Here is a 54,869-nt window from a genome sequence, read left to right as displayed (position 1 = left end):
TGAAGACTAGACAGTTCAGGATCAGGGCAGTGAGTGATGAACATGACTGTCACTTCACAAGATGGATTGTCAGGAGTCTTGCCTTGTCTCTTTAGTCCCTCCACAGCAGTGTCAATGGCTTCGTTATGCAGTAGTCAACAGCAGTCTCAGTGGAGGAGGGCTTTGTGTCATAAAAGTCAGCTAGAGGCATAAAAGAAGTTACTGAAGTGCTATTTAAGTATGTCAAAATGGGCTGAGGACCTGCTTTTAAGTCTAGAGTGGGCTTGCCATATAACCCAACTTTCACTACATCATATCCTCTCCCTTACAACTTGCTCAATACTTCTTCTGACTCAATGATATGCTGTGTACCCTGACCCACGGAAAGTGCAGACGGTTCACTTGATCAAACATCTGCAGTGGCATATGTGTCATCACATTTTGTTTGATTCACCTTAGCATGATTAGGTTTAGATGTAGGCTTTCCCCCATTAAGCCTACCCACAGTTGCTAGGAATGAGCTAAACCACAATCTTTGACCCCTGCCAATACCTTACAAGTTTGGCCCTCCCATAGTCAATGAAAAGCTTCTTCTTCTTCTTTTCCTTTCGGCTGTTCCCTTTCAGGGGTCGCCACATTGAATCATGTGCCTCTATCTAACCCTGTCCTCTGCATCCTCTTCACTCACACCAATTAACTTCATGTCCTCTCTCACTACTTCCATAAATCTCCTCTTTGGTCTTCCTCTAGACCTCCTGCCTGGCAGCGCCAACCTCAGCATCCTTCTACCAATATATTCACAGTCTCTCCTCTGAACATGTCTCAATCTGGCCTCTCTGACTTTATCTCCAAAACATCTAACATGAGCTGTCCCTCTGATGTACTCATTCCTGATCCTGTCCATCCTCGTGATCCTGTCCATAAAACTCAAAAAAGAATTTACACAGAAAAAAAATCTACCACATGCACACACACACACACACACACACACACACAACAAAATCACTTTAAAATGTAATGTCAAAAGTCAGAAAATATAATTTAACCTGCGCTCATCCTACACACAAAATAATATATTCTTCCAAGGGAAAAAAACAAGCCAAAATCAAATTTAAACTTGACAGGATATAATGAAATGTACAAATAGACCAGCTGCTAGTACAAAATGTCTCCCTTTAACATCTCTGTATAACATCTATTTTCTAATCTTTTTTTCCCTTTAGTCCACCATACACAAAATAGGTTTTAATTCACAGAGGCGACTAACGGTACTGTGGTAAAGTTGTTTTTTGACACAAGCAGAATAGCAGGGTGATGAAACAACATTTAACTGTATAGTATTCAGAATCAGAATCAGAAATACTTTATTGATCCCCGAAGGGAAACTCTTTGTTACAGCAGCTCGCCTTTACGTCAGTGCACACAGGAGAAAGTACTAGCAAAAAAATAATACAATACACTATAAAACAGGTTAGAAAATAAATTAAGTACCAGGTGGGTATAAGATAAAATAAGTTTGAGGTACCAAATGGGTTTACCGGTTGATGATGATAATACAGTATAATAATTTAATGTAATAATATAAGTAATAGGTAGTGGTGCAAGTACTGTCAAGTTAAGTGTAGCTTATTGAGATTATTATGATACTGGTATTATGCCCTGGATTATTATTGTATTCATTTATGTTGTTTTCTTGGACCCCCCCCCCCCCATTATCATTCATTATTTATTAATTAATTTGTTTTTGGTTTATTATTATTATTTAAGATGCTTCTTGTCATTAAGCCAGTGAAAAACGTACCTAAATACCTACGATATCGGTTTTCGCCAGTAGATGGCAGTGGCGGCTTTGTAATGTCCAGTGACTGACTGTAATCCTTGCATAGGAGCAAGTTACCCCAGTCTGAACCTGGATCAGTCAAGATAGCAGAGTGTGACAAGGCCTGTGTTCATCTGAAACTGTTGTTTTGCTGTATATGCCGTTATTAAAAATACTCGGCACCTGAATCAACATAGTCTTCATTCAGCATGTGTAACACTGCAACGGGCTGCATTACATTGAGAGATGTTTCTACTGTTGTGACCTCACATATTAGAGAGGGTATACAAAACAATTATTATTGAACAGTTCTTTTCTTAACTACAATTACAGTGCCTGCTGTGTCACTGCTGAACAATGACAGCCTTTAAACATGCACGTTGCCACCTGTGTGGAGATTCCAGCTCTGTCAGCGGTGAAAGAAAGTGTGCCATCTCAAGACTGTAAAAACAAGACAGCAGACATCACCTGAGTGACAGAGCCTGAGGAAGAGATACAAAAACATACACTGAGTTAACAAGGCGGTATTGTGAGCCCTGGTTTCCCACAGGTGCATCACATGAAGTCCTAGTAAGGTACAGCTCCTGTGGCAGAGTGTGTCTGACAGGAAGTGTCCTTCAAAATACAAACACAGCAACACCCAGGAGGCATGTACGGAAAGGCAGCAGTTTCTTATGAAGGTGTTCCTTCCTGCACCTGTTGGCCAGCAATACACTGAGGCAGCCTGTCAGCACACATGGCCCCGCAAAGAAGTACACAATATATAGAAATATATAAATTCAAATTGTGTATAGTAACATATTCCTTCCATATGAAACCATACCTACTACTTCTGTAATGTCAGCATTTTGTTTACATGCAAGAGAATCAATAAAGTTCTTGTGGTGTACAGAACTTTGAAAAGCCTTTGGCCAGCGATTTTTCTGATCACATCTATCAGTGCTCACAATTCCTGGATTTTAGCACAATTTCATAATACATAAAATGAGCGTATCCTCCTGTGTGCAGCTCCAGCAGGAAGGGTTACCTTTGAGCGTGGCTTTGTTTAATGTGGATCTCAATAAACTCTATTAATGATGATTTAAAGTGGATTGACTTTGTATGTATGTACCACACATTATATATTATTTAAGTTGCATAAAATATTGACCCAATCCTGTTCTGATATATGATGACCAAATCATTTGCCCAATGTTTTCAGTGAATTTATAGAGCTGAAAGAAAGATGCTTTATGACCCTTTCTATAGCTGGAGAAGATAATACAGGGTATCTCTGACTTTTGTGGCATTGAATCAAAAATTGATAACAGCTTACTATGAAAGTGCACATAATGGCAATTTTGCCAGCTACATATCCTGCAGTAAATGTACAGGTAGGTAGATTGTATTTTTAGATAGTAACAGAGCAGGCTTCATATTAATGTCCACCTCTTCTTGTTTTTCACTGCCTTTTAGTCTAATCCCACCAGAATCAGACACACTGTGGCTCTTTGGCTCCACATGCCTATGTTTAACTCAAACAATGAGATCATTTGTGCTTCAAGAGGAGAAATACTCTTAAACATTAAAAAGGGATGTTTCGTGTCAGTGAAGCACAATTTTATGTTATCCCTTTTTAAGGGCTGCTTTAGCTTGTCCAAAAAGTTGTCACTTTCTTGAAGAATTAATGTTTTGAGTGTAGGTATCAATTCATTTATGAGATGATGTCAGTTTCAGCTTTGAATTAAATGTATTTATTATATGTATTTGTACATTATTGATATTTGTGTTTTTATTTAATTGTGTTTCTGGCTGTGTTCCTGTCTCCACCTGCTGAACTGCTTTGTGGATTTTGAAGCTATGCAGCTGTGTGCAGCTGTCTCCTTGGGGTGGGGGCCATGGAGGAGGCCGAACCGCTGGCTGGAGAGACCAGGGCTCCAGTAAGAACTTCCCTGTGTTCATCAATGCCCCGGGCTGTAATTACTTTAGGCTATAGCTCTGTGATCAGGGCATGCATTTATCAAACTGTGAAACTTTGGACTTAAGTGAAAATCCGTACCTTTCTACTACCTACTTAATTAGTTAATTATCAGACCAAACTAGGGTGACCAGACGTCCTGAAAAATTCGGGACAGTCCTGAATCCTGTCCTGTTTGTCCCAAAAAACGAACCGTTATAGTAACAGATAATACTAACAAGCTTGAACGACAAGTGTCTGTATGCTGTGAGACTCGCCTTGACTTGAGACTTGAAGCCTTCTTTTAGTTATTAATAATGTCCTGTTGGTTTTTTGTAAATTATGTAAGAATAGGCTATTATGTTTTCACTTGTCTATTGCACTGATTAGGCTATCATAAATAAAGGATTGTTGATGTCATTCGACCTGTTAAACCAGATGACGGAGAGTGATATATAAAAATATATGTCTTTGTAAGATCCTACAGCTTAATCACAATCTCAGCTACTGAAAAGACGTTTAAAATGATTGTAACATACCAGGACACTGTGCTTCATGTCATCCTCAGAATCTGTAACTGATCTTCATAATATTAATAACTAATTATCAGTTAGAGTCCGATGTTATTCTAAATTATTCTTTAGGCTACATTTTAATCCTGACATTTAAAATCAAGCCACCCGTTTCAGTCATTGGTTCAGTTGTTTCAACATGAAAGTGTGAGTGACTGCCGTCAAAGTGAACCGAACAGGTATAATGTTCATGTTAACATTGAGTCAGTGAATTTATTCAATATTACATTTTAGCATTGAGTTTTGACTTTCACGTTTTACTGTTCCTTGACACTGAATGTAATGTACTGCGCTTGATCACGCCCACCGTGCCCGCGTGTCCTGTTCTCTGGTCAGCCTATAGACCAAACTAATTATCAGACTAAACCAAATTAATATCAGACACAAATAATTATCAGACAAAATAAATAAAATATGCTTTGGCACACCTATTAGGACTGAAGATATCCCCCAAGATTTATGATGATTGGACAAATTGTTAATGAGTTATGGCCAATTTCCTGCTAAGCCCTGCCTTTTGCGAATATTTGGTTGATGGTGTCATGTTTTTCAATCGATCTTGCTCATTTGTAATAGAAATGTGTATCTCAGTCCTGCAATGCTGTATCCAAAATTTGGTGTTGATAGAGTCAAAATTCAAAAAGTAGATGTCACTTTAATGGTTTCCACATTGTGCTAATTAGCAAAAAATCCATCATGGCGGACTTGAATGATCCAAGAGGCTTTTTTGTAGAGCACATTGAGCTGGACTTGTGTGAGAAGCTTCAATTCAATCGGATTTACGGTGTGAGGGGTGTGGCTTTTCCAAAATTGCATTTTTGGACCTTAATTACAGCGCCACCATGTGGAAACATTTGCACATCATTTCCAGTTATTGGGCCAAGTTTCTTGTCTCTAGCTCATACCAGCTCACAGGATTTTGAGCCACGACATAAGACAACAAATAATAATAATAATAATAATAATAATAATAATAATAAACCAGCACAAACTCAATAGGGTTCTACCACATCAGAGTTTGAACTCTAATTATCAGACACAAATAAATAAATAAATTATCAGACAAAAACTAATTATCAGACACAAATAATTATCAGATAAAAATAAATAATCAGTTAAAACTAATAAATTATCAGACAAATATACCCTAGTTCATAAACAAGTCAGTCTACCTGTTGAGGGTTTGTCAGTGTTCTGTCCCAGTTATCAGGAAGAAGTAAACAGATTAGTAGTAGCAAAGGTAACAGCAGATTTGTATGAATAATATCCCAAACAGCACATATTGATACTGTCAACATAACTTTTGGGAAAATATAAGATTTTGTCTTGTATGTTTCAATATACTGAAGTGTGCAAGCGCTGGATACAGTGAATGACGGTGCATGAAGCTGCGATGACTGATGTGATGCAGCCATGACACATCACCTCTGGAGGCCTGCTATTGGCTCACTCAGTGCTTGAAGGAGGGGATTTGGGGTAGACATGCTTGTCTTAGATTTTACAAAAAAAATCTTTGACTGAAATGTTGAAATGTTTAGGAGCATTCTTAAGAATATTTCTAAGCAGTTGGCCCTGGTTATCATCAAATAAATATCTCTAGGATGGGATCAGTTTTGATGCAGAAATGGTCATACATGCCTTATGTTCCTTGTGACTGGACAACTGCGATGGTCTTTAAACACTAGTACAGAATGCTGCTGCAAGACTTTCAACTAAAACCAGGAAAAGAGATCATGTCTTATCTCTTACGTACTCTTACTTTTGACAGCACTACTGTGCTTACTCTTTTGTTTTAGGAATGAATTTAATATTTTAAGAGTTGCTTTCTTGAGAGCAACCTGTGTGCAGCTTGAGGTCCTCAGACAAGGAACCTGCTGACTGTTCCTGCGACTAGATTTGAGACTAGAGGGGGCCGGGCCTTCGCTGTCAGGGCAAATGACCTGCTTGAGGAGCTCGGGCTCGCCAAATCACTATCTTCCTTTAAAACACCATTTAAAACAAATTTCAATATCAGTTCTATCAGTGTACATCAACTCAGCTTGTAACCCAGTTTCACAGGTCAGATGAATTAACTATTGATAACACTGATAGTCAATATCTGATTGACACAATTATTATCTGACACAATTCATTTATTTATTGCACACTAAGGGGAAGGACAGGATTCAGGACTTCATGTTCAAACCATTACATTTTCAATTATAAATGTGGTGTACATCTCCAATGAAATATTTTAAGTAAGAAATCCAACTCAGTTCAAAATGAGTTCAAATATAAAGTGTCTTTGTGTTCGAAACAGAAAAAAACCATAATCAAATCAAGCACCCAGATACTGAAATCAGGCCAAAGAGATCAGACGAATACATAAATAAAATTTTTTTTATCTACAATATCAATCTATCATCTTCAACAAAACTGAAAGGATTAGTACTAAGATTAAAAAGTAATCAAGCAAAGGACTTTAAAAAAGTAATGTTTCACTGATAAATACATTGATAAATTATCTACCACAGCCACATTTACCATCAGTGTTAAATATACTGGTGTTGATGGTGACGTTCTCTGCAATAACCATGGAGAAGATAAAGTGATTTAAAGTGTGAAATGTTTTAAACTGATGCAGCACGGCCATCAGACATCTGAGGCCACTCAGAAGCTCCTGGAAAACAGACATAAAAAGAGTCGATTCCCTGCAGCCTCAGCACAGACCAGAGCCTGCAAGCCTCAGGCTCCTAACACTGGTCACATAAAAACACAGATGTTATACAATGAAAATGGAGACATAAAGGTCTTACAATAGAGATTACAGCTATATGGATGTATTTTATATTTAAAATGATATGAGTTTTTCTGAGGGATGCATGCATATGAACATGGATGATGCCATGTAACAGTGTTAAACTGGTATCAATCAACGCAAATGGTCTGAATAATAAAATCTAAACTTTTTCCAGGTTGAAAAAAGAAAATGCTCAGATATTGTATTCACAAGAAGCGAGGTTCAATCAACAAGAGCATGAGAAATCAATCGAGGACGCTGCAGTTATGCAGTACGCGTCTTAACCATTAGGCTGTCATTCTTAACAGTAACAATGACATTACCTACTCACCAAGTTAAGTGGCAAAATCACAAAAAAAGTCATATGGGTCAAGAAACAGAAGATCAGACACGTTAGAAACAAACCCCAGGTTAGCCAAACTTATTTAGAGGAGAAATCAAAGCTGAAGTGTAAAATTATTACGTTGTAAACATCCACCACCATCTTCCTGCCTCACCTTTGATTCAGCATACTTGCCACAGCTGTGGACACACACAGTTTTACAGTGCAATGAAATTATTATTTAGATGTGCTCACTAATGTCAGTTTGACCTCCAAATAAAAGTGGTTAAGATAATCTGGATAAACTGTCGACTTGTCTACAACCTGTCTGATCGCCTGACTGCTTGTGTCTTTGTTGAAGCGATGTTGTTTGTTTCCACATCTCAGCAATTAACTTGAGTGAGTACAATGTTATCAAAACTGATGGAAATGATGGCCAGCATTATGAAAATAAGACCCAAGTTGTAATAAACAAGAATGATCAGTAAATATCAGTATACTACATATTGATCTGTTTGTGTAATTTACCTTTATTCAAACCATCAGGAATTGAATGAAAGAGGAGAAAAAAGTGATTTGGGTTGAAGAATAACCTGGAAGAGCAGATGAGTGCAAACCTGAGAGCTGCAGGAGTTCACTATCTGGATGCAGTGCCAGCAGGGTTCAGTCCCAGGGCGTCCTTGAGGACAGAGTTGTCTTCAGAGATGCACAAAGCCGTCAGTTCCTGCATCAAGCCCTCAAAGTTCTGCCAATCACAGGCTTATTTCATTAAAACATGACAGCTCTACCTGAACTGACTGAAAAAATATCTGCACAGCAACAATTACTCTCAGAGCAATTAAACAGATGCATGAAAACACTGTGAGATAACTGATGACTAACCTTTTGATATAGAGGAACCTTATCCTCCAAGGCATTCCTGATGCATTTTTTGATGTCACCCCTTGGGAGCCACTTGCCCACAGAGATGTCCAAAGTCGTCTCTTTCTTAACCAAGTTGTCATACTCCTGCCGATCACACGCTTATTTTAATAAAACATGACAGCATCTTATGAACTGGCCAGAAAATATCAAACAAAGCTGCACACCTACTACTACTACCAACTACTCTCAGATCAATTAAACAAATGCATGAAATCACTTTGACATAACTGATGACCAACCTTTAAATCTCGAGACAAGTCATCCATCAAGTCATTGATGGTGGCGTCTTTGGACACAAATAGTTCCTACAGGTAAAAACACACTTTCTGGTTTGTTCTCGTACAACAACAACAGCAGCTCACACACTGAAACTCACAAAAAACTTTCAAACAATGTAAATCACAAAGAAGAATGAAAGCAAGACTCAAAGTATCAAGACCCACTAGTGACCTCTAGAGGCTGCAGAACAAACACTATACTGATGATTTAGCTCGTCTAGAAGAAGCAGACCTCACTATGACATCATTAGGGTTATTTCCCTTTAGAGACTTAAAAAAAGCTCCTCCACACATTATACAACTGTTTTCACAGGCGGAGCTGTACAAAACATGTCTGGTAAACTGACTTAGATGTGTAAAATTGGTGGAGTTAACTGTCAGAATAATTTGATTGGGTTGTGTTGATCTTGTTTGGCACTAGAGGAAATGTCATAGGACTGTTAAAGACACAATGAAATGGCATCTTTACTGTTACTTTACTAGTTCCTGTTGACTGCGCGGTCCTATAAACTACTGAACACAGGTTGAAATATATGTGCATAACATGTGCAGATATAAAATCATACCTTAATGTTTTTTGCAGCCGTTTGGACTCCCTGTCCGAAGGCGAGCACCACCCAGAGTTTAAGCTGCTCCTTCTCTTGAATTTCTGTCACTGCCTTTATCTTCCTCTCCAGAAACAAGGCCTTCAGGCCACTTTTCTGCTGCATGCCCAGAGCGACCTGGCTCTGCCTCTTCTGCAGCTCGTCGAACTCCAGCTGAGACTGTGGGACGCATGAATCACATGAATGCCCACCAGGCATACACAACATTCAACGCTCGCGAAGGAATAAAGGTAACACTTGCGACATGACAAATCGATGCGAGCAGTTTACCTCTCTGTGTTTCATCTCCAACTGCTGGTGCTTCAAATACAGGTCACATCTCTCCTCAAATATCTGTGCATTCATTTTACTCCCCTTCTATTGGAGACATTATCAGAAGTTTTCTTACTTTCATAGTTTTAGCCAACATTCAGTCAGTTTTAGGAAAGTTTTACTCACTATTTTCACTGTGATTTCACTGAGACCCGAAATGTTTGTTGAATGAATGGAATTGTCTTTCTATGGTGAGTGCTGCGGGTCAAATTTGAACCAAAAAGAAGCTCTACAAGATCTAATGGACATTTACAGTGCACAGTTTGCATAAAAGTTTGAACATTTACTCTTGTTCGATCTGCCAAATAAGTTGTGTAGATGACAAAATCAAAGCCTTTGAGGAGGATTTAAACAGCTCTGACTGTGACTCCTGGCGGTGGCATTGAAAAAGAAACAGCAAAGCAAGCTGAATTCATGTGTCTCTGCATTTGACTTGCTGAGTAAAATGTTGCCATAACCAATATGAAAGATGGAAAATCTATGAACACCAGAAAAGGGCAGAGTTTTCCTTTAAACACGAGCAGCAATGAATATCAATTGGACAAAAAACAAAAATCTCAGAAAATGAACAAATATTCAATATGATTTGACGTTTTTACATCTCAATTTAAAATACCAACAGTGAAATAATGCCATGTACAATTTGCCTATTTGTGTACAGTATTATCACACCTAAACAATGATAATGATGTACAAGTTAGCTTGATGCTTTTTTATGGGCTGATCTCTGTCAAAAAGCCCTCAAATGAAGCAGAGCAGTGAACCTTCAAACTCTCGGCCATGGCTTTTCTCTGGGCGGCCAGCTGCTGGCGGCTCTCACATAACTTTGGCTCCATTTCCTGCAGAGTCTCTGTCAGGCATTTGTTCTCCTGCACAGCTGCTGCCATTGTACCATCCACTTGCTTGTCCTTTTTCTTCACAACTTGTCTCTACCAAATGACAGCAAACACTGGCGTATCAAGCAGGAGCCACCTGGAAAAATCCTTTTGTACTGCATTCATCAGCATACAGCATTATATCCTGCAGACTCTCAGATTTAAAGACGTGGATACAACATGAGTGGAGTAAGCACATAAACTGTATACCCGCTGTGGTTGAAGGTGGAGAAAAATTATGTCTTGATATCTGATTGGCTGGAGTAGACTCATTGGGAAAAAGCTATTTGTGCATAAATTCATCACTCTTGTGTAACAGGTTTGTGTTTTTTCTTTTCCTTTAGTGTGACAGGACAGTGATGAGTATTGAACATCTCTTACCACAAGTTTCTCCTTTTCCAAGCAGACATTATGTTTTTTTTTGTTGAACTCGTTGAAATCCTCCCAGACTTTGTCATGCTCCGCTACAACACGTAGAGTGTGCTTTTTCACTCTCTTGTCGATCTCATTGACCTCAATTTGTGTACTTTGGTGGTTCTCTTCAGCCATGATATTAATTTTGTTCATATATTTGGCCTCCATTTCTATTTGAATAGCAACAGAGAGAAATGACAGTTTACAAACAGAGTTTATGACAGTACTTTTTGACTTGACTGAAATGACACAAGTTTATTTACCTCTGACTTGCTTTTCGTAGCTCTCATTTAGTTCCCTTAATTCATCCTGTTGTTTCTGTTAGGAATAAAAAGGTGACATGTTTGTAGTACAGCTGCTTACTTGCAGAAATAAGACACCTGAAGAACCAAAAGTGTAAAAGATATACTGGACTCAGTGCGTTCTCACCTGCTTGAGTTTCCCAGTGTAGATTTTGATGCAGGACTCTCTCTCTCCCTGGTCCACCCGTAAGTTGCACATTTTCTTCTGAAGCTTGACCTCTGACTCCACATGCTCTTTCTGGGTCTTTGAGGTCCTGGCGATGGCGGCCACCTTCAGCTCACAAATCTCACTGTGGTGTGCAGTCTCCAATTGTTTCAGCTTCTGCTTGTGCTCCTGGAATCAATGATCAAATGTTGTGTTCAGGTGTGAAATTCATACACCTATTAAATATAATTTACTGCAAGTACATTACATTACAGTACATTAATTTGGCAGCCGGTTTTGGACAAGTGCAAATAGGACTAATAGGTAATTCAGTGTCGTTATTGTATTGTAAAACACTCTGATTGGAAGAATAATTTGTGTCATATGTTTTTTCATAAAAAGTTAGAATACCTAATTAAAAATTATTCAAATTACATTTACTGCTTCTCCTCTAGTAAAAATTCCAGGATCTATGAATATGCAAATATTTTTCATTTCAAATGTTTAACAAAAGACGTCTACTACTGGACCGCAACTGGCTTCTAAACTAGTTATGATGTCACAAAAATCATGCTCCAACGTACGCATCTTGCATTCAAGGTGAGCACAGAGAAACTTTCCCCCTTCGGCAGACGAACATGAAAACAGTCTTCTAGTGTCAATCTCTGCAGATACATCATTCTGCACAGTGAAGCTCAAACATCCAAGCGAAGTAACAATAAGCATAACACTTTTTTGAGTGGAGGGGGACTGTTTTTAAATGCATGTGCATTTCTCAGCAATGTCATATTTATGTTCATACATGTTTCATATGTTTTTGAATTTGAAGATCGATATCATATCTGTGCATGAAGTATGGAGCTGGAGTCAGGAGGTGATTAACTTAGCTTAGTATAAAGACTGGAAGCAGTGGGAAACAGCTAGCCTGGCTCTGTCCAAAGTTCAAAAACAGGCTGACCATCACCTCTTAAGCTTACTTATTAACACATTGCATCTCCTTTGTTTAATCTGTGCTCAAACACTGACATATTACGTGCTATGAAAATTTCTTGGCCGGGTGCACTGACTTCCTGGAGTCTCGTTGTCACCGTGAGGTTGCCAAGTCAGAAGTGCTGGGCAGACGGATAAACTGCTGTTCATCAAGAAATCCTTTTTTGTTTGGCAACTTCACAAATATGGAGATTTTTATCATCTTGTGAGATTTCTTGAATCGGTTTTAATGCCTTGGCAGTATTCATGACAGTTAAGAAGACTGGTGTTAAATTTCCAGCATCATGTTTTTGGCCATAATGTTTTGAAGTGTTACTGACAGATTAATACTGCAGCGATGAATAAGTGGTGCAGTAGGTATACTACGGTTTGATATCTGACTAACTGTTGTATCACTAACTAGTAATCTATTCTTGATTTTATTGATGCATCTGGCTTAAACCAAGCAAACTGTCTATGATTAGACTTTCATCTCTCTGAAAATCATGAAGACAAAGTTTTGCAGAAATGAACTGAAACAGAATTAGGATGAGGACCCGGGAAATCTCTCAACTCCACTCATTCAGAGCCAGTTGAAATCTGCACCTATTAAGTTGTTTTCTGTAACATTCCTTTGATATCTAAAAGAAGATTTCTATTTTGACTTATGTTACAAAAACCTTAAATATCACCCAACATTAGATATCTGAATATAAAACACAAAAAACCCAATGAAGATCAGCACTGGATTTAGTTTTCCAGGACAACTGTAAAACAAAACAGCTACTCCTGCTGATCTAGATGAAACATGTGAAATGAGAATTTTATTTCTACATTGAGTTGACTAGAATTTGTCATCGGAATCCTTTGAGCAGGTTTGGAGGAATATACATTATATAATATTTCTATATACAATATAATATATAAACTATACATAGCTTTTCTTTTCAGATTGTCTCACCCTTAGCAATAACTGACAAGAAGCTATTCTTTAAGGACATCAAATTTTATATTTAGAAATGAAAACTTCCCTATTGCCTATTTATTCAAGTGTATGAAACACAGTGAGCTCTTTGCCCAACACTCTTATATTTCTTGTAGGCTAAATGTATTTATAAATGAACTTATTTGTGGTAGAAAAAACCATAGGCATGACACTCAACGTATTTAGAACTGACTTAAGGCTTAAACCATAAAGACAACTAAGTAACTACCATAGCAAATGATTAAAACCCACACTGTTATAATTTTTCATTACCTTATAATAAACAGTTTTTATCTACAGAGGGAGCGGTTCCCCTTCCACGGAGGTCAGCATGTTGCACCGCCATGTTTCTACAGTAGCCCAGAATGGACAAACCAATCACTGGCTCTAGATAGGGCCTTTCGCGTTTTTCATGAATTTAGCGGCCACTGTAGTTTCTCCTACAAGCTTGGAAGGTGAGGGTGAGGTATTCAAATAGTTACAAACTGCACTTTCATCGCTAGATGCCACTAAATCCTACATACTGGACCTTTAAGTAAAAATTTTTTTGGGGGGGGGCAGCTGTGGTAGAGCGGGTTGTCTACTGATCACAGGGTTGACAGTTTGATCCCCACCTCCTGCTGTCTACATGTCAAAGTGTCCTTGGGCAAGACCCGGGTTGCTCCCCACTGGGGATGTACAAGCCAGTGTATTCCTAAGCACGGATAAATGGGGAGGGTTGCGTCAGGAAGAGCATCCAGAGTAAAAAGCTTATGCCAAATCAATTATGCCATGCTGGGTTGGACGGGGCCCAGTTTACCAGCACATTTATTGGACAGCTATAGTACTTATTACTTTTTAGATTAAGATTTTACATTAAAAAAAAACACATTATAAGCTTAAAAATACATGGTTCTAGACCTTTTTTGGCTTGTGACTTACAAAAAAGCTGTGTCTGGTTGGGGCCTCTTGTCACATTTAAGGTTTCTATGAGTTGTTATCAGTTCCATCAGAGAGACATTTCCCCTCTAAACCTCTCAGATGATTTAATTTCAATAACTGTCCAATTGTCCATAATTTCACAAAAAAGCAAATATTAGTGAAGTTTAAAAAAAAAAACAGATATGTGTAGCAGAATTTATTTTATCTTCTTTCTCTCCCATTAACCCTTTGACTCCACAACCCCTGAAATTTATCTTGTTGGCGGGGCCCGACCCCTAGGTTGGGAACCACTGGACTGAACTACCTGTATATAAAGTAGTTAAAACCACGTCGAGCAGTAGGGATGCACTGATCCAAAGCGCTGGATTGTTATCTGTGCCAGTACTGACATTGATCGGACATTGGTCATGATGTGACTGACCCACATTGAATACAGTTTTACATAGTTTCTTTATCACTGTCATTATAAAATTCAGTGTTTCCGCTATCAGTTACATTCATTAAATCACAGTGATGACCCCAATGAGTTCCACACATTGAGGGATACAGATTTTAAATTTGGGAGAAAGAGGTCACTGTTTCAGATCGACCCCACAGCTGACTCAGTACCTTCTCTTAAATCACTCCTCAAAACTTACTTTTATAGGAAGGCATTTTATAGTAAATCTATTACATATCTAGTTTCTATGCCTGTTTTATTACTTGCTTTTTATTATTATTATTAAGTTATTTATTGCACACTCTGTTGTTTTATGTTAGTTTTGTAGTCTTTATTGGTTTTATCTTGACTGTGTGTACTATTATTTTGTTCTGTAAAGCACTGTGTTTTGAAAAGTGCTATACAAATTAAGTTTATTTTATTATTATTATCTTTATTTACCAGCTATAGCAGTAAAATGCTCTTCACACATTGATGAATCAGTATTAACAATCTAATAATGTCATATAATAATATATCCCAGGGGCCAGCAGAATGAATACTTTTACTGTTGATACTTAAAGTACATTTTGCTGATAATACTTCTGTACTTTTACCTAAATAAGATTTTATATGAAGGACTTTTATTTGTTACTGAGTATTTTCTCACATTATTACAGGTACTTTTACTTAAGTAAAGGAGTACTTCTTCCACCATTGAATGTGTAAAACTGGAATATAACTTGCATAAAAACTTGGTTTTGGATAACTGAGTAAGTGTGGGTATGAAGCTTACTTCAATTTCTGTTTGGCAGCATTGCTCGTCCTTCTGTTTCAACCTGAGGTTTTCTCTAATCCTGGCCTTGTTCTCCTCCAGGTTTCTCTTGGAGTTGTCAAAGGATCTATGGGTCTTGTCCCTCTGTATCTTAAAGTGCTTCTTCTGCTTCCAGTCCGTCTCGAGTTCCTCTTGGAGGCTTACACATTCCTTCCACTGCTGCAGGTAAAAGATGTCTATGTCAGTGTAAGGTGAAGAATAAAGGACAGAAAGGCAGGATTTTCCATGAGCTGTTGACTAGAGTACACCTGCTACACCTGTCAGATTGATTATCACATCAGGTCTCTTAATATACAAATTGGCCAGCTGCTGAGCTCTGAGCCCACACACAGCCTCCACCACTCGTACATGCACACAGCAGAAGGCGGCTACTATGGGCAACACATAACAGCTGGCCAATCAGAGCTCCTGTGTCTGCTCTGTGCTGCTTACACGTCTTTAAATTAAAAAGAGCGTCTCAAAATCAAAGTGATTTTGATGAAATCAAAATGGAAAAGTTAAAGCAGGTGACAAATGAATAACTTTGCAAATCCATTTTGAAATTCAATTATTACAATTCAATTATTCAGTGAGTGTGAGAGCAGCAGCAGCACTTTCCAATCATCAGCCAGACAGAGGGGTGAATGTGTTGGGAGACTCCAGGGTTTACCAGGGTCAACGACCAATCACTGATCAGCATTGTTTGCCTAGGAAACTCCTTCTTTTTTTTGTTTTTCTTCCAAATGATTGAACTTTAACGCTATTTAAATTGGTTACATTTTTTCACAAACTGCACACGAGTTTAGAGTAAGCTATTCAAGATACTTCAACTCCACACACAAAACAGTAGGTGGTTCTCACATTGGCCAAGTTTCAATACAAAAACCCCCTACATCTGATAATCTCTGAAACAATGCACTTCTTTCAATAGATAGATTTTATTTATCCCCGGGGGGGGGATTCACATGACACACCAGCAGAACGCGAACGAACCAAACGGTACAAAGAATAGTGCAAAAACAAATGTCAAATGTCATGACAAGTACTAAAATAAAAGTAAAAAAGTATGCTCTTTTAAGCACGTGCATGCATAGCACTAATGTGATACAATGGCATATTTTCTACATCTAAGAAAAACACATTGAACTGTCTCAGAACTACCACAGCCCACACTGCCCCAACCTCAGTCTAGTTGATTTAGCTCCATCCCATTATGGAATCTGGCAGGTGTCATGGTGGTAAATGTAGCTGTGGTAGATAATATAATATTTCAGCTGCTTTCATCTCTTTCTTTCAACTGTGAAGTTCAACTACTTTCATTGTTTACACACAAACTGACAGTGTAACTGCCTATATGCCTTTGTTGAAACTGAAATTTCAAATGCTTTCAGTGATAAACTTCAACTAATTCTAGTTAGCTTAGTTACCTCGTCCATGGTCTTTTCTGCTGTTGGAGGCCTATCCAACACTGCGGGCGACTTCTCCTCAACCGTCTCCTTGGTTTCGCCTTCAGTCTTGGTTGGCTGGACGGACATTCAATTAAAATTAACATGAGTAAAACCCCTTTGCATTAGCTAAGCTAGTTTCCCAACTGTTGGCTAGTGTCTGGTTGATGCTAAGCTAATGTTACCTATGTCAATTGTACTCCACACAGCATTATTGAAATAAACAGATTTAAAAAAAAGTTTGCTCACCAGTGTGAAATTTCGCTGTCATTGCAACATTACTCCTTTAAATTCTTTACCTGCCACTCTCATACAATATTTTACATTGAAATAATTAACATTTTAAGACATTTTAACCTGTTTACAGCCTTCACATCAGTAATTTTAAGCGTAAGCAAGCACATTTATAATTTCTTCAGAAAATGTACCCTTGTCTAGCTAGCTAGCTATGTTAGCTTCAGCTCTGACCTGAGCCAAGGGCATCTCCTCCTCTGGCTTATTGTCCTTTCTCTGCTTCTCGCTTTTGTCTTTGGTGTTAGTCTGGGATGGCTGGACAGAAAATAAATGAAGAATTAGCATTACTGATTTCTGGCTGATGCTTAGTTAGCTACCTGGCATGCTAATTGTCATCCACACCATTATTGTGATAAACTAATTAAAAAAACAAGTTGACTCACCATTGTGAAATATTGTTGGGACACAGACAAATGTCGGCAGTGGAAATTTTAATTTAAATAACAGATTCAGTCTGGCTAAATTTAAACAAGATGCACTGTCATGGCAACCACATCACATTATGTTTAAAAGATTCTCAAGATGTGTTACAGCATTGCATCATCAGGACATCTGATCACTCAAGGCAGATGTAACAACTTAACAGCCAGACAGTATAAAGACCATATTTACACTCCCAAAATACGACTAATCATATAGTCCAATAATACCCTAAACAACAGTAACAACCACGGGTGATAAATCATAGGTCACTGCAATCGTCACACTAGTATTGAAGCACTTAAGTTTCACACCAGCAAACACATTAGGTCTCAGTCCCACTTAAGGACTTAAGGCTATCGATTGCCTTCAGCGGTTTGGAAGCAAGAAGTGGCACAAACAAAAACAAACAAAACAATTAACACAAATGAGCGAAGGTAGTTAGTCCGCCCTCACACGGTTCACCAACGATTTCCAACCCGGAATAGATGAGAAACTTACCACCGAGGGCCCAGGAGGGCCCGCTGCGGACGTATCAGGTAAGTTTTTAGCCCGACATGGCTGCCTCTGGGGATAACATCCGTGTAGTTCTTGCTGTATAGTTTTAAACCGAAGGTCCAAAATCAGTTGACGAGTCCTGATTCTGGCTGCAGGACTTTGGTTTGTTTCCCTCGCTTGAGTTTGGAATTGACGAGCTGTTGTAACTTCTTATCAAAGCGTCTGATGACTAAAATCTTTTACTCAGTTTAGAACATTTAGTAAATCCACAAGGATCTTAAAAGGTGTATCATAAAATCATGGCTTAAAACCGGTTAATGTCAATTTATGACGGTGATTGTGTCGGACATAGACCACTGACCAAAGACTGTGTGTGTGTGTGTGTGTGTGTGTGTGTTTTGAACAAGGCTTTGAGTAATTATTATCACCCAGACATAATAGTTTTATTTATTTATTTATTTTCATGTTATAATGTGGATGCTGGGGTGGGCCACCAACAGAGTGGAGGGAGAAGGAGAAGGAGGATAAGAGGAAGGCCGTCGCCCCCTGACCAACCACAAATATCTCCTCCAGGACCAGGAAGAATACCCCATTCCGATGCAAGGTATGCCAGGTGCCCCTGTGTGTGATTGTGGACAGGAACTGCCATGGTGCATATCATATTTAGGGATATGCATTGACAGGAAAAACAATGACAATCCCTTGCCAACTAATGGGCATAACTCATAAACACAATCCAAACAAATGTGTACATTTTTCTTTAATATTATGGTTTGCAGTGCTGTTTTCAATAAAACAAGTTAAAATAATTTCTGTTTTTGTTTGTTTGTTTGTTTTATGGGCTAAAATCTTATATTATAGAAGTCATTATTGAGTGACATATCATTAGCAGAGGTTGTGCTGATTCTGGGGACGTTGAAACTGATGATACTGTAAAAAAATAAGGCAAGACACAAAGATATGCAAAAACAAAGGTCTTAATGTGGGTCTCAGAGGGTTAACACCTAACTTATAACTATTTTGGGTCATGAATATAACTCCAATGCCGGGGCAGGTAGTTTTCTCAGGAAAAACCACTGTTGCAAAAGAACAATCTTTTTTTTGTATTTTGATCTGAGTGAAACTGAATCAGCAGAACTTCAGTCTGAGTTGAATATTTACTAGTAAGACATCAAATTATTCAAATTTTAACACTTTTATTAAATCATTCAAAAAATGCTACATTTTTTGAATCATTAAACATATTAGACTTTAGAGTGTCCAACAGCTGCATGAATTTGAGAAATGTGGGAGGAAACTGGAGCACCCGGAGTAAACCCACGCCACCACAGCAAACAACACACAAACTCAGAAATGCTCAGGACCCAGAATCAAACCCTTGCTATTTGGCACCCTGAGGTTACACAGTTGAGGTCGCCCTGAGAGCTCAAGTCCTGCCCCAAATCTAGGTAACCTCTTGCTCCACTGGTCTCTGTTAAGCGACAGAGACCGGTAGAGGAGAAGATAACCTGGATGTAAGGTAGGACTTGAGTTTCTTATTGCATTCATTTCGAAGAAAAAAAAAAGACCACAGAAAATGTCTTCCTTCAAGATGAATATTACATTTCAACTAAATGACATCAACTTTATTTCTGCGTCTGAAGATGGGCTTGGGGCTTGGTTTGTGGCTCGGAGTTGACCTTTTCAGTTCTATGCCATCCATATCACATATAATCGAAATTCCAAGCATGCACAATAACGGCGTGCCTGCAATGTTACGGTTGCATTGTGGGGAAATTAACAATGGGTGCGTTATGTTTGGAACATGAGAGAACGTGCATCCAACTTCACACACTTCAACCCAAAACTGAGACAGTCCTGAACCCCAGGGTCCTTTGATTGTAATATCACGTTTATACATCTTGCCTCCTGGAGATGAATTCATAAATGAGGCCGTCGATCCCGTATCAGCTAAGAATGTGTACTTTGTTCCACAGACTGTAGCATCAAAGTAGGGATCCTCGTCTGGCTCGAAGTGCAGAGAAGGGTAGGGCTCCAAGTTTTCAGTGGGAGTGATTCTTTCAGTTTTCCTTATTACTATGCCCGATTTTTTGCAATGCATTGTAAGGCCAAGTGCACACAGAAGTTTTATTCCGGCCAAATTGTCTTGGCATGCTGGGTTAATGACAAATGGGTGGGGTATCTGTGAAATACCCAGCTGCTTGCATTCAACTAGACATGGTTTGGTCACTGCAAACGTATGAAACGGTCCTACGAATGTAGCTAAAGTTTCAGTATTTTGAGACATCTTCATGGATTTTCCTCTTGATTTCAAAACTGATATTTGAGATCCGGTGTCAGCAACCACTTTGTAGCAAGTGGAATCAATTTTGATTGTAAAGACTGGGGACTTATCAGGACGGCTGTGGAGAGGGGGTCTGAAAAGTGCAATAAAGGGCTTGGAGAAAGCTTTGCACAAAAAAGAGCAGAACCTACAGATGGCGCAACATGATGTCAGGTGATCTTTTAAAGAATCTTTAACACACATTTGAGTTGATGGGCCCTCTGAATTCATTGACTCTGATGAGAACTTCTCTGGGTTCTCTGCAGGTACCACTGTTCTGACTGGTGACTGACAGCCATCATCAGTGCCTTGCCGTAGTTCTTGCTTCCTGTGTCTGCATTGGAGTGAGTCACGTGACTTCAACAATCCCCACTGTTCTGCTGCTGGGCCAAGAGCGTCAACGTTAACCTCTGGTGCCTCCTCAATCTGTGAAGTTTCTGTTCTGTCCATGGTATTTGTGACTGTATTATGATCAGTTATATTCGTTTTCACGCTCTGGTCTGTAACACTAGTAGACTAGAAGAATGTGTTGGTGGGGTGAATTTATCTTCTATTTATAACTTTGTGTGTGTTTGTGACTTCAGCATCTAAGGAATTCTATAGAGCGTTTGCATTACGTCACGGTTCGGTAATATATGCGGATTGACGTCACGCTGTGTTGCATATTGGGACGGGGGCGCCGTCTTGTGGGGAACGCGCTGTGTTGTTATCTGTGCCTGCTATGGTGGTTAACAGCTACCTGTTTCCCTTCTGTTTTGGTTAAAAAGTTGGTTAAATCGGTCAGATCTGATGGAGGAGGGAAATGGACCCTACCCGGAGAAAAATGTGAAAAAATCCTAGACGCTCATGAACAGTTTGCAGCGGCTGGGTGCAAGATCTGCTAATTCACAAGCGAAACCGGACACCGGCAAATGTGCGACAGCACATTCAAACTTGCAACGATAAGGTGGCACACCTCTTAACTCTTTTCAATTATTAAACCACACACAATACAAAACTTTCAAAAACATCCAGCCATGTGAATATTTTTTTGAGTCATAGGCTGAGCTTTTGGTAGCCATGTCAACACAAGTTACACTCAGAATCAGAAATACTTTATTGATCCCCGTAGGGAAACTCTTTGTTACAGCAGCTCGCCTTTACGTCAGTGCACACAGGAGAAAGTACTAGAAAATAATATGATACACTATAAAACAGGTCAGAAAATAAATTAAGTATCAGGTCGGTATAAGTATAAGATAAACTAAGTGTCGAGTACCAAGTGGGTTTACCGGTTGATGATGAAAGTACAGTATAATAATACAATGTAACCTAATAAGTAATAGTAATAAGCGGAGGTGCATGTACTGTCGAGAGTAATAGAGGTATATAATATCAATAACAATAAATAAGAAAAACTAACATGGGAAAACTAATATTGCACGAGAGTAGTACACAGAATATTGCACAATTATTCAATTATGGCGGAGATGTAATGCTCAATGTCCACTTTAGTGACCTAGGGTCATACAGACTAACACTTAGAGGGAGGAGTTAAATAGTTTGATGGCCACAGGCAGGAATGACTTCCTGTGACGCTCTGTGGTGCATTTTGGTGGGATAAGTCTTCTGCTGAAAGTACTCCTTTGCTTGACCAGCACGTCATGGAGTGGGTGGGAGACACTGTCCAAGATGGCATGTAGTTTGGCCAGCATCCTCCTCTCTGACACCACCGCCAGAGAGTCCAGCTCCACCCCCACAATGTCACCGGCCTTACGGATCAGTTTATTGAGTCTGTTTGCGTCCGCTACCCTTAACCTGCTGCCCCAGTATGCAACAGAATACAGGATAGCACTGGCCACCACAGACTCATAAAACATCTTCAGCATTGTCCAGCAGATGTTGAAGGACCTCAGCCTCCTCAGAAAATAGAGGCGGCTCTGGCCCTTCCTGTAAACAGCTTGAGTGTTCTTGGTCCAGTCCAGTTTGTTATCCAAAGTCAAATCGAAGTCAAATCTTCTGAGTAATCAGTTTTTTTCTTGAATAATTGTTTGAAAAATGATTTGTTATCATTATTGCACTGTGTGTGGCCATAACTACACAGCTGAGATGATGTTGGTGTGACCTCTAACTTAGTCCTGCATACAGGCCGACACATCACTACAGTTAGCTGCAACAAGGCATGTTGTCTGCCAGACCGACCCAGCACAGAGCCACACTGTTGGACTCTTCAGCCTCACATCGAAGTGCAGGTTAGTAGCCTGATATATGAGGACTACTTTGAGCTACAATGAGCTGTTGCAGCCTTTAGTAGTTCTACCAATATTGCTATGTATTTGTTTTACAGGTAACACTGAATCTGCCATGTTTTACAGATCAGGCGTTCCTGGGCCAAATTTAAACCAACTTTTGAATTTACTTCTGCCAGAAAAAAATGAAATATGCATTTTGAGATGCCATTTGAGGAAGAGGGAGACGAGAACATTTACAACCTCAGCCACCCAGACGCACGTAAGACTGTGCTTGGCCAGACTTGGTGGATAAACTTAAGGGAGCGGCACCGTTATTGCCTTACTGCCCGGACCCCAGACATCATCGACCGTGGGATGGCATCAAGAGGGGGACCATCGAGGACTACTTCAGGCTCCACACCACATTTATTTATTTCATTTTTTGTCTTGTGTTAATTAACAAAAAGGTGTGTTATCATTTAATAAATATTTTCATATTTTCACTCATCTTCTCTTATTTGTCTTTTCATTCCAAAAATTACCATTTCATGCATGAACACTTGTTTATAGTTATACTATAAATCTTACTCTGCACTGAGTGCATTACATATATGTGTGTGTTTATAATTGCAAAATTGAATGCGTCATCAGGTATTTTGCAAGCGTTTGAAATGAGAAGAGTTAACAAAACATCAGCGGGTGGTGGTATACACTCTAAATGGAAATTAAGGAGCCTTTACTATTATCTTAATTTGGAGGAAGGAAGTACGGTCCTGGATGTGTTTACACCAGCAGCACTCAATGTTAAAGGGACAGTTCACCCCAAAATCAAAAATACATATTTTCCCCTTTGTTTTGCTGTGAGTTGCCGTGTTTTGGAGATATCAGCTGTAGAGATGTCTGCATTTTTGAATATAATGGGACTATATGGCATTCGGCTTGTGGTGCTCAAAGCGCCAAAAAACTACATTTGGAAAAACACAACAGCAACGTCTCTTTCCAAAAATCATGACCTGGTTACTCAAGATAATCCACAGACCTTGTTGTGAGCAGTTTCATGTGGGAACTATTGGTAGATCAGAAAATAGTTCCTACGTGAAACTGCTCACAAATCAACAAAAATGCCGACATCTCTACGGCTGACAGCTCCAAAACTCGGCAACTCGCACCAAAACAATATAAAAAGGATTTTGGGGTGAACTGTCCCTTGACAGCTAGGCGATACGGTTGTCCGACTCAATTAAAGAAAAGCCATTCAACCTGATCATGATGGAAAGTTAGATGTAACTGGTTTTGCAGCCAACCCAATAGCACTTTGAGATTCTCTGTTATCAGGTAACATCTGTCCACATCCAGAACTTGGTGGCCTCTGTTGTGGGCTCCATAGCCTGTGAGCTGTTTCCCCACACACAGGACAGCCTGACCTTCCATTGGTGGTATGGCATCCACAAGAGAAGCCGGTAGGTGAAAAAGCCTCTGGAGTGGGGGCCTGCTGATAAATGAGCCTTGGCTCTGGTGGCTCATACCACAGTTTCAGGTCAGTGCCCACACGCTGGTTCTTCCACAGAGCTGCTAAAATCCATTTCTGATCCTGAGGTGGTATGGTCTTTATCATCTTTGCTGGGAGCCAGCAAGGCTCTGAACCAGGAGCAGGCTCCACATCTTCAGTCAATGGAGTGTGCAGAGGGCCAGTAGCAGGGCGGGCCGAGGGCCCAGCCATAGATGGAGCAGATGTCCATGTCTGCCATATCCAGCACTCGTAACAGTGCTGGACATGGCAGACGAGTCAGAAGTGCTAGTGACGGGCTGAGAGAATAAGAGCAGTTTCCAACATCATAAATAAAATAATTTATCATTATTAGGCATTACAGTCATGGAGATTAAAACATTTCAACATATCTTTATAGAATGAAAATCTCACTATAGTTAACCCAGGCATAAAAAGAATAACAGTGAATATATTTTAAAATAAAATCAACCTGTGTCATCCTCCTTACATTACCTTGCTTGCGTGCTTCTCAGCCTACTTAAGCAACTTAATTTTGTAGAAGTATTGTAGAATAAAGCAAGATTAAAATCCGCCAAGTAAATCCAATTGATCTAGATTTAAGGGTAGATTTAAAGCTATATTGTGTTTTGCTTTGGGCATTTCACAGCTTCCATTGTGTAACACTGTAGGCCTATTTATCGCCTTCGAAATGCTCCGTACCGTCCGTACTGTACTATAGTGTACTGCTCCCCAAAGAAAAACGTTGTACAGAGTACAGATTTACACATGGCTCTTTTTTTCTTCTAAACCAACCCCAGCGGGGCTCCGTAGAAAAAAGAAAAAGGGGCGACATTATTGCGAGCCAGGGAAAATAATAACAAATGTTCATTAGTCATTTTTGTGAGTTCATTTTGGGGAAATGTGTATAAAATGATGCAAAAATATCTACAATCATTTTTATTTGATGGAATGGTGCAGCCATAAAACATGGGGTGTTGGGTTTGAATATTTCACGCAGTGGAACAATATAATGTAGAGTATATGTGATATTGTTAGTGAGAAATCATTTTAATTTGCTGGTCCCTTCCCATGATAAGAGAAGTGATGTGTGCTAATGAGGCTGAGCTCAAGGGGGAAAGACTAAATTTCTCATTTGGTTTAGTCTAAAAAATCTTAAAAACTGAAAACTCAACGTCATCCTACACCCATTACTTGCATATTCAATTAACATTTCATCACTCAGAATGGGAATTTTCTATTAAAACTAATTAAATTATTCTTTTAGAAAATAACTGTCATTCAAATATGGAGTCAGGAGGTCTCTCACTGTTGTGTTAAAAAATATGCCAAATAAGTCAGTTTGTTTATATGTCTGTTACTTTTATCAACATCAGAATCAGGATCTTCACGTCTGTAGGAGCCACAGAGGGCTCCACAGTACTCTCCACCTGCTGTATCACAGCCACAGACAGACTCTATCAGAGATACAATCACACTTAAAACCTGATTACACAAAAATTCATTTGAGCTTGCTTCAAGATTAAGTTAAACACTTTTCCAGTGTGGTTGACAACACCACAAATTCTGTAACAGCTTATTCCAGCATTTCACTGAAGCTCAATCACATTCTACAAAGTGAGATATCCTTATCCGAAACTTTCTTTTTTTAAATATCTGCAGCATTAAATCAAATGGAAATAAAATTTGTCTTGTTCTGTTTTGTACAATTTTTTAATTTGACTCTCCTGGATAAGCAACACAAATGGTGCATAAAAATTACAGTATTAAAACAGATCACAAATCACATTTTATTTGACAAAATTCATCACGTCCTGCTCTCAACTGGTATGGATTTATCTTCAAACACAGGAACCTTAGAAACATCTATCTACAGTGGTGTGAAAAAGTGTTTGCCCCCTTCCCGATTTCTTATTTTTTTGCATGTTTGTCACACTTAAATGTTTCAGATCATCAAACAAATTTAAATATTAGTCAAAGATAACACAAGGCCCTGTGTGAAATAGTGATTGCCCCCTAAACCTAATAACTGGTTGGGCCACCCTTAGCAGCAACAACTGCAATCAAGCGTTTGCAATAATTTGCCATGAGTCTTTTACAGCGCTATGGAGGAATTTTGGCCCACTCATCTTTGCAGAATTGTTGTAATTCAGCCACATTGGAGGGTTTTCGAGCATGAACTGCCTTTTTAAGGTCATGCCACAGCATCTCAATAGGATTCAAAGTCTTCATTTTGTTCTTCTTCAGCCATTCAGAGGTGGACTTGCTGGTGTGTTTTGGATCATTGTCCTGCTGCAGAACCCAAGTTCGCTTCAGCTTGAGGTCACGAACAGATGGCCGGACATTCTCCTTCAGGAGTTTTTGGTAGACAGCAGAAATCATGCATTTATCACTGCAAGTCTTCCAGGTCCTGAAGCAGCAAAACAGCCCCAGACCATCACACTACCACCGCCATATTTTACTGTTGGTATGATGTTCTTTTTCTGAAATGCGGCGTAACTTTTACACCAGATGTAACGGGACACACACCTTCCAAAAAGTTCAACATTTGTCTCATCGGTCGAAAATACTCTGGACAAAACTTTTACTTTTTGGAAAAATATACGTAAAGCATCAAAAGCACTCATTGTGCACAATGATGCCATATATTGTACAATGCTATAACAGCTTTAATTTATTGTATTTGTTTTACTGTTGTAAGGAGCTCACTGTGAATAGGAGACTTGATGGAATGGTGCACACTGACATTGAGAAATCTGTGAATGGAGATTTTTATATGTTGAAACTCTCAAATTTTAATTGTAGTTGGATGTTACTGTTAGTGACTTTCTAACAAAATCATAATGTTGGAGGAAGGGAGCTCTAGAAGGTAAACTGGTTATGTAAAAATGTATTGAGTTATGTAGCTAAGTAGTACAAATATATCTTAACTTAACACCTAACATAACTATTTTGGGTCATGACTATAGCTCCAATGCCAGGGCAGGTGATTTTCTCATGAAAAACCACTGTTGCAAAAGAACAAAGTCTTTTCTTTGTATTTTGACTTGAGTGAAACTGAATCAGCAGAACTTCAGCCTGAGTTAAATATTTACAACTATGACATCAAATGATAAGATAAGAAATTCAAATTTTAACACTTTTATTAAATCAGTTGTTACATTTATTTAAATCATTAATAATTTGCATGAGAAATGTGGGAGGAAACCGGAGCACCCAGAGTAAACCCACGCCACCAAATTAGACAATACACTGTGAGGTCGCACCACCGAGGTGGCCCTGAGATCTCACGTCTTGCCCCACATCTAGGTACCCTCCTACTTCACTGATCTCTGTCCTATATAAGCCAGTGGAGGCTAACCCTAGTTCTGTGTCTAAAGCAGTGATTCCCTTCTACCAAATGAATATTCCCATAGGCCCGACGGTGTACGTCGGACTAGAAAGATTGGGAACCGCTGCTCTAAAGGGTGCAGTGATGGCTTTGCCCACAGAGGAGAAGAACCTGTTGATGGTGGAACGGTTCTTTACTCTTTCTGGGTACTTCAGGTAAGCTTTGAAATACATGGAAAAGTAGCTGTCAATCATTGAGTCTTCTGAATCCACGTAAATTAGCACGATCAATGCACTGCCCCACTTTTGGCGCAGGACATTATAAACAGATTTGGCATGGTTTTCAAAAGTCTCTTGGGTGATTTCATAATCAAAATCGTCATCCTCCATATCAGCCCATATGAATTCGAACAGGCGTTTCGTGTTTGTCTCTTTACTTCTTAAGGTCCACGCCGACTTTGCTTTTTTGAAGATCCGCAAAACTAGTTTCTCCACAAGTATCCTGACATGCATTTTGAGTTGCTGCTTCTTTTGCCTTTTTTCTTCTGACTCCGAAAACCGTATGTGCCTCCTTTTTACACACCTCTCGGGGTCAGAGACCTCTGTTAACTGTGATTCCACTGACTCAGTGTCCGTTGAGCCAGCTGTTGCACTCATAACCTCTGATCCTCCTGAGACGCTCTCCAGGGTTTCTGGTTCCATAGATGTGGCTGGTGACTGACAGCGGTCTTTAGTGTCTGCCACCTGTTCTTCCATATCTAGATGTGCATCAGTGTCCACTTGTATGTAGGTGGTCTGGCTTGTTCTCTGTCTACCTGATTGAGGTTTGCACAGATCTTTCATCTTGTCCGTGAATGCAACCATGTTGCAGACATGTGGGTTAGCAGGCTTCAGAGTGTCCACGCTAGCGGAGACGGAGTTGATACTGCCTGCAGCCTCTTTAACAATTAATTCTGTCGAGTCTGAGCTGACACTGTGGGCCTGGACTTTAACGTCCACAACCTGAGTAAAACTCTGAGGGACCATGTTTCCCAGACTGGACAGACTATGCAACTCAGACATGATTGTGCTCTTAAGAGCCATCAAGGCTTTTGACACTAATGTTGAGTCCAAAAGCCACTCTGCCAGCATAACTTTAGTGGCATCACTAGGGGTAGGTATTTCCAACAATCCCCACTGTTCAGCTGTCATCAACTGAAAAACAGATTCGATGCATGGACGAAGAGCGTCGACGTCAACCTCTGGTGCCTCCTCAATCTGTGAAGTTTCTGTTCTGTCCATGGTATTTGTGACTGTATTATGATCAGTTATATTCGTTTTCACGCTCTGGTCTGCAACACTAGTAGACTAGAAGAATGTGTTGGTGGGGTGAATTTATCTTCTATTTATAACTTTGTGTGTGTTTGTGACTTCAGCATCTAAGGAATTCTATAGAGCGTTTGCATTACGTCACGGTTCGGTAATAAACGCGGATTGACGTCACGCCGTGTTGCATGTTGGGACGGGGGCGCCATCTTGTGGGGAACGCTTGTTATCTGTGCCTGCTATGGTGGTTAACAGCTACCTGTTTCCCTTCTGTTTTGGTTAAAAAGTTGGTTAAATCGGTCAGATCTGACAGGAAGAACGGTCGAAAAGCTGGATGAGGTTGGAGGGAGGAGAGACGAGTAAACGCGGTAAGACTGAATATATTTCAGCGGATTTGCATAAACTGTAATGTTAGTCTGATTGTAACATCATGTCAACTAGCCCTGGTGGATATGATGGGAATGAAAGTGGAATGGATGGTATCCAGGTCGGTGAGAGAGACAGGGCAGGGCTAAAATAATCAAGAACATGTCAGTATGACAGGCAAACACGAAAAAACGAGTGGAAAGTAATAATCGAATTAAATCAGGATGGTGTGCACTATCACCCGATTAAACTTACCAGAGCAATCGAGGAAGAGATCGGTAAAATCAAACACACCAGGTTTTTGAACAATAAACGAGTGTTGATACATGCAGCCAGCAAACAGCAGCAGAAAAAGATACACCGAATGTCGTCACTTGACGGGGAAAGGATGAAGGCTCATATCCCTGGAGCAATGGTCAAGCTTAGAGGAGTCCCACTGAGTATGTCTATGGAAGATGTTAAAAATGAGTTCCAAGGAGGCAAAGTAATAGATGCCACAAAGATTAAGGGTAAAAGGGATGGCTCACTGAAGAATAGTAAGTTGGAGAAAAAGAAAAAGTTGAGGGTTAAGACTTTAATTATAGTACTTCACATACTACAGTGGAATGCAAGTCGCCAATGGCCAAGAATAAAAACAATATATTAATGAATCAGAAGTAGTTCCAGATGTAGTATGTGTGCACATAACTTGGTTACGTCCTCATTTAGATTTAGCCCAAGGAAAGAAGGAAATATGAAGTTAATCAATCTATACAATCAATGCAGACATCTAACCAATGACTTGTTCAATGAAATGGCAGGGACAGTATGTAGAAAAGAAATATGGTGTGGAGATTTGAATGCACAGCAGTTTATGGGGTAGTAATCACACAGACAGTAATGGGAACATAGTGGAAGAAATGAAAGATCATTGGTTTTGAAAGATCAACAGGCAGTATCTTGCCTTGTTGACCTGCTTGTTGTACAATTTGCCAAGTGTAGCCGAGTTTACCTCCACTAGTTGCAGTGTGGTGCCTTGCATTACCTTCTCATTAGACGGAATCAACTGTCCCCAAAGATCACACACTGCTGGTTGTAAGGTGGCAGGTTTCGCCACAGGCCAGTGATGGTATTGACCTGTTTGTTGGCACAGACCCACTAAATGATCAGCAAGGCTGTCCACACAGCCCGTACATGTACATATATTTTATATATATCAGTTGTTCTTCAGGCGCCTGTGGTGTAGCACCTGACATGGAAACAGGAGGGATGTGGACAGCAGAGGGCTGAATGGATGTTGCCAGAGTGATCTAGAGCAAATTAGATAAAAGATATTTCTTGTAGGTGATTCAACTGCCTCCTCCTGTGGCTGCTGGGCCTCTTCCACATGCTTAAATCTGCCCTGCTCTTGACCCTCAACCAGCTGACATTCAGCATGTTTATCAACTACCACAGATCATTGTGGGCCAAGCAAAGACCAAAAACAGAGCCATCACAGAGGTTTCTGGTACTCCATCAGCTGCGCCTCAGAAGCTGCCTGTCCAGACAGCTGAACCCAGCTGTGATATGAATCCTTTCCTGTTTTTTAGTTAATAAGCCTCCTGTTGCTTCCTTTTTTTGCAAGTCAAAATGTAATAAAAGCAAATCTGTCATTCTTTAAATTCAACCAATTTTCACACCTTTTTAAGGGGAAAAAAAGATGTATTTTTAATTATTAGGTTTTTAGCTTGCACTACTTTTGTGGTTTTGTTCTGGGGCTGTTTTTCTTGATGTGGACGAGGCCTCTCAGCCTTTGGGATGAACTGGAACTCCTACAGCGAGCAAGACCTGATCACCCAACATCAGTGTTGGAACTCATTAATGATTAGGGTTAGGGTGAATGAGAGAAATGAATGATGTCTGAATTCAATTACACTGCTGTAAAAGAACACCCACGGATAGAAATTTGACCTCAAGACACATCAGGTAGCAGGGATGCCAACCATACCGTAAAATACCTAAACGTCCCTTAATTGGAAACTAAAAGATATGTAACTGATACAGGACGCACTTTTGTTCCGTATTTTTGAGAATCAATTCAATAAATCTGTGGGAGAGAAATATTAAAGGTTAGACTATTAAGACAGGACGATTTGTATGATAGAAATAAATCCTCCTGCTCTGATACCCCTCAGCCTCTGTACCCAGAGAAGCCGGGGAGGCGTGTAAAAACAGCTGTTTCCATGCCTAACTTCCCTTTAGACCCTCTTGATTTATGAAACATCTAAAATAAGCGCGTTCAGTACGTAAGTGCCTTTGTACACCAACAGGAAACAAAACTGTATGATTTATGAATGAAGTTTGGTATGCTGAAAAACACTGCCCTTACCATTTACAATCACCGCAAATTAATGTCCTCTCTCCCTATTAGAAAGACGCCATCAGTGGTGGCAAAAATAATAGTTCCACTGTGATATATCTTATAACCAGATAATACCATCGACAAAAACTGCTTCCGACTTTGAACAGAAAGTGGGCCCACGATCACAGAGTGCAACGACCTTTAACATTACTGAGACAGAAGAAACTCAATGGGCAGGAGTGCTGAGATACTGGTATTAGGGAATCTGCCATAAAATGTTTTCATTTCTTTCATTATGGTCTAACTTTGCATCTTTGAACAACAAAATAAAAAATCTGACCAAAGCAGAAATGTGCAAACGTCTTGAATTTGAAAATGACGGCGCTTTCTTTGGCCAAATGATTATGGAAACAATATGGAGTGATTATGATGACCCAGAATAAAGTGTTAAGAGACTCATGTTGTATTTAAGTCTTCCCAGTTATACAAAAAAAAAAGCTTTATTTATATCATGCAGCATTATAGACATGTAAAGCTGAAAGATATAAAGTGTACAAAGACGAGGTTGGATTTAACTTGTACAACTGTATACACCTCTTTGTAAAGTACACCTGTAAACCTGTTTGTAAATATAATCTGAATTAACATTAACTAATAATTATGCCACAGGAACAATGACCCAAATAAAATAAAATAATAAATAAATAAAAATACAGAAAACTATGCTGAAAAGTCAAAGCCAAAACTTTGCAAACTTTGGGCTAAAAATTTCAAACTTAAAAGGGACAGTTCACCTCAAGATCAAAAAGACATTTTTCTTCTTACCTGTAGTGCTTTTTATCCATCTAGATGGTTTTGGTGTGAGTTGCTGAGTTTTGGAGATATCGGCCGTAGAGATGTCTGCATTTTTGTATATAATGGGACTATATGAAGTCAAGCTTGTGGTCCTTAAAGTGCCCAAAAAACCCCCAACAAAAACAAACAAACAAAAAACCCCAAACAATTATTATTATTACTTTTTTTTTTATATACAATCAATACAGTGTTTTACAGTCTACATTATTCTGTAGAAGTTTGCCTTCAGGGCTTTCTGCCAGAGAGCCTTTTTGGCAGAAGGCAGAAAGCCCTGGAGGCAAACTTCTCCCATAACCCAGTATTCTTTAAAGTCTGAAGTCACATTAATGACGAGGTGTTAGTCTTTCAGCACTGTTTTTTTTAAATCACAGCTGGTTTTGCTGTGACCTGAGCAGTTCGCTCTTGGTAGTAACTGCTGCAGCTCAAAGGAAGAAGAGCTTGTCAGATAGCTGGATGGCTGGCTCTGAGTGCAGGTACTGGCCAGACAGGAAAGCCAGTTTGTGGGCATACTTGCATGGTGCTGGAACACGAATGGTGCCCGGCCAGTTCCAGTACAAATGGCACATCTTGAAAGTCAGCCTGGCGTGGGACCAAAGCAACAATGTTAAATGTGTTTTGGATCTGATTTTTGATTTTTCACAGACGTGAAGACATACCACACACTTAAAACAATACCAGAAAGGTGAAGGTCAGAAATGTTTACAATGCTTGTTTAACCTTTTCTCTGAATGGTAAATTGTTGTGAAATTAAGCATTTATAGTATTTTAATAAAATATAGAAATGTATGCTTATAATACACAATATGGAACTGTTTTGATCAGACTAATAATCTAATACCAGATACAGAATAAATTAATATCTTCTTTTTGTGTTACTGTTGCCACTGCCAGTTGCTATTCTTCAATTAACTTCAATAAAAGACTTTCAAAAATATTGTCCTAGTTAATTTTTTTTCGCCAGCTGGTTTAAAAAAAAAAAAAAAAAAAAAAAAAAAAAGGGTTACTCACCCATTACTTACTTACTTACTTATTCATATAGCATTTACAGAATTGTAATGTTTAATTCTATGTTTAAAAATGTGTACCAGTAATCAGAACGATGCTTAGTGTTTTCATTACCTTTGCAGATGGTCTGGTGTGAGGTTTGCTGTGTTGTACAAAGAGATGTAGTGTGTAGGAAGTCCACAGCCCTGGCGAATGTGATGGGCCATCAGATAGAAGTCCACCCTGAATGAGAAAACAAAAGAATTTAGCATTGGAAACCTTAAATAGCCAACAGCAGATACAGAGTATGTGATGGATTCCTCATCAAAGTGCACATATTTACTACTGTTGCCAGGAGATGGTGTTGCAGCCTTTTTGATGTGTGCAGGTAAAAGATAAACAGTGCCCCTCCTTTGCTACCCTGTAGGGCTGCTCATACAACACAGACACTTTATCGCCCCCATTATTTGTTTGTATTTTATTGTATTCTCTTCCTTTAAGAGTACACATTACACTTAGACAGCAAACAAATTGTACCACAGTTACTCGCATTTTGTCAGTGGAATCACTGCACTTGCTGCATCATTGTACACAGAGCAACACAGGAGCCTTGAGTCTCAAAATGACCGAACCACAAAACCAACTGTGATGCAAGTAGAGAAGGGTAATGGAAATGGAGGGCAGCCTGACTCGTGTCTGTTGGCAGACATAAAATAAATTAAAATAAACAGCTGCAGCTGTTGGCAGACATAAAATAATTAAAATAAACAGCTGCATAGCATCTTGGCATCTGATTAGGCTTCAAATTGGAATAAGATTAAGAGCTTAAAAGAGGATCTAATGATAACTCATTAACTTGGATAGACTAAGACTGACCAGTCTTTATGAGTGAGGGTGTGATCCAGAATAGTTCCAGGTGGAGGTGTGCCAAAGTTGTTTGCAGCCCAGGAGTAGAGGGTGGTGCTGATGCGCTTTTGCACCACAATGAAGACCAGCTTGGGCTCATAGCTGGGAAAAGTCTCAAAGCATTTGATCAACTGTGGGATCTCGTACTGCTCCACCATCCTCAGCTGACCATCTGACACACCATCCCGATACACCACAATCTTCTCTGGCAAGTTGTGGTTCACCTGTACAAAAGAACATACACAAGATCACATGTTAAAATCCAGTGTAAATGGGGAACTATTATCGGAACGTTCATGTTGATCACATCAGTGACTGATCAGAAGGGCCAATGGTCTTTGTAGTTATGGCACGCCACTCCTGCCTCGCACTGGACTTTTATTAAGTCACTGAACCAGCTGAGAGCAGGGTGTCTACATGTATCAGTAAGTTAAATGTAAGACTTTTTAATGCCACGGTTTAATTAAATTTAAGGCCAATTGTGCAATAAAAATAAATGTTAAAAGCGAAAATACAGCCGTACTCTTCTGAGTAAATACATATATTGTCTGTTCAAAATTTTAGTAAGGCAAAATGACAAAGGGTTGAGTTGAAGAACATTTGTTCAAATACGTTTATTAGTATGAAAATATATATATTTGTCCTTCATGATAATCACTACAATTGTCTTACAGCCAGAATCTGAAATGAGACTATATCAAAGTAGAATGCCAATTTCTATGCTAAAAGTCATTTAGACCCTCGTATTATTATTGTGGTTCTGTTTTTTGTTTGGCTTTTAAATAAATAGGTAAATGCCATCCTATCTCATTCAGTCTATAGACAGACAGTCTTGTTAAAATGAATATAGTCAACTTTCTCGTGTAGATTGGACTGATGATTGCCCCACTTTTTACAGTCTTTGCTCAAATATTGGTGGAGTTGGACAATTATTTACCCGGCAAAGTTTCCTACACATTTAGCCAATATTGTTCCTCATATTTATATTCTGAATAGTGAATGTGTTAGGGATCGTGCGATGCGAATCACCAGTTCAAGTTGATGAGTGCAATGGCATTAATGAGACTTGCTATGAAATACTGGAGATTAACAGCTAAACGGAAGCACTGGAGAAAGGGTTAAAATTATGGAGAAAGTAAACCCACAGAAACTGGAGTGTTTGCAGGTTAGATAACTAGCTAGCTCCTCCATTCCATCCAGGCAGACGAGAAGACAAGGGAGGGAAGGTCCCAAGTCATCTGTGACTCTTGACCAAAAGGTTTAGGTGTGGTTTAGAAAGAAGGGGGATTGAATTACAAGACATTTATGTAAAGCATGTTGGCAGTATTTACTTCGTAGTACTTCTGCAGTGCGGCCAGTAAGCAAACTCTGAAGCCATTGATCAGCTCCTCAGTGGGTGTCTGGAAAGTTACTCTGGAGTACCAGCGGGTCATTGAGCTGGAGAAGAAAAAAGCAAATGCATTTCTATTAAGATACTACCACCATTACCACAGATTTGACCAATGCTGGAAGAGAAAAGTGAAACACGTTTATTCTCTAAAACACAAACATTTTTAGCACTAATCTGCAGACTGAATGTGTTTAGTTTAAAGATGTTCTAATAGATTTTCTGGACATACAACCTTAAAATCTCCCGGGCGTGTTTACCTGTTTACACTTGCGACAAAGCCCATGACTGACTGATGCGCCTTGCTGGTGTCATGGTGGACATCAACTCCAACCACCATCAAGTGTTTCTATTCAAGTGGGATAGAAGTTCATTATTTCTCCACTGACTGCAGTAATGTTATTGTAATGCTGTTCCAATGGTACTGTGGTATCAATTTCCTTTGACTATGATGCATTGTTTTCACAAGCAGTGTTATGCTTAATTAAAGGAACCTACCACATTATTGGTCAGAAGGTGTTATCTCCTTGTTTTTGAGAGACATGATACTCACCAGAGGGACATTGACAGTCCACAGCTCTCCTCCTAACTTGCTGTTCATCTGCAGGAGTATCTTTTGGGCAACACTCTTCAACTTCTGTTGCTGGGAAATTGTCCGGACGTTGATGGCCTGACGACAAATAAGTGACAAAAAAGACAAAAACCTTTACTTTTAAACTGGGAGAAAATCTTTTCAAAAAGAAGAAATTATTTTGTTAACAGTTCCAAACGATACTCTTTTCCTCTAATTATGCACCAGCCATGTGCAAACACGTGAAAAACATTACAAACCTGGGATGGGATGGGACTTTTGACACAGCAGAGCTTCTTGATGGCACTGTAGAGATCGTCTCTGTTGCCGACCATGATGCACACTACGAGCTGCATATTGGGCTGTAAACAGATAAGACATGAAAACTTACACACTATCGACTTAATTGCATTGTAGGCTTGGTTTAGTGGAACCAGACACAGTCAACATGTCATCATGGTTAAACTTGTGCAGCTGTTTATTATTTTCTTTCTTATGTGCTTAACATCACAGCATTCAATGGTAATGACAAAGAAAAATGGATCATGCAAAAAGGATACGGTGAATTTAGTCATATTTTGCATGGTTTTCCAGGGAGCCTGGAATTATAAATTATTAGCAGTAATGTAAATGCAGTTTGTAGCTAATGGGCTAAAACATGCAACATTTTTCAGGGCTTGACAGTAACACTTGCTCATGTTGGCCAAGGCAACCAGACTGGAACCACTGTCCATCATTTTATGTCTTGTTTCTGCAGCAACCGCTGCTCCAGAGTTAAAAATAGAGACAGAACTAGTTTTTAGATGCCAGCAATAATACAACTGCTATTTAGCCAGATGGCTTTGCTGTTTGTGAATGCAGGGATAAGGACATTTACACAATACAAATTTAACCACCAATTAATAAATATGTTATTACTACAGACAAATATTTGCAAAGGTGATATTACATGCTCTTTTTATAATGCAAAATACTATATAGCCAATATACCTCGATGTGGCTCAGAGTATCTTTATTTCAGTACAATGCCAATCATATTTTAACACAACATATCAAACACAAACACTTGCTTATGTGTGTGCCACTCTTGTACTGTAAAATATCCAATTGTAATTGGCTTCAACTCAATTATCACTTCTACATTTCAAACTTAATGTTTGTAGGGTTGCCACTGCACTCTGACCGACTGGTGCATTATCCTAGATTCATGTATCCATATAAAGAAGAGCGGGTCGGTTTCAGCAATATGTCATTGATGTTGGGCAGTATCACGATTTTTCAGTCAGTCTACTTGAAATACAAGTTAGCAGGCAAAGCTACAATATACCATCAGCTTGTTAAAAGCATGCAGGCAGAGCATGACAAATGTTTGATGTGGACACATGGTGAGTGATGCACAGTGGGACATGATTGCAGGACACAGGGAAAAGCAGGTCAATTATTATACATATGTAGTATTAAATTACTCATTTAGATACTAATCTAAATTGTTATTGTATGTTATACCTCACTGGTGAGCTGAAAGTGGATGCTCTTGACATAAGTCTCAGTGCGATCATCCCTCAGCTCCACGCGAATGGGTCGCTGCAGTCGCACCCCAATAGGCCCGGCCACCTTGTTAAAGGTGGAAACCAGCTCTTCAGCCTGCTCTGCACAGCGGCGAGGGTAGAAGATTGCCCAGATGTTCAATGGGATCTAAGAGTAAGATGGGTCCGTTGGTGAACAAAAGCAATACAGCAGCCATTCCTGAGGCCAAGGCAAAATAACATATGTGGTTCACATTGATGCTTGAGGAGGGCACGTAGAAACTGTGGCCACCATCACTGCAGACAGTTTGGCAATTAGGCCTACACAGACCATTAGTACATCAAGTGTGGAAGCCTGTCACAGGCTGTACAATGTTGCTGCCTCACTTCCTCAAATTCCCAGTTGTATATGTTGCGTTACAGCTAAACTATATTCATTAAAATGAGGAAGCACCAAAAGAAATTTCTCTCCAACACTCACAGAGCTGATTGAAGCATCCCTGACAATCTCTCTGGACCACGATACATCAGCACCAGTACCAAAGGATGAAGACCGCAGACAGATAGTTTCAACAGGCAGAGTTCTACCTTTAATCTGCAAGAGAAGACACAATACACTATATACTGTCAAAATAAAAAGGAAGTAAAGTAACAAAACAAAAAATTGCCAAGGAACACATGAAGTATAAAAAGCAAAAGCAAAACAAAAAGAATGCATATCAACACTAGATACTAGTGTCTTCTTACCTACCTGCGTGCACCTATCGGACAGTCAATCAGCATTTTAAATATTCTACAGATATGGTCACACTTTATTTAAAAAAAAAAAAAAAAAAAAAAAAAAAAAAAAAAAAAAAAAACTGTTTTCCTCAGAACCAGACTTACTTTCAGTCAGTCCCCAGTTTAATGATTAGAATGGGCTCTGGGTCCCTGATCAGGACAGTTAACCACTGCTTTTAAAGAAACATGATTTACAGTGACATCAAAAAGTAATGACTCTCTTCTTTTACATTTTTAAGTGTTATGTAGACTTCAATAAAAGTCAAACGTGGCTTAAATTCAGTCAGAATTGACTGTATTGTTAGACTGAAAAGAACAAATATTGCATTTATCACTTACCATTTATTACACTTGTGGGAAAAAAAAGCCCATAGACACTTTGCATGACTGTCTTCCCCTGTCAGAAGACTACGAGTTGCTTAATACTCTTAATACTAATATGTGTGACTTAAGTATTCAAAGTTGAATCTGAAAATAAACTCTTCAATGTTAACAGCAGAGCCTCACCACCAGGATTTCTGAGGAAATCTCCAGTCCCCATTGGCTGAGCTCCTTCAGACTCTCAGCGTTGGTGCGGATGTTCTTCAGAAGCTGTTTTATTGAGTGGGTGTGCTGCTCACTGCTCAGATTGATGTGCATGGTCAGGTCCTACAATATATGAAAAAGACATTCTCACCGAGTCGATTTCCACAAGTTCTTTTACCACCAATTTTTAATGTAAATGTTTTCAGACCTGTATCTCCTGAGATGACAAGATATTATTGTTCTACACTTTCTAATCTTAGGCACCACTTACACTTGCATTTAATTTCATGTGTCGTCAGGTTTGAAGAGTGGGGTTGGTAGTGTCTACCGGTACTCTGCTGCTGTGGTTGGAGATGACATTTCTGACCTTCTATAGTGATAAGTTTTTAACAATATGACATGCCAAGTTTAACTGGAACATTCTGACTAATGTTAATTATCTGCCAATTATGACTAATTTATAAATCGACTACTACTTATGTTAACAATGCTGTTGGAAATGCCACTAGTTGTCTAAATCAACAGTAACTGGTTCAAATGTTCACCTCTTTAAACTTGTTAAGAAAACATTGTTAACAATCAAGGCTATAATTAAACATGGCAGCTCTTGGGGTTTAAACTTACACTCTTTAAAGCTGTGATTGTGATAAGACTTAGGCCTAGTGCACATCCAGTCCTGAATATCAGATTTGACACATGGATTTGCAGTCCATACCATTACTGTAACACAAAGTTCATGCTTAATGTAGTTGTTGTGCCTAAAGTTTGAAAATATATAAGACCAGCCTCTGAGACGAAGAACATTGTGCTGACATATCAAATTTACCTTCATAGCTCTGAAGTCCTTCCTCATTTTCTCCGGGATTCCCGTCATGAAGGAAAGCTCTGGGACTAAAAGGATCTCTCCAGTAATGATTTGCTGCAATAAATCAATATTATAACATTATCTACACAGTTAAGTGTTTACTGCTCACACATTTTTGACATAATTTCCTCTTTGTATTATGCTTCAAATCAATGAACTTAAAGTATTCATTTGTATATGAAACAAGTATTACTGATGCTTGAGTAGGTTCTTCAAGCAAAAGCAGAGTGCCTCTCACAAAATATGGGACAGTTTGATATGACAAACTTAATTTAGTTTTTGTAAAGCAATTTTTGTGTGTTTAAAGTCACGATAAGTCTTAAAACGTATGCAGATTACAAGACTTAATACAGCCACAAGGTGGCATTCTGATGCAAGAATTCAGGTCATGGCAGCTGAGTGGTCTACTGTAATGAGCTTTATTATTGAAAAATAATAAAAAAAATAAATACAGCTGACTTTTATGTTAAAATAGCTGACGCTGAAAGGTGGTTTTACCTTCCCACCAGGCTTGGACCTCTCCTTTGGCCGATGCATGAGCAGAGGTTGGTCCATCTCTTTGATTGTAATCCCATAGTTCTTGCTGTTAAAATGTGGAAGTCTAAGTAAGTCTTTAAATAAAAAACAACAAAAAAACACTAACAGGCAGATATAAGTAAGACTTTCATTGCTGCTCTGAATTAAATTAAAGCATCACCATTTCAATTAACAAATACACAAAAACACCTGCTTTACTTCCCTGCTCAGTTTTGATCAGTACAGAGACAGAGCAGTCTCACCTGTAATATTCTATGAAGGTGGTTTTTGTGCCATCCATTAAAGTGAAGGTGTCTTTGGGTGACTTGTTCCACTCAATGGCATCAATGCGGTAGGTGCGGTTGTTGTAACGGGTGATAACGATGCTGCCGATGAGCTCTTTGGTGCATTCGTCTTGGAAGTTCTCTTTGCTCTGTTGGTACAGCATGTTCCTAGCAGATAGCAGGAGCCAAAGGGCACAGTTTTTCCCTTTTTTTTTAAAAAAAAAAACAGAAAGGCCCTGTGCCTTGTTTTGGCCTTTTCTGTTTGAATAAAAAGGGCAAAGCTAGGGCAAGATTATTTCTGTTTATAAATAATCTAAGCCTGTTGCATTAGTCTAGTTGCTGCCCTCCAACTCACCTCTTAATCCAACCACAGGGTTATAGCGGTTGGGGGTATTCACAGTTCTGTCTCAGAGGACAGACGCACTAAGAACGTCACAAACTGGTATTTAAATATGTATGACTATATCGCAGAATATAACATTTATATAGCTGTGTGTGGCTTGGCCATGGCATACTCCATGTTTAAACTTTCATCAGCATGTTATAGTACCCATACAGAAGCCATGCAGAAGAAATAGAATAAAACATGCACTTTTGATTTTATTATAGTGTCCAGCAGCCCCCCCCCCTCCCCAAATAGACAGATTTCCTCCCAGCTCATTGTTGTTGTTTTGTGACTTTGAACTGTTTAGCTTCAAAATATCAACAGCGAGTTGGGAAGAATTTTTGGGCCGCTATTACAAAAACCAGTTAGTGTAAACAAGGATAGTGAGATTACTTCCACTGAAAAGATGATTCCTTCCCTGTAGCATTGGCTACTGAGGATGCAATGAAAAATTATCCAGTTTTGCCAGAATATATAAACTTGTTTTATTAATCAGAATTTATCTGTAAACTCGCTACTGTTGATTTGCTGTGTGAACTCACATGACATCCAGCACGGAGTCATTCCGCAAGACTTTGTGAGACACATCCACACACAGGTACAGACCTCCATCTGTGTGCTTGATACAGGTTGAATAGCCTGGCCACACTTGCAGCCTATAAAAACAGACAAACGGGATAATGAATGCACTAGAGTTGCTATATTAGCTGGCGTCTGCACTCTGATGTTAAAATACAACTCAGTACTAACCGATGTTTTCCAAGTATGACGGCGCTTTCTGGATCGTAATGATTTCGACCCACCACCTTCAGTCCAATCATTTTCATTACCCTTGAAAAACAACAGCAGCACTGGGTCATGTCCATTTGACCATCATAATAGTTACATGATAGTAGCATAATGAGTAAAATAATTATGGTTGTTTAGGTTATTTCATTAAAGGGCTTTTCTTAATACAATGAAAAATTTTCCATGTTATAAGAGTCTGGCTTTGGCAAAGAGATCAGGAAGAACTTATCTATCTTAAAGCTACTTAGTGGCCAGAATGCATGAGACACACAGACAAACAGCACATGAACTTTAAGTCAGAACACAAAATGACTTAGAAACAGCAATGGAATTCTTTCTTCATCAAAAGAAAGAAAAACGTCCTTAAACTTTGCAAAAATATCCAAAACTGGAATAAAAAAAAAATATATATATATATATTTTAAATTATAGTATTTTTCATTTAATATCTTTAACCTGACAGGTTAAGTAGAAGATTATTGCCATTTAGCTTTTATCTCAACAACGTGAATTTTGTGTAGTTTTGTTAAACACCATCTACCTGCATACTAATAAAGTGGTCAATCTCTGACAAAACAGTATAGGTGCCTTTTTAAAAAAATACCTCCTGAGCACCACATTGTAGAATGGGATGCATAGATCCGAGTTGGGTGGCAAAATCTTCGTCATTTGGATTTTGATTTGTACTTCCTCATTATCAGTCCGTCTCAAACTCTTGAGAACATCCACCTGCATGTCATCAAAATATCACGCAAAAAACAAGCAAAAAAAAAGGAATGAGTGTTAAGTTCAGCACTACGACAGATTTTGCACTGTATAGTTCTACACAATGAAAATTCAATACATTTAAACTGTCAAACAACTCCTTTTCAGTAGTTTTAGACCTTTGTAGGAACTCAGTCATCAACATACACAAGTTTAACCAACTAATTACAAACCCTTTCTAATTGGAAATGACCTATAAGACAATACATGCTGTTGTTTTCCAAGCTAAGCTTCTACCAGAACCTGTCCTACTACAGTTACCAAACTTTAGTCAGTTAGCCACACAACTAATAACTGTGATACATACGTCATTCAGTTTAACAGGCAGGTAGAGTATGGAGCCATCGAAAGCTACCACTTCCCCTGTGGTCGAGCGGTGATCTTTCATCATGCCAAAGCGCATTGCCATTGATTCAACATTTGGACTGAAAGATAATATTGAAAATACACATTACTTCTAAGACCACATACAGCACTTTCAGCCCAAATTACCAGTATCAAAAGGACAATATCGATTCAACAAATGGTTGATTTGAGATAGTCTTGTAGCAATGATTAATGTCTTGTCTGGGATTTTATTTTTATCAACAGTGGTGCTTCAGTATAATTTTAGCTTTGATTGTCTATGTCCATTTTTTGGTTCATGCCATGGTTAAAAAATAAAATCAATTATCAACATTAGAACAAATTCTTAGGTTTCACTGGAAAAGGTGGCTAAAACTTAACATTTTTATTTATTCCCACCAGTGATTTTTGTTCAGTGGTTGCTAAATAGAACAAACACAAATTAATGACACATGATACTTACGTGAACGTAACATGGTACTGATAAACAGCTTCATTCTTGCAATGAATCGGGATGTGATTTGAGCCAATAGTTATAGGAGCTCCTTTTGTTCCAGCCTTATTAAGTGGCTCACTAACCAGAGGAGAATATACATGCACAAAAAGATCATTTCAGCACAAGACATAGTCACTTACTTTGTGGTAATAAGTTTTATATTTCTGTAAAGCACAAGTGAATAGTGGCCCTGACACAGCAAGCCAAAGACCTAGCGTTGATAAGGGCTGACTGATCAAATGTATTGTGTCGCCTCGCATCTGTAAAATGTTGCACACACCACAAAGACCACAGCCAATGTGCACATACTATATGCCCTGTGTTTATAATCAATAAAAGAATGCATCATATGTTCACAAAACAAATTGACTGTTTTGTTTTGCACTGGCATCATTGGTCCATGGTATGGAAGAAGATTAAGTGAATGAGTAATGTAATGACAATACACATATTAAGCTTCTGATGTGCTAGAATTTACATTACAATTATTAAGCTGATGCTTTTATCCAAAGTGACTTATAATGCGTGCATTAACCATGTGGATACAATCCAAGAATCATGCAAGTACATCAACTTTATAAAATATGCTGAACTGCTTCAAGTGCTACATTTAGAAACAATGTAGGTTAACAATAGACTCACAGCCAGTTAAGAATAACGGGTGAAATAATGGTAGCTGGGGGTCAGCTTGGTGTGTCAAGGCTCTAAGAGGTAAATGCAAAGTAGATAAGTATACTTACCAGACTGCCTCCATTTTCAGCTCCATCTTTGCTGGTGCAACAGTGGAAAGCTCCAGCATCTCTTGAGTGGTGGGCACTGGGGGCACAGTTCCATTATTTGCATTTTAAAATCTAGTCTTTTTCCAGAAGTCCCTGTCACTCATTATTATATTAACTACATATTATAATAAACTGGGTTTACATATACAGGGTTCCTACAGTTTTGTTTAAGTACCAGAGCGCACCTTGAACGCACGTGCACACACGCTGTGGCATGTTTTGAAGGTTACGTAACCGCTGTTCCTACGTTAGCAAGTTTACATACATTAGTCAACTATAACTGACCACATGATCAAATTTTAGACTGGCTTTATGAATAGTTTCATTATGTTGAGAATATTACGCGGCAGCTAGCCAAACATCTAGCTAAGTAGGCTAGTATAAGGCGATACCATGGATGTAGTAAGTTGTGTTTTGAATGATTTCATTTACTTGTGCCAAGCAATTGAAGCAGCATTCGAAGCATCCATTCTGAGGAAGTTGCAGTGCATGCAGAGGTCAAGCTCATCTAATAGGCTAAGGCTGCCAAGTTTTCAATTTTGTTTGGAGTGAGATTTGGTATCGGTGAAGTTGGTGCATTTTATGAGTAGGCCTTCTGTGAAATTCCCCTCCACAGGGGTCGGGGTCATCACTCTCCAACCACCAGGAATTTTGTTTAAATTTTAAAGCATGTATAGATGAAAAGCTAAGTCAATAATCACGGTCAATGATGAATAAGTGTGGTTGATCAGCATACTTGCCAACCTCCAGACATCATAGCCTAATCAGGAGACCAAACCTAACCACGGTATCTGTTAATTTCAGAGACTGTTTTCTTGCATTCTAGTGAATTTATCGAGTAGGCCTAATTTTGTTGCCGAAATGTGGAGTCTGGAGGATGGGGGGAAGGGGCATTGGGACTCTCAGGAGAATCTGGAGTGTTGGAAAGTAGCTACATCTACAAACATTGTATGAAAAGTAAATGAAGGAGAAAAACACATTGTTTAAAAGGCAGTGGATCCTGTAGGATAATTTTGTCTAGAAAACTAACAATGTTTTATTAAACTAGAAAGCCAGCCTAGAAATAGAAGAGAAGGAAAGAGTTCTTAGCTGAGCTATGTGTTTGGATTTGTCATATTTTCCTTATAGATTATGTCAGAGGTGCTTTCACACATAACAGCTACACAAACTGCTTCCCCCTTAGCTATAAGGACTCTGAACTCCTTCCTCTAGCCCCCTCCTCACATACTACTGACATGCATTTCCATGCACCCACTGTTTATGGTTGTGTGTACTATGTTTCTGTGATATGTTAACTATCATGATAATATGTGGATTGTCTGCTGTTCATTTGTGTTTGTGCTGCGTTTAACATACTGTACTGAAAACATATTCCACCTCTGTTGGTCATGTGGCTAATAAACAATCAATTGCCTACTTACTAATAAAGACTACAAAGGCATTTCATTTTCTCATTTTCTGACACCTTGGTACCTAATAAAGCTATTATGGTACTGTCTGATAAATAAGAGCTAGGATAAATACCAATGCATGATGATAATTTGATTTTCAAATTTGTAGTGGCAGTTCTAGCGTCACATTATTGGTGAGCCTAATTAATCTAAGTGAGGCAAAACTCTGCATACATGAAATGTGTTTTTTGATTTTGGAGCAGTGTGTGTGTGCGCCTTTGTCAACTTAAGCCACACAAACTGTGTGCTTTGGGCTCTGGAAAAAAGCCTGATGTTCAGACTTTGTCCTGTGTGCAGCGAAAGACTATTTAACATATCGCCTATAATTATATATTTTCATGGAGGAGTGGCTTTGAGGCTAGCTCTTATTTGGCACGAGATTTGTGTGATAGATTTGAGAAAGATGAGAGCCTACTGGCAACCCTGTATAATGTTAACCAAAAATCTAAAATAATTTTATATTAGCTACTAGATTTCAGCATTGACGTACATTTACATTCATGATTCATTATTATTATGATTTTTCATAGGCATAAACCTAAAAACCTATTATTGGGAATTTCGACAATTTTTCAGAGCGACAGCATCCCTGTAACCATAGAAACTCACTGCCTGCGTATGCACAGTGCGAGAGGAGAGGGAGACGGTGCGCTGCTGCCAGAGGAGCCACTGACTGAGATTACTCTGAGCAGCATGCATGGGAGTAAATTACAATATAGTAGATTTGTGGATATTTCTTGCTTTCCCCCTGATGGTCTGAATAACTCACTGCTGCTGTGCTGCTGCCTTGTCTGTCCGTGCGCGACCCCTCTTTTCGTGCCATTACCAGTTACAGATTTGTTTTTGAGAAATGTTAGAAAATGGACGTATGGCGTGAGAGCGTGTGAAAAGGGTCAACTACACAAGTCTTACAGTCAATGCGTGAGACTTGGCAGCTCTGGGCTATGCTATGAAAACGTAGCTTAGCAGGTCTTTGTTTCCTGCAGGTATTGTGGATACAGCACAAGCTCTCCAAGTTTAACAGTCTGGCTTCGTAATGTTTCTTTGCTAATGCATCACAAATAAAGAAAGTCGTAAGAGTGAATGATGAATGAAAGGATGTTTTTCTGTCTTTTCATCTTTACTAGTCAACGTTAGCTAGCTATAGACTGCCGCTCAAAGGCTACCAGCAACTTTTAAGGTGGAACGTTTTCCTGCATGCTATGCAATGCATGAGTTGACGCTGTGAATCAATCAACACACCTTAAATGTAAATCTGACAACTCTGACCATTCCTGTAGTTTTTATTGGCTCTGTTGCATGACTACGCTATTTACGTCAGAAAAACAAACAAACAAAAAAATCAAAAACAAAACAAAAAAAGATTCAAAAAAATTTATTCAAAAATCCTACTTCCCATGTCTTAGCTTTTTTAAGACTTTTGAAAGATGGATGGAAGACATTTTAATACCAATTAAGGCCTTATTTTTAGATTAACGAATTCAATGCCTTTTAAGACTAAGGATCCACGGAAACCCAAATATAAGTACTTTTATGTAAAATCATCAGGTACTGCATTAGAAAATGTGAATAAAAATGCACATTGCATTGAAACATTTGTTGTTGTACATTTTTGTTGTGAATATTGCATTAATATTCATGAATGCTAAATATGCACTTTAACCTGTAACCTGGCTGTAGGAAACATTCTATGTTTTGCAATGTATCACAAATTGTCAGAATCATTCCCTACCTGTGTGGGAAGCCTGAGAGTATAAGGTTGCTTGTTGCCCAGAGGCTGGAGAAACAGACTCGACACGACCTGGAGAAAAAGAAGGAAGTAGAGGGCTTCTTCCTCCTAATCCAAGCGGCGCCATTACTGATCTTCCAAGTCCCACCATTGTCTGAGGGGACAAACCCCAGCCATGGAAACTGCAACAGGCCAGGGTTGCATATCACTTTTTCAATACTGATAACGATTGCAATAATTCTGTATCAATGATAGTTCTAAAACGATGAGGTCCTTTTTTGCAAAAATATTTGTACGGCTACATGCCTTTGAAGACTGATCATGTTTTATTGATTTTATTGCAAATATTTCTGTGACCAACAAGAAACCTATGATACCCTCAAATGGAAGTACTGTGGGTAACTCAAGGCTAACCATTAGGAAACTGTGCACATCTTATTATCTGTACACTAGAGTCACAAGCTGCTTTTACATTTACAGAGACAAAAGTTCCCCACAAACTACTGCACCACTAGAGCACCAACACCTTGCTTACAAAAGGCTACAAAGCAAAAGCAGCAGCTCACAGCCCAACACACAATATACTGTATGTACTAGCATGCATAAATCAGAAGACAATATAAAAAGTTGCTTTAGATCATAGTTGCACACTTTTAGTGAAGGTGAGGCATGCATAGATGTAGATAGCAGCATGAATAAAATTGAATTGTATCTGATGTCAGATGTACATGACAGACATCTGAAAAACTACATCCTACACCCAGATCCCAGTTTATTTGGTACATCTAGCTAAAACTAATGCACTCAAATACAACAGCCCTGCAATAAATCCTACCTTTATAAAGACTACAATGTTCAGTTTTTGTTGAAACTGTTTTGGAGAGGTGCTGATTCAACTTTATGGTCATTTTTGGAGGATGTAATTTGTGGTGCTGTTGTATTGTATTGCATTGTACAGACAGGTGTTTGTAATATTTAGTGTATGTTAGTCAATACACTGGATCTTGTCACTCCTCTGCCGTTTACCTGCTGCCTCTGCCCATAACCTCTTCAGGTTGGCCAATGCTTTCTGGGCTGCTGATGACACCTACTGGGGCACCTTGCGACTTCACATCTCCCAAATCTCCAGCTGCTCCTCTTCCTGCAACAAAATTTAACAACTCAGTTCTTATGGTTCTTCTGCCCGTGCACAGTGACATTGATTTTTAAATGTCTTTTAAGCAATGCCCCAAACAGAGATAGAGAAAATGAGAAAAATAGTGCACATGTGGGTGAGCAAGTGGTCAGAGAACCATATGAAGAATGGCTCTGCCATGTTCAAAGCAACTGGGGCTTTCTTCTACTTTCTTTCTTGAACAAACTGTTATCAGAATATATTCTTTCCCTTAAATATAATTTAAAGAATATAGAGACTATTTTACAGCTGTGACAATGTATTTTTTAATCAATAACTTAAAAAATTGATATAATTATAGGAATTGATATGTTGAATTTATGTTATTTTTTAAAGTTCTAAACACTGCCAAGGCCCTCTCACACCATGCAGTTTCTTTGTACCACAAGAGGGTGCCCAAGCTTTATGCATTGTAACAAATACTCTTGCCCATCTAAGGAAGATACTGCATTAGTGATGTACTATGGATTAATCAGTAAATCTTCAAAAAAACAAAACAAAAAACCCCATAACATACAAAAGAAGTTGTCCACGTCTAACAATGGTAGCTGTAACATAGTTTTGTTTACATTGTGCATAATGTTTTTATGTGCAAAACTATAAACTAAGTTTTTAAATACAGACCCACTGGTAGTGTTCCTCTTCCCCATGAGGTCACTGAGGGCTCAATGCCCATTCCTCTAAACATTGAGACCAGTGTTGATGTTTGACCATGGATAGGCATGTCAATCTGTAAGCAGACAAAAACCATAGCAGCTCTTAATGTAGGGCAATAATATTTAGAAAATTAAAAACATGCTAATTGTATATTGTATATAGACACATTTCTGGTTCCGACCTCTTTTGTTGCAGAGGTCTCTTCTGTCAGGTCTCGCGTCGTGGTATCACATGGAGGTGTCTGTCCGTGCTGTGGCTCCAGACTAGGCAGGATTGCACCTTTTGCCACCCCTACTTTTGGTTCAGCTGCTCGCAAGAGCAGCCCTCTGGCTTGGCCAACTCCTCCGTCATCAGGTTGCACCAGCAGGCCTCTAGCTCGTCCAAACACAGGTTCAGTAAAGGGTAGAGTTACTCCTCGTCCTTGTGGGGTATTGCCAGGAGTTGTAAAACCTCTGGCTCGTCCTATACCAGACCCTTCTGTAGAGAGTGGCAGCCCTCTACTACGTCCTACAGCCGGCTCCTCAGGCTGTGGTCCTCTTCTGCGTCCCAGCCAAGGAACGCTCGTCATACTACTGAGATCAGGAGGCTTGTTTGGATCCATTCGGTCAACTTCTGATATTACCAGTTGAAACAACAACAATTAACTGCAGGGAGAAACCCATAGGATAAAAGTTAGCACTATGTCTCATTAATCGTATAATACTGAAGGAAATGATGTATGGCTAGGTCTATGTCAGGTAGCATGGGTTGTGGCTAAATGTTTAAAAAGGCCTACACCGAACACATTTGTGTTGTTTTTAGCTCAAAGAAAGAGTTCATCAAGATAACTACACGTGAAAACAGCCAAATCTGTAAAGTTACCGCAAGTATTCCAGTATTGCACCCTTGGTACGCCTTCCGATCCGCGGAGCCCAACTTGCTGAACTTTGCGGTCGGAGAAAGCTTCTCCTTGAGAAGAGCAACTAACACTGGTGGCTGGAGTCCCGCTGCAGCTTGGGGGAAACCGGCTACATCCCAGCCTCATACATCGAAAAAATACAAAAAAACACCACTTTCTGACCTGGGGGGTTTTCTTCTCTTTTTAGCTACCTAGCCGATGTCAATCTGCTTGTCATAGAAACAAAACCCCCACAGCGTTTTTCTCTCTCACTGCACAAGCGCTTCACTCCAGCGCTTCTCTGCCAGAAAAAAACAAAAACGCTAGGCTATATGGACACAAGCCCTAATGGGATTAAAGCTTCACACATCCACGGGAAAAGGGATATATTAAAAGATTGATCTCAGATTTTATGAATCAATATCGGATAATTCAAATGAAGATCAATTTGAATCGGAAAATCGAATTTTTAAACCCAGCCCTAGTTCTAATTGATCTAGCATTACCTAACATTACTGAATCGAAACTGATCAGGTAAGAGCTTCCATAACACTATCACTTTAGCTCTCATTTACTATCAACAAGATTTCACTGAGCACACTGCAGGGCTCCAGGGTGTGACCAAAAATCTGGGCTATATTGCCGTAGAAATTACGTTGCACAGCGCAAGCTTTCCAGGTGATTTCTTTATTGTGTGTTGTATTGATATGAGTGTTTTCTTTAACGATTTACTTTGATAATGACAGCAGCCTCTCTAATCATTAAAGTTTTCATGCATGCAGTAATGTCACAGCAAATATCGTGGGACTTTTAAGCAGCACAACTAAAAGCTGTAGTTATAAACAGCTTGACAGGACAGATGAAACTCTCCAGAGGAAACAGAATTAAACTTTTAGCTTCTGAAATACATTTTTTTTTTAAAGACATTTGTGATGGAGCTCAGGATTTATCAGGAGGATGGCTGCTTTACTCCAAACAATTTCACTGTATGAACCTGGACTGTGTGTCACCATTTGGGTGTGTAGAAGAACCCTAAACACTAATTAACATTAGATCTTGACCAATCCTGTTGGCTGTCTAGAGATTTAAATAATCAATTAAATTACACTGCTGTGCCTTAGCTTCTTCATCCTATTTCACCCAACCGCAACCCATCCGCTATTAATCAGAATGTTCATTTTTATGACCCGGTCTACTTGATCCACAGATTATCCGCAGGCCCCTTGGATATAACTGCGACCCACAAATCACTACTGGGAACAGTGCTTTTGCTGTCAGAACATAACAAAATGTTTCAAAAAACGCAATGTCTCCAAGAAACACATCCTGTACTGTGACAGGTGCATGGCCGGCAGAGCAGCCCCCATTCCTGCAGCTCAGTGCCAGGCAGCAGCAAACCGAAGCAGTGAGGAGTCAGAAATGACAATAATAAAATTTAACACTGCTCATAATATAGCCAAAGAAGAGCTGCCTTTTCCTAACTTTAAGTCCATAAAAAAAACCACATTTGTCCACATCTTTATTCCTGTTTACAATCATTTACTTGTGTTAAATGACCAATGTGTATGGGAACTGACACAAAAGGGTAACGCTTAAAATGTATTATTGGATGCATCTAAATGAAAAGGTTAGGAGCACCAGTGCCACCAATGTAAAAAGTTAGTCTGGAGCCCTGTACTGTAACTTACAGATAACTAAAAACAAATGAAACTAACACTGTTTCTGCATGCATCAAAATGAGACTAGTACTGCAATAAATCTATGAACACCTGCTTCTCATTAGGAAAGCCTAGGTCTCCACCAGAGATGAAAAAGATGCCAAGCACAAGTGAGAGCTCTGTGTATGTTATGCATAACGTTAGTAAAAGGCGGTAAAATGCATAAACTTACGTTAAACTACATCTACCAAAACTAATACCGCCCTGGTTATAGTACAGATACACAACTCAAGCCTAAATTACCTAATAAAATACAGACAGATATACTGTGTTTGGGTCAATTTCATAAAGAGGTTGCACAGTTTTGTTAACCAAGGCATTTTTGTTCTGTAGTTCATTGCACAGTTAACGTTAGCATAGAGGAAAAGGGGGTAACCTTGTATGTCTAATTTAGCCAAATATGTAATAAAAATACCATGTTTCATTCTTAAAACGTTATAGATTATTGATATGCAAGGACTAACGTCATAACATCTGCTGTAACATTAGAAGAAGAAAGGAGGAGAGGAAAATTTTAAAAAAGATTTGACGCATGGCAAATAAGCTAAGTAACGTAAGATAACGTTAATGTGAGCTGTTTATTATCTGACTTCAAAAATAACGCTTTTTATCGTTAATTATCGTTAGATAGACATAACAGCGCATTACTTTACAAGCTTGCCTTTATCTTCATAAAAGTACTTTATTTATCCATTCATTAACTAACCAGCCTTAGTTAACTTAGATATCTTACACTAAACATTAATAACGTTAACTGCGTTGTTAGCATGGTACCACCATGGTTAACGCTAGCTGAAAGTAACGTTAGCTAGCTAACTGAAACACGTGTTGAGGAAAATTACACAGCTGACGGTGACAACCACTAGAAATTAAATACAACCAAAATACTTCCAGAAAACTCAGCAATGTGTTTCAAGTTTCAAGAACACACTATTAGTTATTAACGTTACAGCACGAGAACTCACATATAATCGACGAATATGTCTCTGTCCTGGGATAAGGCGTCAAATCCGTACTAAATGAATCCAACGGACAGATTCAAAAGGTTGACATAAGGTATCTTCCCTCCGATACCCTTATTGGATAATCAGTAGATTCTGCAGCAAGGCATTGGTTTACTCAACCTGTCAATCTTTTATCGTTAATTTACATGATACTGGGATTTATTGTTCTGTCGCCCTCTGGCGGTTACCACCTGTGCACCTCAGGTGTACAGGTCAGGTGTGACCTGATCAATCTACTTCACTAGTTGTACAGTAGTGTTTCAAATGTGCAATTGTACATAATGTGTGCAATAATGGGAAATCACTTTATGACAACAGCATCAGTCTATTAATGTCAGTGACCTGCATGTCCTGTAACTGACTTTTAAAGCAGACTCATTAGGTGCAGTCCAGGTTGGCTCCCATGGAATAATTAAATAAGATGATTCAATCTTGATATTATCCAAGTGCAATGCAATCAAGCTGAAGTAATGTGCAAAACATTAAAATAGCATTTGGCCTTTTTGTATTCTTGGGCTAAGATCCAAATTCACACAGTTCACACACATTTTAACCTGGCAGCTAAACACTGCATGCAACATGCTGGTGGCCAAGTGCAGCCCCCTAAAGTCACTGGGGCATAAGTATCTGTGTGCAGCTTGGTGAGTAATATGTTTGACAGGCTTAACCATATGGTGCCATTAAATCTAATTTACTGATATTTTATGGTTATTCACAAATAATTTATCGTCACACATTAAGCCATTTATGCCCCTGATCTATGTGGGCTAAAACTCCCAAATGTTCACTGTCACCACACTGACTGCTCAGATATTTGTGTGCAATACTTACACAGGAAAACTGATTGGCAGAAAGTGTTCCCTTTTGTAGACTTTTTTCCATAAGGGTTGTGACTCTGGCCTACATATAATAAATCATGAACAATGTCCATATTTAAAATGCTTGAGACAAAGCTAAAAAAATGTTATTGTGATTAAACAGGCAGTCTCTGTTGTCTTTTGGGAAATTACCCAAATTCTGTATTTGCTGTGTGTATCACATCCATGTATGGCATTCAAGAGGAATTAGCTCTAAAGGTTTTATGAATCTTGGCTTTCACTAATTGTCTCACTTCACAACCAAGAACATTTATTTTGGATACAAAAAGCCACAACTAAAAGATAATCATGATGAAAAGATGCTTCACCTCCTACTCAAGGTCAGCTGCTGACAAACGCATTGATATGTGTCTCTTTGTTATTCGTTAACATTTTTTCTAATAAGAATGCCAAAAGAGGTGGACTAAGATTCTTAAAAGTCCGAAAGCCCACAGAGCTTTGGTTTTCAGGTCACTGGCCAGCCATATTGGCAATTAGTCTTAGACTCCTTTGAAATAATCACAAAAATGCTCCCAGAGGTACTGAAGTGATGACTTTGTGCTCACACCTGGTCTCTGCAGGAATAAATTAATCATGATGTTCCAGAAAGTAACCATTCCTTTGGTCCTTTTATATTAACCACAGTTTATTGGGAAGTGACCAGATGGGATAGTGCGTTTCACTGCTGTCAAGTCAACTTTAAGAACTTAAGAGAAAACAGTTATTAACAGTGTTTCCAACACAGTTAGATAGTTATTTTTAGATTGATGAACATGGCTTTTTCTATTTTTATAAAGTCAGTCAACAGATTCCATTTCTTCCTTGGTGCTTGAAGGACAACATTACATAAATAGCAGACACTAAAAGGGAGCCTGGTGAGACTTGTAAATGATTTTAACTATAAGGGATCTAATGCCAACTGTTTTTTTAACCCTATTTTAATATTAATTTAATTATCTGTTATGTTCTATGTGTGTAACATGAAAGGACTACAAACTTTCATTTCATTATACAACCTTGTGTTGTATAATGATAAATAACTTACCTATTGACCTATAGAGGTAACTGCAACAGATATGAGAATCAAGTTGACCTTCCATAATGAACGTAAACACTGCCCCATAAGGACAAACCAACATTAGAATATGTGTGAAGTTACAGTAATTGAAACATTTATGTATGTTGTTACTGACTCATTACTCACTGTATGTGGCTCTGAATAAGTGCCTCAGAAAAATGTGAAACAGTATAGCTAAC

At 39.0% G+C, this 54,869-nt stretch overlaps 2 protein-coding genes and 1 long non-coding RNA gene across 8 annotated transcripts; 1 reads left to right on the top strand and 2 right to left on the bottom strand.

Moving 5' to 3' along the window:
* Positions 1–6,667: 6,667 nt before the first annotated feature.
* Positions 6,668–18,168, bottom strand: LOC122876741 (dynein regulatory complex subunit 4-like). Of its 5 annotated transcripts, none has more exons than XM_044197398.1 (14): positions 18,030–18,168; positions 17,283–17,363; positions 16,797–16,892; positions 15,352–15,549; positions 11,245–11,451; positions 11,079–11,133; positions 10,783–10,985; positions 10,291–10,455; positions 9,485–9,571; positions 9,176–9,373; positions 8,571–8,636; positions 8,290–8,415; positions 8,025–8,152; positions 6,668–6,965 (listed from the first exon to the last, which is right to left on the bottom strand). In XM_044197398.1, the coding sequence occupies exons 2-13, from the start codon at positions 17,295–17,297 to the stop codon at positions 8,045–8,047; spliced, it is 1,524 nt and encodes a 507-aa protein (XP_044053333.1). In that variant the 5' UTR covers positions 17,298–17,363; positions 18,030–18,168; the 3' UTR covers positions 6,668–6,965; positions 8,025–8,044. The 5 variants fall into 5 exon arrangements, with proteins under 5 accessions (XP_044053333.1, XP_044053331.1, XP_044053332.1 ...); XM_044197396.1 differs by lacking the exon at positions 18,030–18,168 and adding an exon at positions 17,492–17,987 and having other exon boundaries at positions 8,001–8,152; XM_044197397.1 differs by lacking the exon at positions 18,030–18,168 and adding an exon at positions 17,492–17,987 and having other exon boundaries at positions 6,668–7,044.
* Positions 18,169–18,386: 218 nt separating this feature from the next.
* On the top strand, positions 18,387–23,067 carry LOC122876742. The gene is made up of 3 exons (XR_006378125.1): positions 18,387–18,630; positions 22,477–22,580; positions 22,704–23,067. It is a non-coding gene; the product is annotated as an uncharacterized LOC122876742 (long non-coding RNA).
* Positions 23,068–28,390: 5,323 nt separating this feature from the next.
* piwil2 (piwi-like RNA-mediated gene silencing 2) lies at positions 28,391–52,868 on the bottom strand. Of its 2 annotated transcripts, none has more exons than XM_044197011.1 (24): positions 52,717–52,868; positions 49,338–49,800; positions 49,124–49,229; positions 48,352–48,466; positions 47,329–47,507; positions 44,107–44,182; positions 43,334–43,444; positions 42,833–42,950; positions 42,365–42,489; positions 41,722–41,802; positions 41,514–41,627; positions 40,566–40,754; positions 40,285–40,369; positions 39,748–39,840; positions 38,904–39,044; positions 38,098–38,211; positions 37,597–37,785; positions 36,351–36,452; positions 36,073–36,189; positions 35,780–35,868; positions 35,464–35,569; positions 34,103–34,356; positions 33,362–33,469; positions 28,391–32,821 (listed from the first exon to the last, which is right to left on the bottom strand). In XM_044197011.1, exons 2-24 carry the CDS (start codon positions 49,755–49,757, stop codon positions 32,665–32,667), a joined length of 3,189 nt encoding a protein of 1,062 aa, XP_044052946.1. In that variant the 5' UTR covers positions 49,758–49,800; positions 52,717–52,868; the 3' UTR covers positions 28,391–32,664. The 2 variants fall into 2 exon arrangements, with proteins under 2 accessions (XP_044052946.1, XP_044052947.1); XM_044197012.1 differs by lacking the exon at positions 52,717–52,868 and adding an exon at positions 50,018–50,143.
* Positions 52,869–54,869: the final 2,001 nt, after the last annotated feature.

Source organism: Siniperca chuatsi, linkage group LG5 (assembly GCF_020085105.1).
Source record: "Siniperca chuatsi isolate FFG_IHB_CAS linkage group LG5, ASM2008510v1, whole genome shotgun sequence".
Lineage (NCBI taxonomy): Eukaryota > Metazoa > Chordata > Actinopteri > Centrarchiformes > Sinipercidae > Siniperca > Siniperca chuatsi.
Note: the sequence above shows the minus strand (reverse complement) of the source record. Positions and strands in the feature narration are given on the sequence as shown.

Excerpts from the sequence above, each read along its gene's own strand:
- piwil2 (XM_044197011.1), bottom strand. The coding sequence starts at position 49,757 with ATGGATCCAAACAAGCCTCCTGATCTCAGTAGTATGACGAGCGTTCCT. Across the intron at positions 41,803-42,364 it reads TACAATGTGGTGCTCAGGAG|GGTAATGAAAATGATTGGAC; the intron begins GTATTTTTTTAA and ends TTGTTTTTCAAG. Across the intron at positions 32,822-33,361 it reads ACACCAGACCATCTGCAAAG|GCTGACTTTCAAGATGTGCC; the intron begins GTAATGAAAACA and ends GTCCCACGCCAG.
- LOC122876741 (XM_044197396.1), bottom strand. Across the intron at positions 15,550-16,796 it reads CAGAAAAGACCATGGACGAG|CAGTGGAAGGAATGTGTAAG; the intron begins GTAACTAAGCTA and ends TTTTACCTGCAG. Across the intron at positions 11,452-15,351 it reads GCTGCCAAACAGAAATTGAA|GAGCACAAGCAGAAGCTGAA; the intron begins GTAAGCTTCATA and ends CATTGATTCCAG.